Source organism: Aegilops tauschii, chromosome 1, assembly GCF_002575655.3.
Source record: "Aegilops tauschii subsp. strangulata cultivar AL8/78 chromosome 1, Aet v6.0, whole genome shotgun sequence".
Taxonomy (NCBI): Eukaryota; Viridiplantae; Streptophyta; class Magnoliopsida; order Poales; family Poaceae; genus Aegilops; species Aegilops tauschii.
The window spans coordinates 494646517-494718250 of NC_053035.3; the positions used below are offsets into that span (position 1 = coordinate 494646517).

The 71734-nt window shown below is 47.2% G+C and overlaps 5 protein-coding genes across 5 annotated transcripts; 3 read left to right on the plus strand and 2 right to left on the minus strand.

The window, feature by feature from the left end:
- Positions 1 to 18543: 18543 nt before the first annotated feature.
- Positions 18544 to 19600, minus strand: LOC109736420 (uncharacterized). The gene has a single exon (XM_020295640.4). It carries the CDS (start codon positions 19491 to 19493, stop codon positions 18738 to 18740), a length of 756 nt encoding a protein of 251 aa, XP_020151229.1. The 5' UTR covers positions 19494 to 19600; the 3' UTR covers positions 18544 to 18737.
- A 7573-nt stretch (positions 19601 to 27173) lies between these two features.
- Positions 27174 to 28052, plus strand: LOC109736421 (late embryogenesis abundant protein Lea14-A). The gene is made up of 2 exons (XM_020295641.4): positions 27174 to 27581; positions 27674 to 28052. Exons 1-2 carry the CDS (start codon positions 27376 to 27378, stop codon positions 27957 to 27959), a joined length of 492 nt encoding a protein of 163 aa, XP_020151230.1. The 5' UTR covers positions 27174 to 27375; the 3' UTR covers positions 27960 to 28052.
- Positions 28053 to 43204: 15152 nt separating this feature from the next.
- On the plus strand, positions 43205 to 45527 carry LOC109736422 (S-type anion channel SLAH2-like). Its single transcript, XM_020295643.4, has one exon. It carries the CDS (start codon positions 43205 to 43207, stop codon positions 44339 to 44341), a length of 1137 nt encoding a protein of 378 aa, XP_020151232.2. The 3' UTR covers positions 44342 to 45527.
- A 1591-nt stretch (positions 45528 to 47118) lies between these two features.
- Positions 47119 to 52929, minus strand: LOC109736423 (UDP-glycosyltransferase 88B1-like). The gene has a single exon (XM_020295644.4). The coding sequence runs from the start codon at positions 52186 to 52188 to the stop codon at positions 50752 to 50754; it is 1437 nt and encodes a 478-aa protein (XP_020151233.1). The 5' UTR covers positions 52189 to 52929; the 3' UTR covers positions 47119 to 50751.
- A 4789-nt stretch (positions 52930 to 57718) lies between these two features.
- LOC109736431 (S-type anion channel SLAH2-like) lies at positions 57719 to 59233 on the plus strand. The gene has a single exon (XM_073498518.1). The coding sequence runs from the start codon at positions 57794 to 57796 to the stop codon at positions 58985 to 58987; it is 1194 nt and encodes a 397-aa protein (XP_073354619.1). The 5' UTR covers positions 57719 to 57793; the 3' UTR covers positions 58988 to 59233.
- Positions 59234 to 71734: the final 12501 nt, after the last annotated feature.

Below are 71734 nucleotides of genomic sequence, written 5' to 3' on the forward strand. Positions count from 1 at the left end.
TCTTTGATCAGAGCTCCACTGTCACTCGAGCGGGCGGCTGCCGGCTCCGTTGTCGAGTCGCCAGGGGGCTCTGGGAGCACCACCCGCCGCGTAGATCCCCGCGCCGCCCTCCTGGAGGCGACGGAAAGGAACGCGCGGGAGGTGCGGGAGGAGCAGGAAGCGCGGGAGGCGGAGGCACGGAAGGCAGCCGCTGCCCATGCAGCTCGGGACGAGGAGGCGGCGAAGGCGCTCGCCGAGGCTGCAGCCAAGGCCCAGGCAGAGGCCGAGGCCGAAGCGGCGGCCGGGGAGGCCTTGATGGTCACCCCCCTGCGCGCCATGGCGCCCGGGGACGCGGATCCCTCGCCAGGGGGAGCCAGCGGTTCCCAGCCGGGTCTGGGCGGGAGCGGCGACGACGTCATCTTCGTGAGGGAGGCGCCGGGGCCGACTCATCCGACTAGGGCGGCCCAAGGCGGTCAGACCGAGCCTGCGCCCGCACAGTCGGCGGAAGGCGAGCCGGCCGCGGGAGCTGCGGTGGCGGTGCGGGTTCCGCCAAGCCGGCGCGCAGGGAAGGCCGCGTCGGAGCCGCAGAAAGCGGCGTCGGAGCCACGGCCGGCCGTGGGCTCCAGCTCGTCGGCCCGAGACGCGGAGGCGGCCAGCGCTACCTCAGGGTGGACGCCAGGCGGAGGGACAGCCATGGTGAACATCGCTGCGCAAGACGTCCGGACCCGGCTCCAGGGCCAAGCCGCGGCGCTGAGGCAGTTCACCGACGAATTCCTCGCCACGCGGGCTGCCGTCCGGGTTAGTATTCTCATCTTCTTCTTGATTTCTCTCGTGGGGGCGCGTCAGCGCACCCACTGGGTGTAGTCCCCGAGATTCGGGCCGACTGCTGAGCAGTCGGCTCGGATCTTCCTTGATGATTTCTCATCGTTGCTTTCGTTCTCACGTCGATCTTCTGTCCATCTTGCAGGACTATCACAACCTCCGAGCGGCCGCCTTCAACTCCCAGGCTCGGGAGCTGACGCAGAAGACCGCCGATCTCACTGAAAGCCGAGGTATGTAACTTGATCTCTATCTCATGTGGGGGCGCGTCAGCGCACCCACTGGGTGTAGTCCCCGAGATTCGGGCCGACTGCTGAGCAGTCGGCTCGGATCTTCCTTGATGATTTCTCATTGTTCTTCTTCTTCTGTTTCTGCAGCGGCCAACGCCAGTCTGAGGGCACAGCTGGGGGAGTCCCAGACTGCTCTTCGTGCCAAGGACGCGGAGCTCGCCGCCTTGGTGCAGGAGCGCGACCGCCTGGTCAAGAAGCTGGCCGACCAGGAGGAAAGCCACAAGGCGGCGCTGAAGGCCGCGCAGGACCGCAAAGCCGCCCTCCAGGCCGAGTTCGAGACGGAGGCGGCCGCCTGGGACGAAGCCAGGCAGACTCTGGTCTCCGGCTATGGCCAGATTGAGGATCTGGTTGACGGTAAGTCGTCTACCCCTTCGTCCTTTCTTGCCATCTGTCATTTTGACTTGTTTTTCTGACTTGGGGTTCTTCTTTTCTTTTCTGCGCAGAGTACTTCCCCGGCTATTCCACTGCCGCCAACCAGGCCATCGAAGCTCGTCGCCAGGCGAAGAGGCAAGCCGGCTTCGAGATTTCGCCGACTGCCGGCCGCTCGCTGGCGGAGCAGCTCCTGGCGATCCAGGCTCGTATCCAGCCGGCTCACAGGCTGCTCCGCCGGCTTTAGCGTGCCGGGTCGCAGCTCCTGGCCGCCCTCTGGCCCGGCCAAGTGATCCCGCGCACTCCCAGTCGGACCGCCGACTGGCTGGAGGTGGCCGTCGGGCGCTTCGAGGCTTGGAAGGCGTCAGCGGCTCGCTCCGGCGCCGGGCGGGCGCTGGAGTTCGTCAAGGCCTGGTACCCAGGCCTGAATCTGGACCAGCTGGCCACCTGGCGGCAGCAAGCCGACGCGGAGCTGGAGCCGGCGCGGCCGGCCATCATTCGACGGGCTTCGGCAATCGCCGACTACACCGACACCAACGTCTTCGCCCCCGAGGTGGACGACAATGGAGTCGCCCAGCCGGAAGATTGGTTCGGGATGGACCCGGCGTACGGCGAGGACTCGGCGGAGGAGATCGACTCCAGCGACGAGGGCGAAGGGGAGGAGGAGGAGGGTGAAGACGGCGAGCCGGCTGGTGGAGCAGCCGGCCAGCCTGACCGCGCCTCCAGCACTACGCTGCGTGCGAGTGCGTCTCCTGTTGCGGGAGGCGGTCAAGCCGGGACCAGCTAGGCGGCCACTCCTTCAGCCGGCGAGCTGCCTTCACCGACCAACTCGGCCTTCGCGCCTTTGTCTTCTTTCTTTTATTTCCTGTCTTGTTACTTTTGAACAATATTTTTGGTTAAGTCTGCGCAGTTCCACCCACTGGGTGTATTGAAACTCAAGTCTGTTGCCGCCTATCGGGGACTTTTATGTATATAAGTTATGCAATCGGTTTTCCCTTGTACTTTCGCTTTTTGTCCTTTTGCTTTTTTCCTTTGCCACCCTCCCTTGGTTGCCGCCTCCCTAGTCAAACAGTTGCTCTGCAATCTGTAGCCGGGGAGTGCCTGGCCGATTGGGGAGGGGGAAGTACTTTTAGCTCGGTCGGACTTAAGCTAAGTTTTTAGGAAGCCGGCCAGCCGGCTGCTGTGACAGCCGGCGGGCATATATGGAGGCCGTCTTTTTGCTATATAGGTTAGTTGTTCCTTAGCCGTTTTCGTGTGGGCGTCCTTTCTGTCTTCTCTCTTGCTAGTCGGACAGTCAGTTCTTTGAGCTGCGACTTTCAACAAGAGAGGACTGGGGAGCCGGCGCACTACTTTGCTGACTTCGGGAAGAACTTATAATATAGCTTAAGGCGGCCAGTCCCCGGGCCGACTAGTCGGACCCGGTGCCGGACAAGAATTCAAAATGTAATAAGACATTCATGGATATGACACTCGTCGTCCATAGATAAATAAAAGGCAGTCCCCGAGTATTGTTCGGGGGGCCTGTTGGTTTGTAACTTAATACAAAAGGGGTAGCGTGATACATACTGCTTTTCAGCTGTAAAATCGTCTTAGGAGGTTTGCGTTCCATGGTCGCTCCGACTCCTTGCCGGAGTCGTCTCTCTTGCGTGCTCTTGGCTTTTGCGCGTCGATCAAGTAGTAGGAGTCGTTGCCGAGTGCCTTGCTGACGACGAAGGGGCCTTCCCAAGGGGCCGAGAGCTTGTGCTGGCCGGCTGTTCGCTGGATCAGCCGGAGCACAAGGTCGCCCTCTTGGAAGGATCTTGGCTTGACCTTGCGGTTGTAGTAGCGGCGCAGGCCTTGCTGGTAGATGGCGGACCGGCTGAGGGCTAACAGCCGGCCTTCTTCCAGTAGGTCGATGCCGTCTTCTCTTGCTTCTTTGGCTTCCTCCGCCGTGTACATGGTGATCCGAGGCGAGTCGAACTCGATGTCTGTTGGGATGACAGCCTCGGCACCGTACACGAGGAAGAATGGAGTGAAGCCGGTTGACTTGTTGGGTGTAGTGCGCAGACTCCAGAGGACAGCCGGCAGCTCTTCGAGCCAGCAGCCGGCCGATCGCTCTAGTGGTACAACCAGTCGGGGTTTGATGCCGGAGAGGATAAGTCCATTTGCTCGCTCAACCTGGCCGTTTGACTGCGGGTGGGCAACGGACGCTAAGTCCAGTCGGATGCCCTGTGTCGCGCAGAAACGTGCCAGTGCGCCTTTGGCGAAGTTCGTGCCGTTGTCGGTGATGATGCTGTGCGGCACGCCGTACCGAGTGGTGATGTCGGTGATGAATGTCACGGCAGTCGGCCCGTTCAGCTTCTTAATCGGCTTTGCTTCGATCCACTTTGTGAACTTGTCCACAGCAACGAGTAGATGTGTCAAGCCACCGCGGGCCGTCTTGAAAGGGCCCACCATGTCCAGTCCCCAGACGGCGAAAGGCCAGGTGAGGGGAATGGTCTTGAGGGCAGAAGCCGGCAGGTGTTGTTTGGAACTGAAGACTTGACATCCTCTGCAGGTCTTGACTATTTCTTTAGCATCCTCCAAGGCAGTCGGCCAGAAGAACCCATGGCGGAAAGCCTTGGCCACGAGGGATCTTGAGGCGGCGTGGTGGCCGCATTCGCCTTGGTGGATGTCTTTGAGGATTGCCACTCCTTTTTCTGGCTCGACGCAACGCTGGAAGACTCCAGTGACGCTGCGCTTCACAAGCTCCCTGTTGATTATTGTGTATGCTGCGGCTCGTCGTTGCACTAGTCTTGCTGCGATCTCATCAGTCGGCAGCTCTCTGCTGACTAGGAACTTGAGGATGGGCTGGGCCCACGAGGGAGCTGTGACTTCTTCTGCTGTTAATGTAGCCACCATGACTCGGGTGGGTGGGTTGGGTGTTGCGTTGGGGTCGACCACCACTTCTTGCGTCGTTCCAGTCCCCGGGCCGGGCTCTGAGGTCCCTGGGCCGGGTGCGACTATGTCAGTTCCCGGGGCAGTCGTCGAAGTCCCCGTGCCGCCTGCGGGATTTCTTGAGCCGGATCCGGCTGTTTCTGGCGCAGGCGGTACGAAGATGGAATCCGACTCTGGAGACGGCTTGAGGAGGCGCTGGAGGGAGACGCCAGTCGGTATGGCTTGCCGGGTGGAGCCAATCCGTGCTAGGGCATCTGCTTGGTCGTTGTCGGCCCTTGGCACATGAAGGAACTCGCACCCTTCGAAGTATCCGCTCATCTGCTGGACGAGGAAGCGGTAGCTCGCCATGTTCGCGTCCTTGGCGTCCCAATCGCCAGATGATTGCTGGACCACTAAGTCGGAGTCGCCGTAGCACAGGATCCGGCGTATGCCGAGCTCTTTGGCTAGCCGGAGCCCATGTACGAGCGCCTCGTACTCGGCCACGTTGTTGGAGGCGGCGAAGTGGATCTGCAGCGTGTACTTGAGCTTGTCGCCTTTGGGAGAGGTGAGGACGATGCCGGCTCCCAAGCCGGTGCGCATCTTGGACCCGTCAAAGTGCATCCGCCAATGGGTAGAGTCGGGAGCCGGCGGTAAGTACTGGGTCTCGGCCCAGTCGACGAGGAAGTCGGCCAATGCTTGCGACTTGATGGCGGTGCGGGGTTGATAGAAAATCGTGTAAGGCGCCAAGGCAATGGCCCATTTGGCCACCCGGCCGGATGCATCCCGGCTGCCTATGATCTCGGCGAGCGGGGCAGTGCACACGACCGTGATGGGGTGCTCTTGGAAGTAGGGCTTCAATTTCTTGGCAGCGAAGTACACCCCATAGCACATCTTCTGGTAGTGCGGGTAGTTTTGCTTCGAGCTAGATAGTACTTCGCTGAGATAGTAGACCGGCCTCTGGACCAGCTAGGCTCGGCCTTCTTCCGGGCGCTGGACCACAACAACAGTGCTGACGACTCGGCTTGTCACGGCGATGTAGAGGAGCATGGGCTCCTTCTCAGTCGGCGCGGCCAGGACAGGCGGAGTGGTCAACATTTTCTTCAACTCATGGAAGGCTTGGTCGGCTTGATCATTCCACTCAAAGTGAGTGGACTTCTTCATGAGTCGGTACAGGGGGAGAGCCTTCTCTCCTAGTCGGCTGATGAAACGGTTCAGGGAGGCTAAGCAGCCAGTGAACTTCTGCACATCTCGCAGCTTGGTGGGTATCTCCATCCTCTCGATGGCCTTGATCTTGACAGGGTTGCACTCAATGCCGCGTTCGGAGACCAGGAAGCCTAGCAGCTGGCCGGCTGGTACTCCGAACACGCACTTCTCGGGGTTGAGCTTGATCTGGAATCGGCGCAAGTTGGCAAATGTTTCCTTCAGGTCTTCCAGCAAGGTACCACGCTTCTCTGTCTTCACCACAATGTCGTCTACGTAGACGTGGGCATTTCTGCCGAGTTGTTTCAAGAGACATTTCTGCATGCAACGCTGAAAAGTGGCACCGGCGTTTCTCAAGCCGAATGTCATTGTCAGGTAGCAGAAAGATCCAAAGGGTGTGATGAAGGCAGTCTTGAGGCGGTCAGCCGGGTCCAACTTGATCTGATGATATCCTGAGTATGCATCCAAGAAACTTAACAGCTCGCATCCGGCTGTGGAGTCTATCACTTGGTCAATCCGTGGCAAAGCAAACGGATCCTTTGGGCAGGCCTTGTTCAAGCTTGTGTAGTCTATACACATGCGCCACTTGTTATTCTTCTTCAAAACCAGAACTGGATTGGCAAGCCATTCTGGAAAGAACACTTCCATGATGAAGCCGGCTGCGAGGAGCCGGGCTATCTCTTCTCCCACGATTCTTCGCTTCTCTTCTGATAGTCGGCGGAGGGGTTGCTTGACCGGCTTCGCATCAGCTCGGACATGTAATTTGTGCTCGGCGAAATCCTTCGGGACACCCGGCATGTCCTTTGGGGACCATGCAAAGATGTCTCGATTCTCACGGAGGAAGTCGGCGAGCTCGCCTTCCTATTTACTGTCCAAGTTCGCCCCAATCACGGCGAACCTCTCCGGGTGCTCCGGGTCTAGAGGTATCTTCTTCGTCTCTTTGGCAGGCTGGAAGGAGCCCTGCGCATCACAGTCCTTGGGGTTGGGGGACAAGGTCGGCTGCTTGCCGGCCATGGCCATAACCCGTTCCAGCATCTTCTTCTCTTCCGCCACCACGAGGGACTCGGCCAGCCGGCTGCTGGCCATGGCACACTCGATGGACTTCTTGTAGTCGCCGGCTACCATGATGATCCCCTTCGAGCTCGGCATCTTCATCTTCAGATAGGCATAATGGGGCACAGCCATGAACTTGGCCAAAGCAGGTCGGCCAAGTAGCGCATGATAGGGGCTCTCCAGGTCCACCACCTCGAACCATATTGCTTCCCGGCGGAACTGATCTTTGTCTCCGAAGAGGACATCCATTTTGATCTTGCCGATTGGAGAGCAAGATAGGTCGGGTACGATACCATGGAAGACAGTGCGGCTCGGCATGAGCTGCTTTGCTTTGATGTTCAGCTTGTCCATGGTGTCGCGGTACAGTATGTTGATACTGCTTCCGCCGTCTATCAGGACGCGGGAAAATCTGGCAGCTCGCCTCTCCGTCGCAAGGGTGACGTCCAAGACCATAGCATAGGAGCCAGGCGAAGGCATCACCTCTGGGTGGTCAGCCTGGCTCTAGCTGATGGGCTTTTTCGACCAATGCATGAACTCGGCGGTGCTAGAGGCGACTGCGTTTACTTCTTGGTGTTGCCGGCGTCGGCTGCGCTTGTCGTCGACTTGACTCGTGAAGACGACGTAGGCGTCGTGCGCTTCGGGGAACTCGTCTTGGATGGCGCCGACTGCCGGCCGGGCCGCCGGCTGCTGGGGAGCTGGAGGCGGCGGGCCGGGAGACGGAGGCGGCACTATCCCTTCACCCTTGGTGATGCGGGTGAGCCAGTGGCATTTCCGTGTTGTATGGTTGGACGGCTTCGCGCCGCTGTGGAACTTGCAGGGGGCATCGAGTGCTTGTTCGTAGGAGAAGGACGGCTGCCAGGGCGGCCGGCCTCCCTTCTTCTTGGGAGCGGGCCGCTCCTCGGGCTGCTCACCTTCAACTGTGGCCACCTGCCGACTGGAGGAAGTCGGCATGGGGCCCTTGCGCTTGTGGTCGTTCTGGTAGGGGCGCCGGTTGGGGTCGCCAGCCGGCTTCTTGGGGGCCGGAGCGACTACCTTCCCCGAGGCGTCCACTCGGAGCTCGGTCTTCATGGAGGAGTCGGCAGTGGCGTACTTGTCGGCGGTGATCAGCAACTCATCGAGGGTAGCCGGCTCGTCGCAGAGGAGTCGATGCTTGAGGAGGGTGCCCTCTCGGTACCCGGCAGTGAAGTACTCGATGGCCTGGACCTCATGCACTCCCTCGCAGGAGTTGCGGAGCTCGGCCCATCGCGTGAGGTAGTCGCGGGTCGACTCGTTGGGCCCCTGGACGCAGAGGGAGAGCTGGCGAGGCTTGGGAGGCCGCTTGTAGGTGCTGGTGAAGTTGCGGACGAAAGCTTCGGTGAACTCCAGGCAACTGTTGATGCTGTATGGCTTGAGGCTGTTGAGCCACGTGCGCGCCGTCCCTTGCAGCATCAAGGGGACGTACTTCACGGCGACGCGTCGATTGCCGTTGGCGATGCTGACGGCCGTGGAGTAGTCGATGAGCCAATCTTCCGGCTTCACCGAGCCGTTGTACTTGGGCGTGTCTCTGGGGAGCGAGAACCCTTTAGGAAAGGGCTTGTCGCGGATGCGGGGGCCAAAGCATGGCGGGCTGACATCGTCTTCTTCTTCTAACGCCAGGGACCGAGCAAGGCGGTCGATCCTGTGGCGGGCGTCGCTCTCGCCGACTCCTTCTCGGCGGCCGAGTCGGTCGCCAAGAGTCGGATGGGTGATAGGCAGTGGAGTGAGGCGTCTTTCTCTTCGAGGCGGGGGAGGAGGCAGGTTTCCCTGATGTTCAACCGCCCGAGGGCGGCCTTCCGCGTCGCGCTCGATAGTGATGCGGGTCCGGCTGCGGCTGACAGCCGGCTCCTTGTCTTTCTTCTGGCGCGTGCCGCTCGCAGTCGGCGAGCGGGACGTCGCGGCGTGCTCCCAGCGCGGGGGATGGCTATCAGCTCGGGCGCCGGCTTCGTGCCGTTCTGCAGCCGCGTCGATCAGCTGCTGGATCCGTCTTGTCATGTAGGGGAGCTCATCGGCTCCCAGCCCATTGAGCTCCTCTGCTGCCGCTTGAGCGGCTCGCAGATTCTCGAGCGGGGTGGCGTAGACGGGGCGATCTGCGTCCAGCATGCTGGCAACGGCTGCGCCACGCTTCTGGATGAAGCCGGCTCGGCTCGGGCCGCTCGGCGGCGGCGTCCTGAAGGCGGCGCGGTCGACTTCGCGTTGGTGGGCCTCGGTGAGGCGTCTCATCGAGGCTATCTTCTTGCCCTCCGTGATGAGGGCAAGACGGCGTGCCTCCAGGGTCTCGGCGTCGGCATCGGCCGGGAGGGGGATGGAGAGGTCGTGCATCGCTGCTTGCTGAGCGTCGCGGGCGCTCCCGCCCGAGTTGGAGACGTGGCTGATGACCAGCACTTCGGTGACAGCGCTGCTGCCGCTGTCAGCTCGAGGGAGTGGGTCGTCGAAGACCACCACGTCGGAGGGGTAGGCGTCGAGCGACGCGGTGTCGGAGTCGATGAGCATCGGGTCGGTGGAGCCGACAGACTCCATGTCCGCAGCAGGCTCGCTGGAGACGTGAAGTTGGTCGAGGAGGCTGACGAGGCAGCTCTCGGGGTAGTCGGTGCCTGCGTCGGACGCAGGCTCGTCGGAGATGCGAGTCTCGCCGAGCAGATCGGCGAGGCGGCTCGCCGCGCAGGCGTCGTCGACGCCTTGCAGCGCGTCGGGGCAAACGCCATCGGGCGCAGCAGGCTGGCTGCACTCGCGGGGAAGGAAGAAGGTTCCCGTCCAGAACAGGTCTCCGGACGACGGTGCACCTGGCCCCACGGTGGGCGCCAAATGTCGGGTGGTTGGTGCGACATATGCCAAAGGATGGCTTATCATTGTGGGAGCCAATAAAGCGTAGCCGGTGCCTGGAAACGGGATGAGGCGAAGACATGCACGCCGGCGAATCTTACCCAGGTTCGGGGCCCCGAGGGTAAACTACTCCCTCCTCGTCATGGAGAGCACCGGGATGATGAAGATGGCCACCGGTGATGATTTCCCCCTTCGGCAGGGTGGCGTAACAGGGTCCCGATTGGGTTTTGGTGGCTACAGCGGCTTGCGGCGGTGGAACTCTCGATCTAGGTAACTTTTAGGGGGTTTATGTAATTATAAGAATTTTTTGCATCGGTTTCAAGTCAGGGGGGTCCACGAGGAACCCACAAGGTCGGAGGGCGTGCCCGAGGGGGGGTAGGGCGCGCCCTCCACCCTTGTGGAGGCCTCGTGGCTCTTCTTTCCCAACTCTTTTGCTTCGGGGGCTTCTTCTGGTCCATAAAAAATCATCGTAAATTTTCAGGTCAATTGGACTCCGTTTGATATTCCTTTTCTGCAAAACTCAAAAACAAGGAAAAAATAGAAAACTGGCAATGGGCTCTAGGTTAATAGGTTAGTCCCAAAAAAATATAAAATAGCATATAAATGCATATAAAACATCCAAGATTGATAATATAATAGCATGGAACAATCAAAAATTATAGATACGTTGGAGACGTATCAAAAAGTAACTTAGCAAAGATCAATATGTGAAAAGCTCGTAGGCAATGGATCAATGATGGATAATTATGTCGGATGGCATTCATCATGCAACAGTTATAACCTAGGGTGACACAGAACTAACTCCAATTCATCAATATAATATAGGCATGTATTCCGAATATAGTCATACGTGCTTATGAAAAAAAAAACTTGCATGACATCTTTTGTCCTACCGTCCCGTGGCAGCGGGGTCCTAATGGAAACTAAGGGATATTAAGGCCTCCTTTTAATAGAGAACCGGAGCAAAGCATTAGCACTTAGTGAATGCATGAACTCCTCAAACTACGGTCATCACCGGGAAGTGTCCCGACTATTGTCACTCCGGGGTTGCCGGATCATAACACGTAGTAGGTGACTATAACTTGCAAGATAGGATCAAGAACACAAATATATTCATCAAAATATAATAGGTTCAGATATGAAATCATGGCCCTCGGGCCCTAGTGACAAGCATTAAGCATAGCAAAGTCATAACAACATCAATCTTAGAACATAGTGGATACTAGGGATCAAACCCTAACAAAACTAACTCGATTACATGGTAAATCTCATCCAACCCATCACCGTCCAGCAAGCCTACGATGAGATTACTCACGCACGGCGGTGAGCATCATGAAATTCGTGATAGAGGATGGTTGATGATGACGATGGCGACGAGGGCGCGCCCTCCACCCTTTTGGAGGCCTTGTGGCTCTTCTTTCCCAACTCTTTTGCTTCGGGGGCTTCTTCTGGTCCATAAAAAATCATCGTAAATTTTCAGGTCAATTGGACTCCGTTTGATATTCCTTTTCTGCAAAACTCAAAAACAAGGAAAAAATAGAAAACTGGCAATGGGCTCTAGGTTAATAGGTTAGTCCCAAAAAAATATAAAATAGCATATAAATGCATATAAAACATCCAAGATTGATAATATAATAGCATGGAACAATCAAAAATTATAGATACGTTGGAGACGTATCAAAAAGTAACTTAGCAAAGATCAATATGTGAAAAGCTCGTAGGCAATGGATCAATGATGGATAATTATGTCGGATGGCATTCATCATGCAACAGTTATAACCTAGGGTGACACAGAACTAACTCCAATTCATCAATATAATGTAGGCATGTATTCCGAATATAGTCATACGTGCTCATGGAAAAAAACTTGCATGACATCTTTTGTCCTACCGTCCCGTGGCAGCGAGGTCCTAATGGAAACTAAGGGATATTAAGGCCTCCTTTTAATAGAGAACCGGAGCAAAGCATTAGCACTTAGTGAATGCATGAACTCCTCAAACTACGGTCATCACCGGGAAGTGTCCCGACTATTGTCACTCCGGGGTTGCCGGATCATAACACGTAGTAGGTGACTATAACTTGCAAGATAGGATCAAGAACACAAATATATTCATCAAAATATAATAGGTTCAGATATGAAATCATGGCCCTCGGGCCCTAGTGACAAGCATTAAGCATAGCAAAGTCATAACAACATCAATCTTAGAACATAGTGGATACTAGGGATCAAACCCTAACAAAACTAACTCGATTACATGGTAAATCTCATCCAACCCATCACTGTCCAGCAAGCCTACGATGAGATTACTCACGCATGGCGGTGACCATCATGAAATTGGTGATAGAGGATGGTTGATGATGACGATGGCGACGATTTCCCCTCTCCGGAGCCCAAAACGGACTCCAGATCTGCCCTCCGAGGAAGAACACGAGGTGGCGGCGGCTCCGTATCGTAAAACGCGATGAATCCTTCTCTTTGATTTTTTTCTCCGAACATGAATATATGGAGTTGGAATTGAGGTCGGTGGAGCTTCGTGGGACCCACAAGCCAGGGGTGCGCGCCTAGGGGGGAAGGGCGCGCCCCCACCCTTGTGGACAGGTGGTGGGTCCCCCTCGGTTGATTCTTTCGCCAATATTTGTTATATATTCTGAAAATATTCTCTGTGGATTTTCAGTTTATTCTGAAAACTTTTATTTCTGCTAAAAAATAACACCATGGCAATTCTGCTGAAAACAGCGTTAGTCTGGGTTAGTTCGATTCAAATCATTCAAAATAGAGTCCAAAATCTCTACCTAATATTAAGGACGGATCGTTTCTCCACTTTTTTGTCCATTACAATGTTTTTCGTACGTCTCCTTTTTTTTTGCCGGCCGTTTGCGGTGCTAGAAGGGAGTCGAACCCTGGTCGCCGAGATGTAGGCCGCACGCACCAACCAACTCATCTAGCAAACGCAGCTTGGAAGGGAAGCGGACATACACCTTTTGTCATCCTAGGTCCGCCGTGTCCTGGGCTATTTCATTCCCATAGAATGAGGTAATTAACGGTGGGCTAATTGAATGGGATTCCCGAGTGAGATAATTATGATCAGCTAATTAGTGGTGGGCTAATTAAAAAGATTATGGTAACTAATGGTGGGCTAATTGAGTGGGATTCTCAAGAGACAAAACATCATGGTGCATATAATTATGATTGGCTAATTAATGTTGGGCTAATTAAATGGATTATGTATAGTATATGAAAATCTCTGAGAGACATGCATGGCGTATATAATTATGATTAGCTAATTGTAATGACGAGTTAAATAAACGAATTATGGCTATGAATTCCCGTGGGGCACGCATACTCCAAGAACACAACCGTTATAATAAAATCGATCGATTACATGTGACTGGATCACAAAACAAAAAAGTACATGACTGCATCCACTAACCCTCGAACCAAATGTAGTCTTCCGCCGCTGATTTTTATCAACCCTCTTTTTTTTCTCACCTTTGTTTTGATGCTTTCTTTGCTTGCTTCCATGCGTGTTTTGCTACTTTCATCTAGAGTCCCCAATTCATTCGCCACAATTACAATTTACCTACATATGCAATTTAATTCCATGTGAAGTCAATGCCTTATTATTTATGAAACTCTTCAGGTTTGCATGATGAAGTTGCATTCGACCAAATAGATATGTTAAATTATGGAAGTTTTTCGCAATTAGGTTCCATCTGGATTGGTTCGCTTGCTGTTGGTGGTGCTGCAATTGTTATTCTAGGTTGGTTTGATTGTTGTCCTTCTCAAATGAATCAACGCTTTTTCTCATTGGCGATCGTTGTCCCACGATACAGTTTCTCGGCTCGGCAACGTGGCTCATAAGAATCGTTGTTTTCTCCCGTTGCAACGCACGGGCATTAGTGCTAGTAAGGGCAGAAGAGTTTGGAGAAGTAGATACGATGGAGACGTATCAAAGCCCAAGCAAACAGATGGAAGCAGGGAAACCAGAACTGCCATAACTTCTGCAAATGAGCTCCAAATTGAGAAAACTCAAGCTTGTTGGATAGATGACAACAAATACTGTCCAACAACGACAGGGGGTGTATGCCTAAGATATAGAGATGTGAAACCTCTATGAGAGAAGAACTGGCAAAAACTCCAACATCGAAAACATCATAGAAGATGCATATATATATGAACTCCGTTTTCGATGAACTCGACCTTGTCATGAAGATGACCATAACCTCTAAAGTCACAAAGGGAAACACCAAACAACAACCAAGAAAGATGATGCAAGGATGCAATGGTTTGAGCTCTCTACAAACGATACGATCAAGCTACTCACTTGGGAGCCCCCCTTGATAGAACGACAATTGATCCTATAACCCGGTCTCCCAACTACCACCATGAGATCGGTAAAATAGAAAACCTATCAAGGGCAAACATTTTTCTTGCACATAGTTCACTTGAGCTAGATGATGACGATTTTGACTCCCTCAAGTTGGAACACCTTTCTTGACTGTGTGGGCTCGCTGAAGACTAGTAGATTGCTCCCCCATACTCCAATATGGGTGAGCCACTCTTCGAAACATATTCACAAGTCCATTGTGACCAAATGGATGGCAAGCTTCAAGCAAGATCTCTTCGTGATACTCCACTTGAACTTGCACACCGCAAACTTGATGACGGTCACCACTTGATTTCATCCTCCATGGGTTGTATGACATCTTCCTCTTTACACAAGCCCATGGAAACATACCTAACCCCACAAAGAACTCTCACGTAGACCATGGGTTAGTACACAAAGCGTAATGAATAATGCTTGCCATACTATGGGATCACTTGATCTCTTTCGGTACATCTTCTACGCTTTGCGTGTTGATCAACTGAATTCACACTTTAACTTAGTCTTGATCAACCTTGTATCATGTCTTATACATGACCATCTTTGGATAATTCCTTGAATAGCACCTTGGTCATCTCATAAACTTTTTGAAACCAACACATGGACTTCAAGAAATACCTATGGAAAACCCTTCAAATATAACTCAAGGCAACCATTAGTCCATAAAGATTGTCATCAATTACCAAAACCAAACATGGGTGCATCACATGTTCTTTCAAATGTTCAACATATTACTACAATTAATGAAAACAAGGATGGTGTCAGATTCGTCGCACGGGGCAGAGAGGGTTGGATGACGAAAAAACTAAACTGCTAGTACGAGGACAGTAGCGGCACATGGTCGCTTGCTTGTGCATTGAGATGATGTCGGCGGCCGAACTCCGCGGCCATAAAAGTGAGCAAGCGATGACGACTACTATAGACATGTGCATCACGCAGCACCGCATGGCCACGCGTACGGTGCACCGACCATACAGCCCGCCAAACACGCTGACCCTGTCGTCCATGGCCATGTGGCTCGCCATCCACACCTCGCCGTGGCCGAACAAAACCTCCTCGACGACGGCGAGGGTGACCCTATCGACGAACACGTCCATGCTGACACGCAACCGCCCCGCGCCGATGTCTCGCCAGGTGGCGCGCTCCCGAGGCCCACGTGGCTCGGCACGCCATTCAGGAAGATCTCCATCGTGCCGGCACCGAATCGCATGGACGCTTAATTTGGGTTCCAAGTCATGATCCGCAACGGCGGGTAGCCGTCAGGCACATAGTTAAGTTGAAAATTAATTATTAATACCAAATTATTTTACTTATATTGGATCTTAAATCCTACATGCATATTTATTATGATTAAAAAATCATTGCATAAAAATATTTACTAAATATATTGATTTTATGTTCCATGTTACATTTCTAACATGTACCATTGCAAATACACTTGTACTAAAATAAATTTTCTACCTAAATTTTTCACTCTTTTATCTTAAATTCAATTTGAGTTATTTCAAGTTTAGATCTAAGAAAGCAAAAAATATGCAATTATTTTTTACTCAGTAGATCGAATTATTCCAACTACGTGACTATGGACTATGAAGTATTTAGAGTGCTCACTTATTTTTCATAATCGTTAAATAACTTAGTAGAGAGCTCTGGAGTGTACATAACTAATAAATATCTTCACATAGAGTTTTAGTTTGTTTTGTTGTAGTGAAAACAATAATTTATTAGGGGTATCATTAGCAACATGGTCACAACAAAGATTATCGCAGATGTTGTTAGCAAGAGGAGCACAACAAATATTGTAGTTAGGGATGAAGACAAGAATCACATGTCAATATTTTTTGAATAAAATTAGTCGCCTCAACAGAAAGCGGACATTTGAAATGTTAGATGATAATGTTTATCACTTTAGTTTTATGTAATTTTTTTTCATGCATGGTAATGATCTTTATTTATGTGCCGAATTTAGGGATCCCATTATGCAAATTTGAAAAGAAAAATAATTCTCAAAATCAATAATTGTGAACAAAATAAATAAATTGTAGTGGCATTCATATAGAGCATTGTATATGCATTATTTTCATGTCATGTAATGTGTTTTTTTATTTGGTAAATAGCAGTACAAACTAACAAAATCAAGTGACAAAGTGATGTCAACTGCACTAAACGCATGGGGTTTATATTGCTAGATGTCCTATCATGTCCACCAATGCTTATTCATCGTGTCATAGAAAATGTGCTAGTTTACTAAAATTGTAATGCTATCTCATTCAACGGAGAATTAGCTAATTATCAATTGTTATACTATCTCAATTGACGAAGAATTAGCTAATTATCAATTGACTTGGCAAATTTACGAAAAAGGGTTTCCCCCGCTTTATATTCTAAAGCAGCGAACAACTCGAGCCATGCAACACGACACCACACCACAACGCACCCAAGGCAAGATACAAGGGTGTTAAGGTTCAGCAACACCACTCTGGACAACTCCCAACACACACAAGATATACATTAAGCAACGCTAGGAGAGGCCGAAGCACTCAAAGCAACACACTAAGAGACGAAGTTGAGCGCCGATGATCCGAGAACTCCAAGGCGGTGCCTTCAGGAAGGGCATGACGCAAGAACGCCACCACTGCCCGATCCAAAGGATCTAGATTTTCATCCGGAGATATGCGGAGACCACGGAGTGACCGCGACAAGGCCTTCAAGAAGGGAACGACGCCCAAAGACGCCGCCGCCGTCGGTCTGACCAAAATCAGACAAGGTTTTCACCCCGGTAACACGCTCCACCCCGCCACGGAACACCGACCACCAGCCGCCACGCCGCCCACGCAACCATGACGGCCGACCAACACCCGAGCTACGAGCCCCGCCCACGAGCACCGCAACTCCCACCAGTCGGGCCGCCGCCCGGCATCCAGATCCCCTAAAGCACCTCCGTGGGCATGAGCCGAGCGTCGACCAACAATCCAAACCACCAATGGAGCCTCCAATGACCAGCCTGACCAGAGCAGATCCAGCACCAGGAGACACCAGGCCAGAGAAAGGGGGAGGAAAGGGAGCGGACCTCGTCCACGACCGGCGCATCCTCGCGTCGGAGATGGGTGGCCTCACCGCGACAGAGCCGCCCCTCCCTCCCAATGGCCTAACCAATGGCCTCCCCCACGCCACCCCCAGTGGCGCCCCGCCATGGCTCCCGATCGAGATCCGCACATGGCCAGAACCAGCCACCCGCCCATGACGGGGGAGCGCCGGACCGAACGCTGTCCATAGCCGAAGAGGAGCACTAGGAGGACCACCATGAGCCAGCCGCAAACGCGCAGACACCAGATCCAGCCGCCGCCCCACTCGCTCCGCATCGAGAATCCGCCACACCACAGCAGGAGCGACGCTGCGCCGCCACGGACCACGCCCAGAACAGCGACCGTAGCCGCCGCCTCCATCCCGCGCCGCCCGCCAAGACCAGCGCCAGAGCCAGGGGCCCGACCCGATCTAGGCGGAGCACGCCACCACCAGAAGCCGCCCGCGCGCAGCCGTCGTGCTGCGAGCGCGAGCCCAGGCCGCCCGTCCGCCAACCCGCGCGCACGCCCCGCCATAAGCACACGTCACTGCACCGCCGTACCCCACGAAAGCACGACGCCTCCGCTCGTCAAGGACGTCCCGCGCCAGCCTCCAGGCGACGAGCGAGAGGGGAGCAGAGGCCCCGCCGCCGCCAACGCACAACGGGCTTCGCCCAGTGACGCCTGCCGACGGCGGCGGGGGAGGAGGTGGGAGGGGGGTGGGGGAGGTGGCGGCTAGGGTTTCCCCCCGAGGCACTCGCGGGAGCGCCGCGGGAGGGAGGCGAGACGGAGCCTAATGCTATAGTGTTTGATAGATGCTCTTGGATTTCTCACTTGACAAATTTTTAGTACAAATCTAAATAAATGTTCATCTATTGTAATAATGTTGTCATGAAGTGAATTATCAGTTGTTATACTATCTCAATTGACGGAGAATTAGCTAATTATCAATTGTTATGGAGGACTGCTACGCGTCGGCTGGCGGATATTTTTAAAAGATCCGCCGCGCGAGTCGTTGGATTTGACTAGCGCTGAGCATTTTCCACTACTTTGCAACAGAAACTTGTTGCAGAAACATTTTCAACAGAGGTTCTGTTGCAGATTTCTTTTACAACATAGGTTATGTTGCGGGATATTTTTTTGCAACAAAGTTCTTATTGCAGATTTTTTCGCAGCAGAGATCTTGTTGCAGTTTTTTTTAAGGGAGGTGATGTTGCAAAATCTTGTCTAAGCTGCCGCTGTCGTTCGCTATTGTGGTTTGCTGTTGCAAGATAAGGTAAGGGGCACGTGGTTGGTAGGCGAAATCAAGAGCGTGTGCAAGCGTGCTTGTGGACGCGTGGATAAAGGACGATCCAACGGATGCATGGGTGGTGGAACTCTTCGCGTGATCAGCCGGCAGAGTGTTAGCGTTTCCCATTGTTATACTATCTCAATTGACGAAGAATTAGCTAAGTATCAAGTGACTTAACAAACTTGAAATACAAATGTAAATAAATGTTCATCTATATTGTAATAATGGTGTCATGAAGTGAAAAGAAAAATGAAATATTATACTTATCTAGTAGGACCTACCATCCTTGATTGGACTTGCCAATTCTCCGGCAACTAAATCAACCAGGTCATGAAAACATCCAATTGTGTGTACGAAAGGGGTTGATGGAAAATAATACGACTTTGATCATATATTACTCCGCCGAAGTTAGAATAAACGTTCAACATACAAATTAGAAGAAAAAAGATGGTGTCAGATTCGTCTCGCGCGGTATAGAGATTGAACGACAGAAGAGAAACCGCTAGTACGAGCAGCGCAACGGCACATTATCGCATCCCCACGCATCTGGACTACATCAGCGACCGAACTCCGCGACGCATGAAGGAGAGCCGGCGACGACGACCACGGCGGACACATGCAGCACGACATGGCACCGCATGGTAACGCGCACCGTGCGCCGTCCGTAGATCCCGCCAAGCACGCTGACCCTGCCGTCCATGGCCGTGCGGCTCGTGAGCCGCACCTCGCCGCGGCCGAACAGCACCTCCCCCACCACGGCCGGTGCGACCCTGTCGACGAACACGTCCATGCCGCCGCGGACCCGGCTGGCGCCCCGCGCCGACGCCTCCCCGGGCGGCGCGCTCCCGAGGCCCACGCGGCCCGGCACGCCGTCGAGGAAAATCTCCGTCGTGCTGGCGCCGAACCACATGGACGCGTAGTTGGGGTTCCGGATCATGATCCACGCGGCCAGCGTGGCGTTGATCCGCAGCGGCGGGCGGCCGTCGGGCACGGCGGCGAACCCCACGTGGAAGCGATCCACGGTGACGGAGTCCATGGTCAGGTCGGGGTCCCGAACCCTCAGCACGGTGAGCGACAGGACCAGGATCACGACGGCGGCCAACGCGGCGACCGCGGCCAGACCGCAGCACGCGCACCGCAGAAGCCGGGTCCGGTGGGCAGGAGCAGGACTCGCCGCATCGCCGGCATGCCCGTCCTCGGCGTCGGTGTGGACGACGGCCTTGGACTTGGCCTTGACCTTGGCGCCGTCATAGAGGACGGCGGGCTCGGAAGAAACTTTCTTGCTGGGTTTCGTGGGTGTGGCGACCTCCATGGGTAGTGGCGTGTGTGGCGTGGCATGGCACCGGGCCACTGGCGAAGTGGGAATAGCCGCCGGGCTCGAACGGCGGGGCGGTTGGACGCTGGGGGATTTATGGCGGGTAGCCGTCGCAGGCGGCTGGTGCAATTGATCTGGTGGTTGGAGGTCGCACTCGGGACGCCCCATTTTCGTATGGCCAGCTTGAATTCGGTCAATGAGTGCGGTGGACACCGCTAACCGCTCGCGTCGCTGCAGTCGACGTCGGGTTGACATGGACACGACCAGTAGTCCAGTACAGTACGTTCATTCGTGTCGAGCTGCCACCATTTCGGACCGAGCTGCTTTGCGCTCCCTGAGGGGGCCAACCAAACTGAGAGCATCCTCGGCCTTTCTTATCGCATGTACTTCAAATTTTGGACCAAGCTGCTTTTTGCTCCCTTGGATTTTTTTTTATTCGGACTGACGCGCCCAGACTGACGTACAGCTCTCACCTTCAAGCAGCCTCTGTAGTAGGCCGGCCCACAACTGATCTTTCCATTCGATTTTTCTTCTTTCATTCATATGTTCTTTTTTACTGTTCAACTTTTAAAATTTTAAATTTATTTATATTTCCAAATATTCTAAATATAAAATTAAGGATTAATTTACTTCAAATTTTAATAACGCTCGTTGCGCATTACAAAAAAGTTCAAGCGGTGTAAAAAATGTTTGCTCTCGGAAATCTTAGAAATTTATGTATAATTAAAAAATATGTTTATGAAATTTAAAATATGAAAAAAATGTTTATAAAGTGTCTTCATGACATTTAAAATAATAAAAATTGTGAAAATTTGTTCTAGTAGGTTGTAAAAAGTATTCCTGTCACTCAAAAACATTATTCATCACATTCCAAATATTCATGCATTTCAAATATATGTTAATACCATTATTAGAAAAATTATACAATGTAAAAGATGCTCACATAATTCAACAGAAATGTTTCCATCCATTAAAAGAACTGTTTGTGACATTTAAGAAAAATTCTGACACCTAAAAAATGTTTGCACATTTTTAAGAACTACTCATGAAGTTTATGAAAAATATTAAATTGATGTCCAAATATTTTCAACATATATTTGAAAAATAACCAATGTGCACTTAAAAATTTCAATGTGTAACTGAAAAATGTTCAACATGTATTTTAAAATGGACGGGGCGACGCACGCGGTGGCCCGTCATGGGCCAGGTTTTCAGTTGCGGTCGTTTCGCTTGCGCAATTTTTTTTAATTGTTTCTTCTCAGGTGCAAATGAGCCGGCCCATCCCGGACACCCCTCTGCGGGCGCCTGGCGCGGCTTTACCTCGCTTGTAGCGAGATAGACGTAAGCCTCGCCTAGGCGAGGCACGACATGAGCCAAACCTGTCGCGCGGGAGCCCCAGCCTTTTTTATTCTTCACAAATTTGTATTTGTTTTTTGCTTCCTTTTTTTACTTCTGTTAATATTCCCAATTATTCCAAATAATTATATTACTAAAAAAATTTACATAAAAACATTTGTAAAAAAATAACCAAGCATTTGAAAAAAGTTAGATGAGTATATAGAAAATATTTCTCATGTAAACAAAAAAATGTACACAGAAGAATACAAGTGTGTATGAAAAACGTTGATCATGTATTTAAATATTGTTAATCAACCATTTGCAAAAACATTAATCGTGTATTCAAAATATATTAATCAATCATTTGAAAAATGTTAAATGTGTTTAAAAACATGTTGACCATGCATTCGAGAAATATTAATCTTATATTTGAAAAAAAAATTAATCAAGCATTTGAAAAAGTTTAAATACTTATAGAAAACATGCTTACCATGTATTTCAGAAAGCTTAATCTTGTATTCGAAAAATGTTAGCCAAGCATTTGAACATGTTAACTGTGTATAAAAAAATGTTGATCATGTATTAAAAAAATTAATCTTGTATTTTAAAAATGTAATCAGTCATTTATAAAATGTTAAAAATAATTATGAAAAAAATGTTGATCATGTATTCAAAATATGTTAATCTTGTATTAAAAAATATTAAATGTATACTATTAAAATATATTAGGTATATACCAAAAAAATATACAATGTGTATGAAAAACATGAGGCATAAAAATGTAATTTTTTAAAAAAATAAACATGTATTCAAAAAATGTTAAACCTGTATAAAACATTGTTTTCAATGTATATGAAAAATGATTAATGTGTACTGAAAAAGAGTTAACATGTGTCGAAGAAAAAATAAAACCGTTAAAAATCTAAAAAAAGAAACAAAAAGGAAAATTCGAAGAAAATAAAAGAGTCAAAGAAAACCAAAGTATAATGAAAAACGAAAGAAAACCATTTAAGAACAAATGAAAATCAAACTTATAACAATGAAAAAAAAGAACTGATGAAGAAAAACCAAAAAAAGAAACAAAGAAATCAAAGGAAAAAAAGAAACGAAAAAACCTAGTAAAAACGCAAAAGGAATTGGAGAAAGGCAGTGAAAACAAGAAAACTTCTTGGAGGAACTTATGCATTAGGTCATTCATCTAGCAAAGTAAACATTTGCATCTGCCTTGAAATCAAGATTGCAACGTGAACTTAAGTGAAGACTAATGTTGACGCAACAACCAAAAAAATATGACGCAAAATGTGCTATTGCGGTCGTGGTAAAAAACAAAGACGACGAGTTCATTGTTGCTTTGTTGATCACTTTTGAGGGAATCATGGATCCCGAGAGAATCATGGATCCCGAGATACTTCAGGCGCTCGCATGCAGGGAGGCTCTATCCATATCCGATGACCTTTTGCTACGCATTTTGTTCTTTGCTTCAAATTTTTTGCGAGTGATCAAGTCGGTGGAAGATTGCATGGGAGGAGCTTATGCGCAAATTATTCAGGAGATTTATCCCACCAGTGCATCTTTCGAGTCGGTGTCCTTTGTTCGTGAAAAAAGTGTATTGAATATGGAAGCTCATCGATTAACTTGTAGTGTTGTTATTGATGATTGTGTATGCTGGTTGTAACTGACAGGTCAACCTATAAGTGTTTGTATCCCAGCTTCTATTAACTTCTAAATAAAGGGATACAAATTCTTTTAAAAATGTAATTTAATTCTAAAATATCAAAATTTACGAGGATACAAATTATGTACATATCCATCATGGTATAGTCCTCTCAAGAAAAAAATCTATCATGGCATAGAATTTTAGATCCAAATTATTGGCATACATATTCAGAGGCAGAGACAGTATAGGAAAATTACGATGTCTTTTGGGGCAAACTAACACCATGTTTTATTCATTCATCTAGCAAAGTACACATTACGGGCAAAAATGTCCTAGATAAAAAGACAACTACTTGGTCAACGTCGAACTCTACGTGGAAACCACTAATAAGACTGAAGTCTCCTCTGCAAAAACATATTTAAACAAACGTAAGTACAAAGATACTCAGCAAAACTTACATCAGAACTATCTAGTTATGCATCAAGTATCACAGAAGGGGATCGTGGGATTTTATTGCAGAATGCCAACATTGACTCTTGGCTATCTCGTACTACCATGGTGATCAACCATGGCGCCCTTTTCATGGTGACCTTCAAGTTGTAGACATTCAACGAAGACCCGATATGTTGTCTAGGAAGCACACCATAGGTGCTCAACAAAAGTGCATGCCAGAAAGAGGGTGTGTGTGTGTGCGCGCGCCGTAAAGTCAAACGATGTGAGTTTTTTTTGTACTAGTTCAAAACTGACAATAAACCACACCGGTCTAATTGAGTATGAAGGCACATTTAGAGCAACTATAGCTGTTAGAGTACGTAACGGGTCTAATGGGTCTGGGCTGGCGGTATAGCCCATTAGTCTTAGGGTTAATTAGAGATAAGGGCCGCTTGCTTGGGAGTCAATTAAACCACTCTATATAAAGAGAGGAGATGTATCAATCTAATCAAGCAAGAATTAAGAAGGAAATCCCTTCCCTCTTGCCCAGCCGTGGGCAAAGGCCCCCTGCCGGCCCTCTCGCGCTCTCCTTCTAGCAGCGCCATAACAATTTGGTATCAGCTAGCTTCGGTTTGATCATGTCTTCACCGCCGCCCAACCCGTCTCTCCCGCTGTCGGTCACCTCGTGGCCTCCGGCGACCACCACGACCGTCGCCCCGCTACTGCCCGCGCCGGGATCCTCCGTCGCGCCCGCCCCCGCCGTCCTCACCCCGGAGGAGGTGTCCGGGGCGCTGCAGACCTAACCCAGGCGGTCCAGGAGATCCGCCTGTTCTTGGCCGGGTTCTACGGGCCGCACCAGGCTGCGCCGCCGTGGCTGCCGTGGTAGCCGCCCCCGCGCTCGCCGGGCCGCTGCAGCAGCCGCTGCAACTGCCATCCACCGCCCCGCCCTGGTTGCAGTGGCAGCCGCCGCTCCTGGCGACCTCCGCCGCGCTCGCCGAGCCACTGCAGCAGCTGCTGCAGCTGCCATCCATCGCCCCGCCCTGGCTGCAGTGGCAGCCGCCGCTCCTGGTGGCCTCCGCCGCAGCAGCCGCTGCCCGGTGCGACACCGCAGCAGCCGTTGCAGCTGCAGCGGCCCCCGCCGGTCAGCTCCGGCCCCGCATTGACCGCGCCGGCAGGAGTCCCGATCCACCAGATCAAGTTCCCGCCGTCGCCATCACCGCTTTCCCAAGGCGTCCCCATCCAGCAGATAAAGTTCCCGCCGTCGCCGTCACCGCTTCCGGCTTGGATCGCTACCCGCCACATGTCGTTGGCGGTGAGGCTGCAGGCTGCTGCGCGCGGCCTCCTAACGCGTCGGCATGTGCGGGAGATGCATGGTCTGCAGCTGCCGCTCCTCCCAGTTGTCCTTCGCTGCGCAAAGGACATCGATCTCGTCCCCACGGACAGCGCCCTCAAAGTCTGCGACATCGGCGGTTGGGGGGGGCACCCCTCCTCGTCATTCTCCATCGCAAGCCCTCCACTCTTCTCTGTGCGGTGTAGACCAACAGCCATCCGGCGGGGAGAAGGCAGGGTGTCACCGACAGGAGCGCACAGCGTAGCACCACTGCATTCCGCCGGCCGCCGCAAGGGCGCCTCTGCTGGTCGCTCTTGCGATTACTTTCAGGTGGCCATACCCATGCACTCCTTTTGTCCAGATGGTGTCCATGGGATCCAAGTGGCTGTACACGTGCATCCGACGTGCGGATGGTGTCCACTTTATGTTAAGGGGTCCAAAATAAAGCGTCTCGGTCCATTTCAGGTTGAGAGTAATAAAACAAGCCGAGATGTAAAAGGCTTGTTTTTAGGTGTTAGGTTTGTGTTGCGTCATGGTTATAAGTTGGTTAGGCTGCAGCTTGAGGACAAGCTGTATGTCCAGGTGGGGTATGGTGTTAGAGTACGTAATGGGCCTGGGCTGGCGGTATAGCCCATTAGTCTTAGGGTTAATTAGAGATAAGGGTCGCTTGCTTGGGAGTCAAGTAAACCTCTCTATATAAAGAGAGGAGATGTATCTAATCAAGCATGAATTAAGAAGGAAATCCCTTCCCTCTTGCCCGGCCGTGGGCAAAAGGCCCCCGGCCGGCCCTCTCGCGCCCTCCTAGCAGCGCCATAACAATAGCAGATTCGACAGAAGTTGAATTTCCAAACCTACCAAAAGGATGATCGCCAAAAATGTGCAGTATCAAACACTCAATAGCAAAATCGGAATTGCTATATTCAAGCCTTCAAATTATATTTGTCTTGGGGGATCCACTCTTCAGTGGGACATCCTTTTTTCTCAATCTCCTTTTCATTCCCATCAATGTGATGGGGACAACGTGAAGTTCCTTTCGTGCCAACGGTTTTGCTAGATGAAGTGTGCGCCAAAATTGATTCTTAGACGCTAAATATGGAGGCTGATAGGCCAAATATTGAGAGTGTTTCATCAATTATGGCCATGGGGCAACACATGGTGTATCTACTGCAATGCTCTTTTTTCGCACAACTCCCAATCCAGTCGGTGAGCCTCTATATTTGGAGGTTCTGCGGAGTTGGGTTGGAAGGTGCTCTATCCGCCCACCACTCTCATGCGAGGGAAGTTGCACATCCCTTCTCAGTCGCCTGCGACGTTCATCTATTCTCTTGTTTTTCAATTAATGGCAGGCGTCACGTGTGAACTGCCACAACCTTTCCGCCACGTTTCCCACCCATTTTTTCCTCTGTCCGCCAAGTTTTCCCGCCACCTGCCGCTATAAAAAAGGTAGTTGTCATGTTCGATAGCTTATATCCCCGCCGTCCACAGCCGCCAAGATCTCCTTGAAGCGTCGTTCAAAACTATACTAAGCATTAGGTGGAGCACTCCAGTGAAATCTTTAGATGCTCCACCGTATGCTTAATATAATTTTAAACAGATATGAAATCAAGCTTGAACCTTCATTTGCCGTGCTGGAGTCTGTGTTTTTTGTGAGTAATACTAGCAAATTGTGCTTTTGAACTGTAGCTCTAGGTGTGAAATTGGAGGAAAATATTGTAGTTAATAACAAGTGGGAACTACATGTAATTTTTTTTTGGAGACTATATGTTTATGGCGGTTTTGAGTTTGCGCGTCGCCTCTGCGGTCTTCATATTATTATTATGGAGCATGTTTCATATGACGGGTGACGTTTGATATTACAACGACTCTGCTAGAGTTGTTTTTATAAAGTTTGGAGGTATATAGCGACTCCGCTGCCGCTCCTACAAAGCGATAAATAAATTTACATGGGATTGGTGATTTTTATTGGTTTTTCCCCCAAAAAAGAACGCACCTGTTTTCAAAATCTAACCTCACATGTGGTGGTTGTTTATATTCAACTTGTAACCCTATTATTAAAGGGGAGTTGGTAGTTCACCTCACCTTCTCCTCTGGTTTTTCCACCCTAGGTCCTCTCTCCTTTGGTTTCTTGTTGATTCTTTTGGTAATTTCAACACATGCCGCATAAAAATAAAAACCAACAGAAATAGAGTATTTTAGAATAATCTAAACCAAATCAATATTTCATCAAAACCACGTGATGCATTAACTCAATTAAATCAAATCAAAGCTGACCAAAATCTCAACTAAATCAAAACTTTTATTGCCTTTCAATAGCCATACCCAAATCAAATCATATCAAAACCTCAACCAAATCAAAACTTTACTTGTTTTCACCTACCCATACTCAAATCAAATTAAATCTTATCAAAATCTAGAATTTGATACGTGTAAGTTATATATGCCCCGCCGTAGCGCACGGGCAAATACCTAGTATAGAAAATGTGCTTACCGAAATGCTGTGTTTTTTTTTCATGCACACTGCTATTCTGAAAAAAAAGGTACTTGTGTGTTTTTTTGAACACAGCAGCTGTGTACTTTTTTTTTTCAGAAACAAAGAGCACTTGGTCCCTAAAAAACCAAAGAGCACTTTGGACTTGCGTCGGTTCGTCGGCGCGATGCGATCGGTGCAGTGCAACCGAGAGAAAAGGACGAAAGGAGATGCCGACTCAGCACCGTCCATCCGGGGATTCGCGCCGCGTGGGGTCGCGCATGCACCCAGCCGAAGCTTGGTGCCTTTCCCTTTCCCGTTATCAAGTTCCCCTCGCCGCAGCTCAGACTCACGCAACCCAGAAACTTCAGCCACGCGTCGGCGTCGCGAAATATCGCCAAGTTGCACGTAGTACCAGCAAGACTCTTAAAAATCCCACTCGGATTCTACGCGCCCCCTGCACGTGGTGCCCACGCCGCGGCGCCGTCCGCGGTCGGCACCGCGCTCCGCTCCTCCTCCGTCCACCTATAAACAGGCGCGCCGCGATGTTTCCTTTGCGTGCTTCATCCATCACATCCAGATCGAAACTAGAAGCAGAGTAATCGAGCTAGGATTGAACAGAGGAGGGGAGGAAGAAGCTTAGGGGGTGCCGGCCATGGCGAGCCTGATGGACAAGGCCAAGGGGTTCGTCGCCGACAAGATCGCGCACATGCCCAAGCCGGAGGCGTCGCTGGACAAGGTGACCTTCAAGGGCATGACCCGCGAGGCCATCACCGTGCACAGCCACGTCAACGTCACCAACCCCTACTCCCACCGCATCCCCATCTGCGACATCGCCTTCAACCTCAAGTGCGGCGGCAAGTAAGTTCCATCTTCATGATCTTCTTCCTCTCATTAATTTGCACGATGAGATAGATCCATGGATCTGACGGCGCGATCCTGTATAACAACAGGGAGGTGGCGAGCGGCACGATCCCGGACCCGGGCTGGATCGAGGACAGCGGCGAGGTCACCAAGCTGGAGGTGCCGGCCAAGGTGCCCTACGACTTCCTCATCTCTCTCATGAAGGATCTGGGCAGGGACTGGGACATCGACTACGAACTCCTCGTCAAGCTCACCATCGACCTCCCCATCATCGGCAACTTCACCATCCCGCTCGAAACCGCCGGCGAGTTCAAGCTGCCCACCCTCAGCGACTTCTTCGGCGGCGCCGCCAAGACCGAGGAGGCCACCGCCTAGCCATAAGCTCGATCTAGCTCGCAGCTTGCTCTGCATCCGCATGCCTGTACTCTACCGTTGCCGCAATAATGAGAGCAAATATTTTCGGATTTCTTTCCGCTTTGTCTCGATAAATTTCGTCAAATTAAGATGCCCCGGGATCTCGGTGATCTGCAAAGATCTGCTTGTTGCCATCAGACTCATGGTCAGCAGTAAATTAACGCAGACTCCTTCAACTGCAGAACGAGTCCCGAAAATATCTTTTAGATCACGTATCGTTGATGCAGGGAAAACAGAGCATCTATAGTGGCGTACGCAGTTGCTAACAGCATCTTCAACGGTATATGTACTCCGTTATTTTCAACGGCTGTCGCATCAAACTTTTATTAGTGATACGAACGACAAAACAGTAGGGAGAAGCAGAGGACGCGAGAGAGAGAAAACAGAGATGTTCCTTGTTTCCCAAAGAAAATAGAGACGCGGGGCTGCTTTCTCAGAAATCCTATTCCTACGTGCAACGTTTACAAGCATTGTGTACTGTGTGGGGACAGATGAAACAGCTTAAGTGGGTGTTTGGTTTCAGGGATTTTTTTGTGTTAAGACTAAAAAAAGTCCCTAACAAACCAAACAGGGGGGACTTTTTTGAGACTTTTTGCTAAAAATCCTTAGAAGCACCACCTTAAGAGTCTTTTTTAAGAAGTCCTAGAGACTAGAAAAAGTCCTAGGACTAGAAAACCAAACACCACCTAAGATCGCAGGAGTGGTCATCACATTGTTTTTTGCCGGAAAAACTTTCGATCTATTCATTAATTGTCAAGTTAGTACAACAGATTCTATGTATGAATTATACCATGTAGTCTTCTGAGTTACAAGCTGACAGCTTGTAGTCTTTTAAGTAATTCGTGAGAACGCCCTCATGCACTTTGGATCTTGAATCCTAAAGTGTTTGCTCTCACGTATCCCTCTGAGCCAAATACAAGCTGGCGTAAGAAAGGTTTGCTCGGGACGGCAATTTGAACTAACACATTTGGGGTGACAATTTTAGTTTCTAAAGCATACCAATTTTCAGCTTTTTTTTAATCGATGTAGCATGATTATTCCCTTCAGTCGACATGGCGATTCCTGAGCATGACAATTTTCCTTTAAAATATGTCAAATCCTTTACAACAACATGTCAATTTTATCCGTTTTCGCATGGTAATTCTGGAATGTTCACTGGGAATAGGTTTTCGAGCGAATGAATACGTTCATTCATTCCTCCATGCCTAGAGGAACGATCATTCGCTCGGCTTGTCCCTGAGCTAACGTCCGGTGTATATTGGTGTTCTAGCTTTATAGCAATCCGAGTAAATATTCGCTGCATCAAACGAATTAAAGTCTATTACTCTGCATATGTACAGTGGTCACAACAATGACAACAAATTTGTTGTCTCCATCTCTGTCTCGATCTTGCTGGTCTAAGGTTGACTTCTTCCAACAGAAAGATCTACATTTCATTGTCATCAATCACGCATTCACAAGTACTAGTAAATTGAGCAAGAACATAGACGTAAGAGCAACTACCTGCATCCCGCCGGCCCACAAAACGCGTTTGCAGTTCGCGCAAAACCGTTTTTGCAGGCTAGCTCGGGCTGACACAGATGCGGACCCCCCAAACGGATCCGTAAAAAAAACGCGGAATATACCTTTTTACGGGTCGGCTTTGCGAGGTCTGCTCTTTGCGCCGCTGCATCCCGCATCTCATCGGCCCGCAAATATCAAATCCAACATAATACAACAATCGAAAACAAACTGAATTATTCAAATCAAACATAATACAATAATCATCCGCATTACAAATAATTATTCAAAACTTGTCATGAATACAAATACAAATGAATAAAAAAATTAGTCACTGTCCAGCCCTTTGCCAATGGTGCTCAATGAGATCCTCCTGAAGTTGAAAGTGTGTGTCTACATTTTCAATCTCCTTGTATGTCTGAAGAAAATCTCTAATGTGGTTAGGGTCTCTGGCTGGTTTTGTTGGAAATATGCCCTAAAGGCAATAATAAAATGGTTAATATTATATTTCCTTGTTCATGATAATTGTCTATTGTTCATGCTATAATTGTGTTATCCGGAAATCGTAATACATGTATGAATACATAGACCACAACATGTCCCTAGTGAGCCTCTAGTTGACTAGCTCGTTGATCAATAGATGGTTACGGTTTCCTGACCATGGACATTGGATGTCGTTGATAACGGGATCACATCATTAGGACAATGATGTGATGGACAAGACCCAATCCTAAGTATAGCACAAGATCGTATAGTTCGTCTGCTAAAGCTTTTCTAATGTCATGTATCATTTTCTTAGACCATGAGATTGTGCAACTCCCGGATACCATAGGAATGCTTTGGGTGTGCCAAACGTCACAACGTAACTGGGTGGCTATAAAGGCACACTACGGATATCTCCGAAAGTGTCTGTTGAGTTGACACGAATCGAGACTGGGATTTGTCACTCCGTGTGACGGAGAGGTATCTCTGGGCCCACTCGGTAAGACATCATCATAATGAGCTCAATGTGACCAAGGAGTTGATCACGGGATGATGTATTACGGAACGAGTAAAGAGACTTACCGGTAACGAGATTGAACAAGGTATAGAGATACCGACGATCGAATCTCGGGTAAGTATCATACCGGTAGACAAAGGAAATTGTGTACGGGATTGATTGAATCCCCGACATCGTGGTTCATCCGATGAGATCGTCGTGGAACATGTGGGAGCCAACATGAGTATCCAGATCCCGCTGTTGGTTATTGGCCGGAGAGATGTCTCGGTGATGTCCACATGGTTCCCTAACCCGTAGGGTCTACACACTTAAGGTTCGGTGACGCTAGAGTTGTTATGGGAAATAGTATGCAGTTACCGAATGTTGCTCGGAGTCCCGGATGAGATCCCGGACGTCACGAGGAGTTCCGGAATGGTCCGGAGGTGAAGATTTATATATGGGAAGTCATCATACGGTCACCGGAAGTATTCGGGGGTTTGCCGGTATTGTACCGGGACCACCGAAGGGGTTCCGGGGTCCACCTGCCCCGGAGGTCCCTATGGGCTGTATGTGGAAGGGAACCAGCCCCTAAGTGGGCTGGGCGCCATCCCCCCTAGGGCCCATGCGCCTAGGGTTGGGGGGGACCCTAAAGGGGGCGCCCCCTTGGCTTGGGGGCAAGCCCCCTCCCCTTGGCCGCCGCCCCCCTCTAGATCTCATCTAGAGGGGCCGGCCCCCTTCCCCCTTCGCCCTATAAATAGAGGGGTGGAGGGAGGGCAGCAGCACCACATCCAAGGCGCAACCCTCCCCCTCTCCAACACCCCTCCTCCTCCGTTGAGCTTGGCGAAGCCCTGCCGGAGAACTGCAAGCTCCACCACCACGCCGTCGTGCTGCCGGAGCTCTTCCCCAACTTCTCCTCCCCCCTTGCTGGATCAAGAAGGAGGAGACGTCCCCGGGCTGGATCAAGCTCTTTGAATGTCTTTTCGGGCTGCCTCTTGCACCCTTGCAAATTCACATTGTTTTTTAGTTTTGAGTTCTTTGATGCTCTTGACAAATGTGCACCAAGGAGGGTATATACCATCTGCAAGATAGTACCCCTTTGTGTATTCATGCCCATTAATAGTGTAGTTGCAAGCAGGAGCATCACCACTAGCAAGCCTAGCAAACAAATGAGACCGTTGCAACACATTGATATCATTGAGAGTGCCCGGCATACAAAAAAGCAATGCCAAATCCATAAATCCTCGAATGCTATGGCCTCTAGCACAATTGTTGCATCACGAGACTTGCCACAATACATTCCTTGCCATGCCTTGGGGCAATTTTTCCAATTCCAATGCATGCAATCAATGCTACCTACCATGCCACGCCAACCTCTCCTCTCATTAGATGCCATCAACTTCTTTGTGTCATCTTCATTGGGTGCCCGAAGATACTCAGGACCAAAGAAACGGACGATCACTTTTGCAAATCTACGCACAGACTCAATTGTACTATCTTCACCAATGCGATGGTACTCATCGGCATAGTCAGCCGGAATGCCATATGCAATCACCCCCATAGCTGCGCAGATTTTTTGATATGCACTAAATCCCTTTAAGCCCGCGGCATTCCTTCTTTGAGTAAAATACCGGCAATTTGCCTCGCAAGCTTGAACAAGTTTCACAAAGAGGGATCGGCGCATTCGGTACATTCTCCGGAAGAGGTGCGGAGGATATGTAGGATTCTCCGCGAAATAGTCTTGCATCAACATCTCGTTCCCAAGATGGCGATTCCGAGGAATGCACAGATGCCCGATAGTTGATCCTCACCTCCTCTTCCGGTGCTCGTCTTCATGCTCCTTCACAGCAAGCGCCATGACTAATGTCTGCTGCCGAAAGGTCGCAAGCATGGTCTCAACATCCGAGTCGTCCGAATCGGACGAATCGGAGAGCAAGAACTTCTCGCACGGGCTCAACTCCATCTACATGCATACCGGCGCGTCAATCAACTACACAGCTCGCAAAAATCACAAAAAAGGGACTAACCGGTGTCGGGTGATCCCGGGCGGCGACAAGGGGGCACACTCGACGGTGGTCGATCCCCAGCAGTGACGGCGACGAGGGGCGGCTTTTCTCGCCGGATCCGGGCGGGGGGGGGGGGGGGGGGCGGTGCAGCGGCTCGGCACGGGAGGGTGTGGGGTGGCCCCGCGCCGCGATTCCACCCGCAGATATGGCCGAAATCGCCGGCGGCGGGCGGGTGGAAGCAAGGGCGGTCGGCGGCGGAAGGAGGGGGGAAAGGCGCGCGAGACTGAAATGTCCCTCCCGCCAACTGCTTCTCTCTGATGCAGGGCACCGCAGCCGCGAGGGGGAAACCCGTGTTTTCCCGGGTTGGGGTCGGGATTTTGCCGCGCCCGTCAAAATTTTTTACGGACCGGGGCGGGATGCGGGGTCTGGTCGGGAAGGTTTTTCCGCCCCTACCCGCTTTTGGCGGTTATTTTTGCGGGTCGGGGGCGGATGCGGGGTCTGCTAGAGTTGCTCTAACATGTCTCCCCATAGTTGCCTACTGCATAAGCGAGAGAGGATCTACTTGTCCAATAGTACTGAAGGAAGGCTCTCCATGAGAATAATAAATCTTCTCTTCTAATGTCGTCCTTCATCCAATCTTACATATCTTCCCCTTCCTTTCTTTGTTTTGAATTTATTTCCCTGCTATCTCTGGCCTTTTTCATCGGTTTTACTTGATAACCTCCCTAATTGTTAATCTTTTATTGCTTTTAAGGTAAAATTACGTTTCAAGGCAATATGTTTTGATCAAACAAGTGATTACAAAATATATCTTCTCTCCTACTTAAAAATAACTTAATATTCTGTCACCCACCTCGTCCGTTGTCCAACCTTACGTACCTCCCACCCCCTCTCTCCCTTTTGATTTTGTTTCCCTCTTATCTCTGGGGTTTTTTTCACAGATTTTACTTGAAAAACGGCCTTAAATGTCCTGACTTGTATTGACTTAGTAGGTAAGTTCATGCTTTTTTGGGTAAGCCAATAAGTTCTCACCAACTAAAATCTTCAAATTTATTTAGGTGGGTAGATCACGGGCATGATTTGATAAACATTTATTTCAAGATTCACATTAATATGACCAACTAAATCAAGGAAAACGTACTAAAATATTTATATCCCACTACAACGCAGGGATAACAATTTATTCCAAAAAATATACTTATGTCTTTTGCTTTTGTACCGCTTAAGTCTATGAGAGCAAAAATGCTACACTTATGGAAAAAGGTTTACAGATCGATTCTATGGAGGGACCTCCTCCTCCCCACCACCAAAATCTCACCCCTCCCCCCTCGCCCATGATTTTAACTGGCCCACGTCATTCCATTAGTCCCCTCCGGCCCATAGGAATCGTCCCGTAACGTAGCAAAACTTCGATGTTACTCACAAAGGCTCAAACACTCCCATAGGTACACGTTGGTGTGAGTGTTGACATTGTGCTGACAAGCTCGGGCACGCACCTTTTTCTTCTTCTACTAGATAACTATTCTCCAAAAAAACTATTCAAGCATTACGTACAACAAAGACACAACATTTTCTTAAGCAATTGTAATTTACTTGCCATTTTATTATACATAGCTAATTGCGCGTGCATTGCAGTGAGGGCATATATATTCTAGTGGTTCAAACCCCCCCTTATTCCTAAGTGGAGGAATCGTCTAAAACTAGTGATCGAGTGAGTATTTCCGCCGGGAAGCTAGTTCTTTAGGGCTAAAATGCACCACTTTTGATTGCGGAAAGTATAAATTTCCTTTCCCATTAATCTTGTCCTACATATACCTTGCACCTTGCACCCACCATATTTCTAATTTTGATAAGATTTAATTTGATTTGAGTATGGGTAGGGAAAGACAAGAAAAGCTTTGATTTAGTTGAGGTTTTGGTAAAATTTGATTTGATTTGTTTATCCTAGGGTGATTTTATTTGGTTATGGGTAGGGAAGGCAAGGAAAGTTTTGATTTAGTTGAGATTTTTGTAAGATTTTATTTGATTGCGTTAATGCATGACGTGCTTTTGGAAAAATACCGATTTGGTTTATATTATTCTAAGTTACTCTATATACGTTTTTATTTTGTTCACCATCGGTTGCGACTACCAAAACAATCAACAGAAAACTAAAGGTGGGGAGGGGGCATTGGAAGAAAGAACCAGAGGAGGATGTGAGGAGAACCTACCAACTCCCATTTAATAGTAGATATGTAATTGTGTATGAAACCAGATTTTTGTTGTCGACCGAATCACTATTTATTGACTTTCAAAGGAATATCATTTTATTTGGTAAAATCCAAAAAACATGGGCAAAAGTAGATGGAATAAAATAGCAAAATCAAAATGAGGCTCATATTAGGGCCTCTTTGATCAGAGGTCAAAACATGGGAACAGGAAAATATAGGATTGGAGCGCCATGTCTACGTGAATCCTATCGGACACCAGCATGTGTTTGATGCCACAAAGAAAAAAATATAAAAAAAACCGTGGGAATGGATGTTATGTTTTCTATGAAATATAGTACAAATGATTCCTTAAGAAAGACCTATAAGATCCAATCCTACGAATCAAACAACTCACACATGATTCTTTTAAGGATTCTAATCGTAAAAAATACTAGGAAATTCCATTGGATCAAAGGAGCCCTTTATTGTTTCCACAGTGCAACACAATTGTGAAGCTTGTGTCAATAACAAAAAGGTTAGGCCCACTGCACTCATCTACAACAGCCAACAAGTCTAGCCATTTCCAATAAGGCTCTATGAATGCGCAGATGCTACGCCCACAGCGTGGCGGACATATTCGCCTCTCGCGATCCAATGCTGGCCGTTGCCCATTTCCCGATGAGGTGGATGCACCTGTTTGGTGCGGCTTTAGGAACCTTTCATGCGGTTTTGGGAATATTTCAGTTTTTTCTTTTATTTTTACTAGATAATTGCCTGTGCATTGCACCCGAATATAAACATTGAGCACGCTAGCCTATGATTTCTCTGACCATATTAATGTGAGTGTGTAAATAAATGTTTATCAATTTTTTTCATACGATTTACCTACCTAAAATCAGGATTTTATATGGTAAGGACTTTTTGGCTTACAAACATAATTTCATTTGGTAAGTCAATAAAGGTGGGACAGTTAAGATGATTTATAAGAAAAACTGGGGAAAACCAGAGATAGGAGGGAAAAATCCAACCAGGAGAGAGGGAGGGAGAAACGTACTTAAGATTGGATGAAGCACTATGCCCGCGAGGAAAAAGAACATTATTATTGGATTTAAGTATACACTTCCTCTGATCTAAATTAATTGACGCTGCTTTAGTACAACTTTTGTACTAAAGCAGCGTCAATTAATTTGGATCGGAGGTAGTAGTAGAGATGTATTTTCTCTAACGCCTTAATAGTTTTTTCAGTTGTTTCATTTTTGGTTTTTTATTTTCCTGTTATTTTCACTTTTAAATATAGAATGGAATTTATTCAAACACACTTTGACTATTTCTTGAATTCAGATTAAACATTGTAGGTACACTTTAAAAATATTTTTATTTCACACAAACATTTTTAGGTACATGTCGAACATTATTCGAATGCATGGTGAACATTTATTGAAGAAATGATGAATTTTTTTCATACATTTTTATATGCTACGGTCATTTTTCCAAAAGTTTCATGAAGAAAAAATTCAGATTTCATGAACTTTTGAACTATTGTCATGAACAATTTAAATGCGTGAATATATTTTCAATGGTACGAACATCTTGTCAGATGAACTATTTTTTTACACGTGTGAACTTTTCTAATTGGTACGAACATTTTGTCCAAACGTAAAAATATTATATATGAAAAAAAAATTACATGCACGTTAGCCCTTAGAGTACACCAAAATTAAAATGGATGTACAAGCGCTACCGTACAGTGCTTCAGTGACATACAAGCGGCAAGATAGCCTAACTTTCGTCTAAAATAAGATGTTATAGCCTAGCGATTACGAAGAAACAGGAAGAAATGAACACCCAATGAAAGCTGATGAAAAAAGTGCCCACCACCTCAATAAGCAGAAAAGCACAACTTTTTTTAGCCCAACCCGTGCTTTGCTAGCTAGGGCTGCCTTAAGGAATATTCTGCAAACTGATCAAGAAGCTTTCTCTGAAAAATACCTGGGGATTCTTATGGCGACTGGACGCCTTAGTAATCGCCAATTTGAACATTTAAATGAAAGGGCAAGGTCCCGTGTCCAAGGTTGGGGTGAGCGTTTGATGTCTTATGCAGCAAAGCAGGTCTTCTTTAAGTCTGTGGTCCAAGCACTACCAGCCCACTCAATGAGCTGTTTCGAGCTCTCTAAGGGGCTGTCAGTTGTCCTCCAAATTAACGACAACTATGTCAAATTTTGGTGGGCCGGATCACTAGACAAACGAGGAATGCATTGGCAATCCTGGGACAAGCTTGTTATCCCAAAAAATCATGGAGGGCTGGGCTTTCATGACCTCCCATCCTTTAATGATGCAATGCTCGGGAAACAGGCCCGGAGATTGCTTGAAAGCCCTACAAGTCTGTGTGCCCGAGTACTGAAGGGAAGATACTATCCAAACACCGATTCCTTATCGGCCGGCTACCCAAAAAGCATGTGCCAGCAGCTCCAATGTCGATCCATGTGGCATACACGAGCCTTATGGAAGCTTAAAGTATTACCAAAGATCAGGATTTTCTGGTGGAGGGTTCTAAGGGGCCTCCTTCCATTTTCAGAATGCTCTCTCACATCGCCGTATTGCTGATAATGCAACATGAAAACTGTGTGGTTTTGTGGAAGAAAGCCTCTATCATGCTTTGATCACATGTGATCATGCAAAACAGTTTTGGGTGCCTCTGTTAAAATAAAGAGGACCCAAAATCCCACGGTTGCATCCTTTAACATGGGCAGAAGACGTCATTGTCTCTGAGTTTATCAAGAAGGAGGACACAGTTATCTTTGTTACAGTCATGTGGTGATCTGGTCCAGCAGAAACAAGTTTACTCATGGGGAAGAAAAATTCCAGCCGCTGCGCTCGATGGCACTGGTTGATGAGCTGGTCGGGGTGCTTAAGCTTCCTCCTAGTCGGGTTGCACCTAAGGGGAACATCACCCCGCTCAGCTAGCGCCCTCCGATGGCTGACTGGGTTGCAGTGAACTCTAATGGCGGAATTGACACATCCAACCATGTGGTTGGCTCGGGCTATGCGATTAGAGATCACCAAGGTGTGTTCTTTGAAGCCGGACTGCAACATCACAAGGGCATCGAGCACCCATTCCTGAGTGAACTATTGGCATGTTGACGGTGTACATGTCACGATTAGAAGAGCAGATCAATATGTCATGGGCCAGGTGGATTGCTCTACACTTGCTGATATGTGGCAGGATACGAGGCCTAATCATATCAACGACGCACAGATTATGATGGAAATTATAAGGATGACGGAATCACTCCTGGGTTTCAGGCTTCTTTGGACTCCACGCGAGGCAACCTGGGCGGCGCATCTTTGCGTAAAAGAAGCTCTTAACAATTTATCTTTTACTTGCTTCGATGTAATTCCTAGATTCCTGAATATAATTCTTCAGTCAAATTGTAATCTCACGTTAGTTGAATAAAGCAAGGGATTTACTTCAAAAAGAAGAAGAAAACAAACATTGGACGATCGGCGAAAATAGTCTGGCCGAATAATGAAGTGCGCCGATTGGGCCGGGCCATTAGTAGTGCAGTGAAGCGAGTGGGAGAAACAACCACTGTTGCTCTGGACAGAGTCACTGTAGCATACTAAATCACATCAACCTGTCACTATATCAATATTTTTTTTCAAAAAATGAGACAATTTTTTGGTAAAGTAAACAAATTTTAAAATTCCAAACATTTTTTGAAAAGTGAACACTTTTGGAAATATGCAAAAAAAGTAGAAATTTTGAACAATGTTTGAGCCTTTTTTGAAAAACTGATTTTTAAAAATTCCAAAAGAATTAAATTTTGAAAGAAGAAAATAAAAACAAAAAACAGTAACGAAAAAACACAAAAAAGACGGCCCTGGTACATTGAAGGTCTCCAAAACCGGAACAAGAACCCTCTTTGTAGCGCTAATGGGCTGGCCAACTTACTTGCTGGGTCTTCATCCATCTCCGAAATAACGCCAGTTTATCGCCATGTGCGACACATAGGATTTGTGACAGCGATGGTCGCGTCGCCTCAAGGGAGACTCTAGTAGGCCGACCCAATAAGAATTCTTCTATTGTTGGCTCGTTGTGCAGGTAGGTTTCGTTCTTTTGTCCTTTTTACTTTTATTTAAGTTTTCAAAAAAATTCAATATATATTTTGTAAAAAATTTACTTACTCAATTATTTAAATGCTAATCACCATTAAAAAAATTAGTACACATAATTTATTTGTTTAGTTTTAGAAAAAAAATCTTTAGAGCATTCAAAAAATGTCTATAATATTTAACAAAACGCGAAAGGAGTGTATTGATTATCTCCCAATTTGTTGGAATGTAGGGGCAATGCTTTACTTCACGTGCATTTTGCCGTCTGATTTAGAATAAATATGCTTTTGTACCCTTTTTCTTTAAAATGTAAACTGGACATTCTGGCACGAATCTCCAAATTTACCTCATGTTTATATAAGTTTTTTAAATACTTGCATGTTAGGATTGGTTACAAGATCCAATTGATACAATGTTTTGGGAACTCGCGGCTATTATTAGGGGCATGCTCTACGAATGAGCTTATAGCCCATCGTGCGGGCCTCCCAAAGTGAGGCCTAGTACGCCAAAAGCGAGAACCTCCCACATTTGGATTGCTTTCTTAATGATTGATCAAGCTTGATGAACTCCCCGCCCCCACCTCTAAAACAAGATATTATGGTCCGAGATGTATAATATCAATCACTTGCTACCCATCTGGGAGCATCCCTTGTCCCAAAGTTATGGGGCTATTTTGTCAAGTTCCTTAGAGAGAGTTGTCTCGTTCCCCTAGGTGTTCTCTACCTACACACCTATGTCGGGATTGGGTATAGGTTCCCTTTCTTGAAGGTCCTTCGAGCTCCTCTAAATCACCATTATGACTATTGAAATTATGAGCATTAGTATGTATGTTTTAGATCCAACGGGTAAATTAAAGGGTCCTTAGCTGGCGTTCTTGCAAAATGGCCGGGCATGCCCCATTCCTCAAAAATGTTAATCACATTTTCAAAAAATGTTCATGAAATCAACTAAATTGTTTTCCATAACATTAAGACATGTATGTACCATTCAAGAACATGATCATGGCATTTAAAAAATGTTTACATTAAAAACTGTGTTCATGACGTATACGAAAGAATTTCAATAGTATTTCAAAATTGTTCATCGTATATTTAAAAAATGTTCAATGTGCGTCCAATGAATTCAAAAAATGCTCAACATGTATCAACAATTTTTTATATGTATTCAAAAACATGTATTTTAAAATAAAAATAAGAATAAAGAAACAAGGAAAACATAAAAAGGAAAAATAAAACAAAAGAATAAAATAAAAATAATAAACCAGTAGAAACAACACAGGAAATAAATAAATAAAAAAAACAGATGAGACCTTCATAAAACCTAGCGAAAGGTTTCCAAAACCAACCCTTGTTACCTGTTCTTAGAACCTTTCCAAAATTGTTCATACGGCTAGTATATAGCTCATATGGGCAGGCCCACTCAAACGATCGCTGAATGTCAGAGGAAAATATGTCATGCAGTAAGCAAGACATACCTCTCACGATAAGAATGTCACTTATTGTTCGCCTTTTCTACTAGGTCATGTATTTGCTTGACCCAAGGAGAGGGATTATTTGTATGGCCCAGGTGTGAGTTATCCATGTATACTTCCACTCCATGTATCGGAAATCCAATTCGGTTGTTGGGAGCATCTCCTTAGTGCCAAATACATTTTTTTGAAAAACAAAAGTAGATGTGTTCATTGTGACACGCAAATGCTGTCTGCAAATTTTTAGGAGGAAAGCTTTAAGCATTTTGAACTGTGCAAAAAAGCAAGTAGAACGCCAAATGCTACCTTCAAATGTTACACTTAATTCTATTTTTTCACTGACGAAACACTACTATCCTGTTTCGCTTTCGCATAAATTTTTTTAAGCACGCTTGTTACACTAACATGAACATCTATAAAAATCGGAATTTTAAAATTCATTTACTCCGTTACATAATATAATATGCTATTACAACCAATATATTAGTACATTCATTGTAAACTGCCATCCTTCCATGTACTATTATGTTCACCTCAAAAAGAAAATGTATGCGTTATGTATTATATCATTTCTGACCCTCCCCGATTATGCCATAGCATCTTCAGGCACTTATCATCGGTATAATGGCTTCTCCGGCACCCAAGAGCCAAAAATGGCCGTCCCGGACACAAACTCCACACTAGTTGACTCCTGATAAACGAATGTACGGACCGTACATGCATGCATGCATCGACGTGTACGCACGTGCATGCGCCTGAGTAGTGCAAAAGGAAAGTATTATAAAGATACTTGATCACGAAGACACGAACTGATCGAGCTGATAGAAATAATAACTTGCGTACATTGATCCACGTCAGTTGTCTAGTATGAAGATCCTCGATGGTACTAGACGCACTACATGTGTACATGCATCCCCATGATCTTCACATGTACCCCCATGATCGGTGCAGGTTATGACGCGGTAAAACATAGTTCTACGGGAAAAGAACAGCGGTAAAACATTTACTCCTATTATACATGGATGGTCTTTCTCCGAGTCTCGATCATGGTTGTAGTCGGTGTATCACATACTAGTATCATAGTATGTGCTGCTACATCTGTAGTGCATAGTATCATATATTGGTATCATAGTAATACTAGATGACTTCATTTATTACCATGTATAACACATAGTAGCACATCATTTATTATGATACTTAACTCTTTTTTTATTTAATTCTATGCCACCTCATCAATATTGCTTAGTTGGTATGCATGACACTTCATTACGGGCAGCCTTATGTCTCTTCATCATTTGTCCTCTACTTTTACTTAACATTTTTTTTAATTTTTGTGCTGACCTGCCGCTCATGCCACGTGGCTGAACTGGTCGCCAAGTTATCATCAAAACCTATGTATTTTAATAGATAAACGATCAAATCTAAAGACTTTTGGCCCATGACAAGTCAGGTGTTGTCCGTATCGGGACAGTAGTTGAGTGAGTAAACGTAGTACTACTCCACCTACTTTTCCTTGGTCAAGCGATCACCCAAAGCTGGCTCCACGTATGCACGAAAGGGCGCCCTTTGCATGCATGTCATGTAGTGGTCGGGGCACAAATGCACCAGGCCAGAAACACGAGAATCAAGAGCAAGTCGGCCTTTGCATGCATGCATGCACGGCATGTGGCGCGACTAATGACGGAATACACGGGCTACCTGGCTCTCTAGGTCAACTGGTCAAGGCTCACGACAGCAAAGGCAGGCTTAACTTTTTGACTTCATGCAATGCAGCATGTTGCACATCACCAAAGTGTATTTGCTTCAAATTTTAGGTGTGGAGGATGCCGGGCCTTGTCAGATAGCTGTATTATGCGTATGTATGAGTGTCTATGTCTGTACTGTGTTTAAAAAAACAATATAGCTGCCTTTTGGGTACCTGCAACGTGCAGTGATGCGTGGAACCTTCGTACGTACGTGTTCCGGTCCATGTGATTGCCGGCGTGCCACTTGCCTCCGATCGATTTGCAGATCCTCTTTCTGTCCTACTCGCCATGTGTATATATAAGGCAGCCACAACGGGATACACATACATCCACGACGAACCACCCCCTGCTGCCAGCGTTGTGTTTAGCTCTTGAGAGCTTGAGTTGCTTCCATGGCGTCCAGAGAGACCAGCATCCAGATGGCAGGGGTACTGGATGGCGAGGCAGGGAGTGCTCTGTCCCCGGAGCCGCTTCTCCTTTGTGCCCCGTCGCAGGCCGCAGTCGCTAGTGAGCATGGTCATGCCGCTTCTGTGATGGAGGCCGCCGTTGTCGTCGGCGGCACCAGCAAGCTGACCATCAAGGACGCGGCCGCGGCTGCTCACGCTGAGACGCCGTGCTTGCCAGGCTCGCCGTCGCGGCTCTACCTCTCGCAGGCGCAGCTTGACATGCCGCCGTCCATCAGCTCGTGCAACCCCGAAATGGGCACGGCTCCGGTGCTGCCGAGCGAGTCAAAGCTCGAAGATCACATCCCCGGCGAGCCGCGGCTGATGAAGAAGACCCAGCACCACTCATGGCGATCCCTGGTAGGCGGCGGCGAGGCACCAGCGCTGCTGCCGAGCGACAGCACGCGGGAGCTGGACCGCCGGTTTGACAACTTCAAGACCTTCTCGGGCCGCCTCCGCGGTCTGCAGCATGGGCTGCCGCCAGTTGACATCGAGCATGGTGCCGCGCCCAATATCTCGAGCGAGGACACCGACGAGGAAAACATAGTCCCGTCAGCCGATCGCTACTTCGCCGCCCTCGAAGGCCCCGAGCTCGAGACCCTTCGGGTAGGTATTCCACATTCCGACCAAAACTTTCACCTTCTTATAACAAGCATCATCGTCAGTCTCTAACAAGAGTGTGGACATGCAGCCGACGGAGGTGGCAGTGCTGCCTGAGGATGAGCAATGGCCGTTCCTTCTCCGGTTCCCGATTAGCGCGTTCGGGATGTGCCTTGGCATGAGCACCCAAGCGATGCTGTGGAAGACGCTCGAGTCGGAGCCCTCAACGGCATTCCTCCACGCGCACCCCGCCGTCAACCACGTCCTCTGGTGGGCATCTGTCGTCCTCACCGCCATCGTCTCCATCACCTACCTCCTCAAGGTTATCTTCTACTTTGAGGCCGTTCGCCGGGAGTTCCACCACCCAGTGCGCGTCAACTTCTTCTTTGCGCCTTGGATCGCTTGCCTCTTTCTCGTCAAGGGCGTGCCGCAGCCGGTGTGGGAGATCCACCACATCGTGTGGTACCTCCTCATGGCTCCCATCCTCTGCCTCGACATTAAGATCTATGGCCAATGGATGTCGAGCGGCGAGCGCCGACTCTCCAAGGTAGCTAACCCGTCCAACCACCTCGCTATTGTCGGCAACTTTGTCGGCGCGCTTCTCGGCTCTAGGATGGGCCTCCGAGAGCTGCCCATTTTCTTCTTCGCTATCGGGCTAGCGCACTATGTTGTACTCTTCGTCACCCTTTACCAAAGGCTCCCCACCAACATGCAACTACCCAAAGAGCTCCACCCGGTATTTTTCTTCTTCATCGCCGCGCCTAGCGTCGCCTCGATGGCCTGGGCAAGCATCTCCGGCGAGTTCAACGATGGCGCCAAGCTCCTTTATTTCATCTCGCTCTTCCTCTACATGTCGCTGGTGGTGCGCATCAACCTCTTTCGAGGGTTCAGGTTTTCATTGTCGTGGTGGGCCTACACGTTCCCGATCACGAGCGTAGCCGTGGCAACAGTGTTGTATGCGTCGGAGGTGGACAATGTGCTAATGCGGGCACTAGCGGTCGGGTTGTCAGGGATTGCCGCTGTCATGATCACCGGTGTGTTGGCCACTACCGTGTACCATGCTTTCGTGCGCAAAGACCTCTTCCCTAACGACGTCTCCATCGCCATTACACAGCGCAGGCCCAAAATCAGCAAGATCCTCGCGCATCTCCGCTCTTCTAGCTCGGACGTCAAGGAGCTCGACCTCTCCATCACTAGTTCAAATTCCAATTCCAAGAACGACACGTACTCCGGTGACTCATGTTCCAACTCCAGAACAAGCAGCAACAGCAACGAGTCTCCGGTGTCACACGGGCATGTATGAGCAGAGTGTTAGATGTCCCGTGCACAATAGGGTGCACGCATGCTGCATGCATATCTACCACATAGATATTTCTTTTTTTTTTCATTCTTTTTCATCTTTATATATTTGCTGCACATAGTGGTAGATTAGCAGCAATGTCCTTGAGTAATTTGCATTGCCATGATGGTGATATTATTACAGATTTGCAGATAAATCTCACTTACTTTTATAAGTATGTATTTTCATTCACCGGAGGTGCATATCTATATATCATCAGTGTGCAATGTATGGCCGAATGTGTAAGATGCAAGATACCCAAGCCTCTATATCCGGGAGCGTTTTCGCTCCAATATTCACCCACTTGGATGAAAATGACCTATGGGTAAGTTTGAACATGGCACGTGTATTTTTTTGGTAAATGGCGGGGTACAAATGCGTTGTGTATCGAGGGTTTCGTTTCAATTTTTTTGAACGTGTGTGATGGTTGTGTTAGTTGGTTTAGCAATTTTTGTTGCCTGTGCGGCAGTTTGTACGGTGGCGTGGTCGTTCTGCTTCCATGCTTCCTTTCATTTCTATTCGGCCGCTGTTGGTTCAGTCGTCGCGTCGCTTTCTGCTGCTCATTGGTTCTCGTGCGTGCTGCTTTTGTCTGGTTGCTGTCGGTTTGGTACGCGGTGCCGTCGTTCTTTCTGGCGGAGCGGTGCCGCCTACATATCTCTGTCGCCCCCTCTAGATGGCGCTGGCGCTGTCGCTGTTGACGTTGCTTCGGGAGCCCGCCATCTCTTCTGATCGGTGCCGCATCTCTCGCGCCTTCCGGAGATCTTTCCGTTTACTTCTGTGCTTCCTTCCCTCTGTTGCGAGGTGTCGTCGGACTCTGTTGTTGGTGGTTCTTGTGGGTAGCGGAGGGAGGAGATTCGATTGGGAAAGCGGGCCTTTTGATCCCACTCTCAATCGACGACGAACAGCAGAGAAGCGAACCGGCGAAGCGAGCAACACATCGGGGGGAGGTGGTCACCTGCAAGTCAACCGCGCGACGGGTGAGCAGAGCGGCTCGCACCCGCGCCAGGGGAAAAGGAGGGGGCCGGAGCCGTTGGCTGTGCGCGGCAGCGGAAGACGGGGGGACGAGGCGCTCTGCTACATCCGCGGCCAGAGGTGAGTTCCTTGTGCTTTTTGGCCTCCATGATTGTTTTGCCTACGCGTCCTGGCCATCAACGGCGACCAATGGTGACGGGGTGGATGTAGATCACGAGGGAGCGGGAGCAAATCGGTGATGGAAATCATGAGCACGGAAACGCAAATCACACGGCCAAGCAAAACAGTGAGGGCCATAGCTTTTTTTTTTTTGAAAAGTAAGGGCCATAGCTGCCCGTGCAACATTTTTATGCTCAATTTTTTGCTGACTCGCGCATTTCTTCACTATTTTTAATGGTGGGGGTAGCACGAGGATGGCTAGCTGCTACCATCCACGGGATGAGAGCAATGGGTTTGAGAGATGCAGCATACTCAAGGCCGAGAAGGGATTTTCAGGAAAGGCGTATATGTTCATTTTAATCCATGTTTTGCATCAGGGTCTTCAGAATGTAGGCAAGATTTTAGAGAAGTTGTTTTTGTAGGCAACACAAAGAGATATAAGTAGGCAAAAATCCCACAGAATAATTCAGCATCTGTGTGTTTCAGTAGGTGCAATATGATTTATGTTCAGTAGAAATTTTTTTGTTGATTGTTGTTGGATGGTACTTTGATATGTGTGGTGCGTTCTATTTTTGCAGGTGTTCCTTTTTGCGAGCCGGATCGGGTTGTGCAGCATACTGTTGTTGCTACTGGTTGCTTGCCCGTTTTGAATTCTGGTATTTTCTCGCTCCTTGCCCTGTGTATGCATGGTGTGTACGTGGGTCGAAGTAGGTAATCATTATATTGGTCAATAGCGGGCAAATTAAATTACACGTACTAAATTACAACGTGGTCATGGTTTAGTCGGAGGGAGTGTACTGCTTTGATTTGTGCGGGTGTTGCCAGCCGTGCGCGTGTGGTTGCTTGCATGGCCATGCAGTGGCTGTGTAATTCTTGGGGGTACTTCAGGTTGTACACGCGTGCTTGCCAGCATGGCCATGCACGTGCTTGTGCAATTGTTAGATGCACTCCAGGTTGTACGCGCGAGCTTGCGTGCATGGGTCATGCACGTGGCCGTGTAATCGTTAGGTGCACTCCAGGTTGTACACTGTGCGTGCTTCCTGTTAGAAGATGACCGGCTCTATTATTTGCGATTCACTAGCTAAAATTGTTGGCGACTATATTTAGACTAGACTTTAGCTAGCCCTTCATCTATTGAGTGTAGGAGCGGTGAATCAAAGCAAGTTAATTAGTCTACTCTAGATGTGCGAAAGACTCATAATGACTTTGTGAAGCAGAAATATGCACTTGAAAGTGAAAGGAGAATCAATCCCTATTCATATACTTCAGAGTCGTTCCTTGATTTTGTTTTCCCTGTTTGCAAATGCTCTTTAGGAGGACGAACTAATTAAGCAAGGAATTGCATTGGTAATGTTTTCCCCTACCCCAAACTTGATTAGTTCAGCAACAGTTCTTTTTGTTTACTTGATATATATGGTGCAATTTCCAAAAGGTTTTTTAACCCGCAATTATTTTCATTTATAGATGATGATTTCTTTAGAAGGGTTCCTAACTGAATGTTGTACCCTCAACCGTGGCAAGCAAAATTTTCATGCAATCAGCATCACAAACATTCAGTGGTAGTTAATAGTCTATATCCTTGGTCACTCTCCAAACTTTACTATTTCTCTCAAGATTAAACCTAATATGACCATAGCTAACAGAGAAGCTCTAAGTAGCGAGAATCTGAGTTTTAATATAGCTGTTGCTAATATATGAGAAGAATGTGAGTACAGAAGATCATAAACTGATCCAGTAAAGTAATACTATTAGTTTTAGGATATATATATATCTTCTCACGTTCTTCAAGTAGTCAGTTGTTAACTATATTTGTAATATAGTTAGATTTGTTTCATTACATCGAAAGTCATGCCATAAAATGTATTCAAACTTCTCTCCTGATTCAAGTCGCTGCCATGCTGTTATATATTTCTTTTCTTCATTATGATTATATTATAGATGGCTTTCTTAGCATTGATAAATTCACTGATGTAACACTTCTATTTTGATTCAGCAAAATCTGGTATTGATTATTATGGTGGCTTTCAGTAAGTAACTCTTTACAATTTCAGTCCTTTTTATCATTGGTTGAGTGCAGGCTAATGCAAACCCATTAGCTACAATTCTTAGTAATGCCAACACCTACGCGGCATCACACATGCATGCACCATGTATTGTGATAATAAATTGAGTCTTACTGTAAACAATAAAAACACTTCTTATGAACGGAACGTATCAATGGGGCGCGGCGTGCCGCGCGGGCAATGCTAGTATATGCCTGGCGGTCTTATTTCCGTTGTAAGATTCAACAACGTAATATTTTATTGCACAGAGACTTAAGACGTCCAATAGATAGGTATTACAAAATAAACAGACAAGTATAATTCTAATCTTATTAGTCATGTAGTCAAATGAATATATAAAAGTTTCAATACATTAAGTTCCATTAATAAGAACTGGCAACTTAAGACTCAAAACATTAAGTTTCACTTTCTGTAACTTAAGAAAACCTTTTTAGGTAGATAACCATACGTCTAGCAGTTCTATTCCCGCTGTAAGATTCAAGATCATAATATTCATAGCACAACGAATTGATATTTCAAACAGATAGGTACTACAAACTAATGAAGCAAGTAGAATAATACATACCAAAAACAAAAACATCAGTGATCAGATTCAACTAATATTACAGATACAAGAACAAACAGCTAGGGACAAGAAATATTCAAGAACGACAAACCTTTTTACCAAAATCGGATATAACTCTAGGGGCGTGTTTGGTTGCCGTAGGAGCCGGGCCTGGCTAGCTCAGCCTGGTTGAAGTAAAACAGGCAAAAAGTCGACGTCTGCACATTGTTACACACACACACACACACACACACACACACACACACACACACACACACACACACACACACAAACACACACACATATTGCATAAAGTCTCGGGCGAGCGTTCTTGCCGGTGTCGTGGCGAATTTATTGCTAGCATCGCCGCCGCAGAGAAAGTTTGTGCGGAGGAGCGCTGAGGCAGAGGAACAGGGATGAGAAATGTAGTGTGTATCAAACCATGGCGACTGCGGTGGACGGTGGTCGTGGCTCCGCGTCCGACACGACGAGCACGGATTCGTGCGCGAGTGACCTCGTCGGCAGCGCGGCGAACTAGTTGCTAGCCTCGTCGCCGCAGAGAAAGTCCGCACGGAGACATAGACAAGAGGAGGAGAAATGCAGTGCGTGCGCCACGGCAGCGTCAGTGCAGTAGGTCGAGAGAGAGGAGGCCGAGATGAACGATGCCGGAAACGACTCCAGTGTAGTAGGACGCGGGCAAGGAGGTCAAGAGGAACGGCGCCGCCGTCGAGAGGGACGAATAGGAGGGCTATGAAGCGGAGGACCGAGTAGAAGAAATACAGTGTGCGTCATGGCGGATTGAGGAGAGAAGGCCCAGATGAACAATCTTCCAAACAGAAAACTTGCAACACGAATGTCGTAAGGAACTGCAAGATTAGGCTACTGGCCAACGGAATTTTCAAATGGTCGATCGTGCGCGACGAATTTGACAAAATTCGTCCGAAATAGCTCCAAACGTGAACACAAAATTGAGCATTTACTATCGACGAAACTACGAACCAATCGCCTGAATGGAACCGTAACATCGACGTGCATCTTTTTTGTGTAGAACTTATCTCAAACCAAAGCACCGTTGTGTAGATTAGAGGGGAGAAGGAAGAAAGGAGATTAGGGAGGAGGTTAGTGAAGGTAGAAGAAGAAGCACCTACATAGCTCGCATCCCTCCAACCTCCTCTCGTGCAAGGGCCCCAACCCATGTGCGCTCGTTGTGGCTCAGCTCGACCTGGCTCTAGAGAAACTGCCGATCTGAGTGTTACGAGCGAGTCAGGCTCAGAGACGTTTTAAACTTCGTGCGATGCAGGCCCAACAATGTAAGCAAGCAACCAAACGGGACACAAACTTTCCGGCGGGCTCGGTTGAGGGAAATGCATGCAACCAAACATGTCCTAGTAGTATTGTTGATATCATTGACGCGAAGAACAACAAAATCTTGCTCCATGATGATTGTTCTTGTAGGATGAGAGTGGACTAGAAGAACAGAGTGCTCGTCCCTGCTACTTGCCTACGTTAGCTATTTTTGTTTTGCGGAATTGTCTACGTTAGTTTCAGTAATTGTATGTTAGGCTACCCCACATGAATAGTTACACTACGCCACAAGGACATGTATAATGCTTCAATTTACAATGACATTACACAAATATACCGACTCTTATACAAGATCAAAATGCTAATCGATAGCCCACAATTTGCGTGTCCCCGTCCATGTGTGCTACAAATCCAACTCCATACTGATGCCCAGTTTGATATATGCATAAATGCAAGGCATTCGTCTGAAAAAGAACATGCATTAACGAAGAAGGCAAATGAAACTAGAAAGCTCTCACAACGCAGCAATAGTAAGCAACATAAAATTCAAAAGATTTTTTGTTGTCTCCATGGTCTGACATGAAACAGGATCACGATTATCAAGCAACCTAGCTAGAGTTGAAGTGTTGCGGTCCAAAAGAAAAATAAAGTTGAACAATGTGGAATAAAATTCAAATCCAATACCTTGTCGTGCGGTTGAACACTTGGGAAGGTATCACTCTACATAGTCGATCCATTATTGCCAGGAAGAGAAAACATCCTAAATATGTGTGGAGGTAATTGCGGTACTTGGCACTTACACAGCCGATTTATTAAGACTAGTGATTGGGCCGCCCCCCTGTGGCGCCGCTTGAGAGAAAGCTGTGCGCACATTTTTATTTAAAAAAATACATAAAGTCCTTGCCTCCGTCTAAAATAACATCTCAAAAAATATCCTCACCTTCATCTAAAAAAGAGGTAAAAAAGAAAAAAGAAAAAATTACCACTCCAGCCTACCAGCGAGTGCCACTTTGCATAACCCTCCATTTAAAAAATACCAGAGGTCATCATCTCCATCTAAAAAATATGTATTTAAAAAATAATCCACACTTTCATCTAAAAAAGTTGCAAAAGATTTCTCACCGCGGCCAACCAGCTTGCGCCACGTGGCGTAGCTGGTTGGCCACCCTTCACGCGTAGCTTAATGGTTTTAAATGGTGCTACGCACATGCTAGCAAGTTAAGTGATTGACCATGCAATGCAACTACGAGTAAAATATAAACAAGAGGGAAACTTGGACTAGAAACATATACGTAGAAGGCAAAGAACAGTCGCAATTTGCAAGTAGTGCGTCACTCGCTGAGCTGCTTTCCGAGATTGTCCACATCCAACAAAAACCGGGCAAACGACGCCCGCGACGAGCCCCCTTCCTCCAGCGCCGCCTTGGCCTCTTCCCTGCGAGCAGCCACCCGGGCCCTGAGCTGCCTCCCATCCTCGCCCTCGATCACCAGCCTCACCTTGGCATCCACCTCCTCTGCCTTGACAAAACTTGCCATGTATCCCTCCAGCTCGAGAGCGACGCCCATGTCCTCTGTCATGCACACCTTGTTCATCTTCTGCTCCGCTTCCAGCGGCAGGCACAACATCGGCACTCCAGCCGCAACGGCCTCCAGCACCGAGTTCCATCCGCAGTGCGTCACGAACGCGCCTGTCGCCTGGTGGCGGAGCACGGCCACCTGCGGCGCCCACGACTTGACGACAAGGCCCCTGCCCTTTGTCCGCTGTAGGAATCCTTGAGGCAGCAGCGCGTCAAGGTCCGGCTCGGGGCGCACCTCCAAGTACTTCTTCGGGCTGTTGCTTCCGGCGGGCTTGCGCACGGACCACAGGAACCGCTGCCCTGACCTCTCCAACCCAACGGCCATCTCCTTGAGCTGCTCCGCCGAGAGCGTGCCCATGCTCCCGAAACAGAGGAACACCACGCTGCGGTCGGGCTGCGCATCGAGCCACTCAAGGCACTCGTTCCTCTCTGCTTTGTAATGATCCTTGGTGCCCTTGCTGACCAGCGGCCCGACGCAGTAGATCGGAGGCAGCTTTCTGCCGGGGAGGTCCATGAGAGACTGCACCGCCCGGCTCTCCAACAACTCAAACGTGTTCACCAGAACGCCCATGGTCTCCGTGTTGCGCTTCCAGATGTCTGTCATGGCCTTGCACATCTCATCCTCGGGGTGCTCCAGCAGCTCCTTGATGAGATGAGACGCTGGCATCGGCGGGACGCCGAGGAAATCGAGGGGCATGTCCCCGAGTTCCTTCAAGCCCGTCTGCCTGCCGGCGATCAGTGCCGGGACCTGGGTTAGGACAGACAGGCACGAGGCGCCCCCGACGAAGAACGTGTAGACCGGGACGCCGAGCTTCACGCAGACGTCGGTGGCGTGGACGCAGAACATGTCGAGGATGACAGAGTGCAACTTTTTCCGGGGGATGCCGCGGAGGAACGCTTCCAACCGCTCGTTATAGTCGTGCAAGAGCTGGAGCATGAGTAGGGAAGGGTGCTTGCCGGAGGCTGCAAAGTCTGGAGCAGGGAGGGGCGGGAGGACATGGAAGGAGATGGACGGGTTGGAGGCGGCGATGCGCTCGATGGCGGTGGCGGCGGAGTCTGTCGACTTGAAAGGCGGCTCGACGAGCACCACGGTGACGTCGTAGCCATGCTCGAGGAAGACGTTGGCGAGCTCCGACATGGGGCCAACGTGGCCGACGCCGGCGCCGGGGTACATCACCACGGTCTGCTTCATCTCGAGCCTATGGAAGGTGGGTGGACTGCAATGTTTTGCGAATATGTAGCAGGTGGCACTGGCACTGGCCAGGTGTAAATAGTTGTCGTTGCCGTTCTGCCTTGCGAGAGAAGTAGTTTGGGCATGGATCTCAGGACTCAAATATATGCTGATGTTATATAGTCAGTTTCTAAATCTACCTCGGATAAAGTAATTTGTGGTGGTTCAAGTCTTCAAGACGATGTTTCCTGGTAGCTGCCTGGACAATCGGGGTACCTTGCGGAGGAAGCATATATATGCACGTGACAGACAGACAGACAGACAGACAGACCGACCGACAGAGGTTTGAATCAGTACGCTGTTAGGTAGAGTAGCTTTTAGCCGGTCTCTAGTTAGTCTCGTTTGTAAAAAAACAAGTATTAGAGTATATTCGGTTTATATATACTAGCACAAATGCACGTGCGTTGCAACGGGAGAAAATAAATATGATACATACCTAACTTAGTAAACATGTTATCTTCGGCAGTGTCCAGTAATAGCGTTATACCATCCAAATCCTTCCCACACGTCTGGAAGAACAGTCCAGCCACTGTCCAGAAAGAAGAGAGAGGAAAAAAAGCCAACCAGACCCCGCTTTGTCCTCGTATAACCGTACAGTTGCAAATCACCATTTCAGTAAATATGGGCTTTTTCTCTTCGTTCCCTTCCTTTGGGCTGGGTTAATTCATTTTCGCTTCCTTTCCTTCGGTACCTTTTGTTGATCCTCCAAACAGCTTACATATATGATGAACTGGTAATCTAAAAAAAAATGATGAACTGGTTGGATTGTATCTAAAATAGGAGGTGAGACAGGACAGGAGGTTGTGAGTTCTTATCCTGAAGCTTATTGTCCTTGCTCCATTCAGTTCCACTATTTTAGGATCTTCGGTAGCAAAAAAGTTTATGGTACCATTGAGAATCGTCTATTCATAAGAAAATGTGCAAGTCAAAATTCAGCCGCTCTTTAAATTTATCTGATCGATAGTGTGCAAAAGAATAATACAGATTAAAATCTTCCTAAAAGACGGTGAGGTGCAAAGTGGGTAGAAGAATTGTTTTCTAACAAATTGTATAGTCGTGTGTGTAGTGTACATCTCTGTACAGAAGAAGGTTCATAGTTACAAGTCCACAATTCATTTTCGCCTTCCTTTTATGTGAGACCATTTCAGGTCCAAACTTAGTTCCATGAGTATGAAAAATGGTTTTGACATGTACCTAGTCGCGTTCAAGAAAAGGCATAGTGCGTCGTTTCAGAGTTTTGTTGAATATATGGCCTGCTCGGTACGCTTCCAAGAAAAATTCTGCAAAGCACAATTGGAACATGTTGGATATATTATGCCACGGAGGGCAGCAGATTTTTGATTTCTCCGAGCACGGTCCATCCTTAGTCCAGCATTACAATACCTAGTTTACTCTAGTTGTTCCTAGAGCTACCATGACTAATAATCATAACTTGTTTCATCTATAAACCTTTCTCAGTATAGGTACAACACAACTCTATGTTCTGTCCAGGTTTCTGCTCCTTTCCTATGAACTACAGTATAATATTTAATTTATTTCCAAGATGACAGCAACATGAATATCAGCAGATGGCATAAGTTGGAATTGTTGCCATCAGAGTGCAAGTGTACCAGCTCGGTACAGTCAAATAATCAACCAGCGCCATTAACGATCACACATAAATCCAAAGGATTTTTTTTTGTGCTAGCACGCATAGCATCCAGCAGCTTCCAGTCGGTGTACAGCAACAACAATTGATTAAAAAAGCAATAGCAAGCAACAAATCCCCACTGAGCGCCCAGTGACTGCCCCTCCTACACTTGGCCATTCATCTCGTCCTCAACACCCAGCGCCGCTCCGCCTCGATCTTCCTCCTCCTCTACCTCACCATCAAGCGCTCCTCCTCCTTCTCTTCTCCATCCACCTCACCACCCAGCCACTTCCCGGCTGCCAAAGGTGGCGTGGGAAATTCTGGCAGCGCCGGTGTGTGTGTTTGCTGCTGCGGCTGGGGCGGCGGCGGCCTGATCGTCGGCTCACGGGGGCCGGAGCGGAGTACCGGTGCCGTGGTGGTGGAGCCCCTCCCGGTGGGTGGCTGGGAGCGACGGCGGGCTGCAGGGCTGGCGTGCAGTGGCGGCTCGGTTGCTCGCCAGATCTGGCGGCCGGCCAGCACGCTCGGGGGCTGGTTGGACCTATGGCGGAGGCGAGGGAGGAGGTCTGGTGGTGCTGCTCGTCTGCCGGTGGCGGAAGGATTCTGGGGCGGCTTGGGTGAAATCACCAAGTTTTCTCTTCCGTGAGCTCTTCTCTGTACCATCGTTGGTCATCTCTGTATGAATCAATATGGCAAAATTAGCTCGACCTATCTATTAGGCTGGGCACACCATGGCTGCACCAATTTTTTCTGTATCTCCAGGTCGGCTCTTCTCCTTCTTTAGGATTATTATAGCTCAAAAGACGGCGGCAACGGCGACCGGAGTAGTCAGCGGTGACGTCGCATTTTCGACGTTGACGAACGAACCAGGCATGGAGGGATCCGCCGGCCGCGACCGCTGCTGCCACAGGGCGACGCGCGCTATAGGTATAGCTAGCTTTTGGTGCTACGTGCGATGCCGCCTGTGCGCTGATGCGTCGAGTCTTCGTGTTTCCTTCCGTGCCGGCGCGGCTGACTGACCTGGTCGACAGCTGTTTTTTTGTTGTTGTTGTTGGAGTGGAGCTTGGTCGACGGCTGTTGAAGATGGTACACTCTAGCGTATCCGGCTTGCAGCGCAACCGATACGCAGCGACATAGTCTATATTAGTTGAGATCTTGCAGACATCTTAAACTACTCTATGAATCTATGACGATGAGGCTGAAAGTCTGAATTTACTGCCCCGTTTTCTAATAAAAATGGGGTGGGAGGAAACCCCTTTCGATAAAAAAAAGTCTGAATTTACAGTTGCATCGTACTATCTTTTTTCTACTCCCATCGATTCGTAATAAATGTCGCAATTTTCAAAAAAAGGTTAGTTCAATCTTAGTTCAAAACTTCGACACTTATTTTGGATCCGAGTGAGTATCATTTTTTCTTTAAACTGCATCATACTATCATTTCTTTCCCCTTGAAACCGTATCATACTATCACGTAGATGATGGTGATGTAAATCAATAAAAGCTTTCATTTCCAAAAGAAAAACTCCTCTGTTTATCATATTAAGGAGCCCTTGCTGTGAATCTCTTAATTATATTATTGAAATTACAGGCAAACAAGCCATCACATCACAGAGTTTTTTAACCAATCCCCACGATGCAGTTCGGTTTCTTAAGCGTTCACACGAGACAGTAAGCTCGCCCGCCAAAAGTTAAAATAAGACACTAAGCAGTCTGGTTCCAGTGCCGTTGAACAAAGTTATCCGATTCCTACGAGTCATGATGTAAGTTACGTGTCATGACATCGTTGCTTTTGTCAGCAATACGTGATTGATTTGTCCTCTTTGTTCCCTTCGCATTCGCTTAATCCCGGTTGCACATTATGTTAGCATTATGGATTATACATAACATAGCAACTCTCTGCAATACTAAGTAAAGTCTACTTTAATAAATAGAGATAGATATTATAAATATATCTTAATCAAAACAAAATATAGGCAAACCTTAGTATAGCAGTCAATCCTAGCACGTACAGTATTTCACGAAGGCTATTAATAGCGTAATTTTGGAATAATATTTATTGAGAATATGAGTTCTAATTTAAGTATGAATTAAACATGGTGGAATTAAAGCTAATATTGGGCGGACTACCTTTGTGCCAAAATATATGATGTTTTGGTTATCTTAATTTCATTTTTTATCGACAATATATAGTCAAGAATGACCAATGTCAACGTAAAATGCCTTTGATCATCAATATGCATGGATTACATAGATGCATCACCATGCATATATCTAGCAGTACATTTTTGTTTATAAGATGAGTTGGACAGCGAGAGTGGAGGTATGTTTGAATTAGTGTTCACTAGCGAAGTTCACGGCTGCTCAAAGTGGCAATGACACTGCATAGATGTCTTAATACATGTGTGGGTCATTTAGATGCATCAACATGCATGTATTCAGCACTAACAAAAAATAGGTTTCGTTGTAAAAAATATGATCAAGTTATGAGAGGTGTCCGTGAAACGGGACTTTTTTAGAAATCCACATGTACATTACATCAGTTATTACAAAACAAATGAAGGGAAACTGTAACATATACATTTGACAATATAATAAATATAAATATAAATATAAAATTTAGCTTGTCATGAATCTAGCAAACATCTTACAACACCCCCACTGAATCTAGCAAGGAACATTTAAAGGAAAGATGATCGATGATCACAGTACATACATCCATCTTATTTACCATTCCATTCTCTTCTAAAAAACAGGTTGTCTTGAGTTAAAATACTATTATGAGCGGTTAACCAGATGAACACTTCAACCTTCAAAGAGGGTCAAACAAGCCACACATTTTCATGAAACTAAACTCACATGGCTCAACTTCTAAGCAAGGTACATAGGCTAAACACCAAATACTCCTCTTGCCAAAAAAAAGTAACACGGTGTGAATCTAACTTGCACTCAAGTTTGATGATAATAGTAGTATAAGGATACCAGCCGCCTCGGCAAATCAATCTTTTGACTGCCGGCCCGCCAGCGCGCTACTTAAGATCATATCCGCGTGCTCGGGCGGTCCCTCTGTTGCTGGTCGTTTGTCCCGCTCGCGCCATGTGTGTATGTATATATATAAGGTGGCCACGCTTCGGTGCAATTCACGACCAACTACCTGTCCGTGTTGCCAACATTGCCTGCGTCTCCAGCAGTCCACGGTCGATCGAGTGAGAGAGGAGTTCGGCATCAGCCGGATAAAAGAATGGCGGGGCTGGCCGGGGCGGGCGCCGGTGACCACCATGACGTTTCGACGGAGGCTGCGGCTGCTGGTGGCGGCAGGATGAAGGAGGCGGCCGTGCCGGCGGTTCACGGTGAGTCGACGTGCGGGGACACGCCGCCGTTGTCTGTCTCCATCAACGTGCCGGACTCGCGGTCAGGGCTCCACCCCGGCAGAATGCCCCGTACCAGGGACGCCGGCGCCGCCGCACCACCAAGTGAGACACCACTAAGTGAGGTTCAGCAGCCGCAGCTCCACTCGCAGCCGTCCTGGGTGCTCAGAAGTGGCGGGGAGGTGCCGGCGATGCCGCGGAGCGACAGCACGCGGGAGCGTGACCGCCGGTTCGATCAGTTCAAAACCTTCTCCGGTCGCCTTGAGCGGCAGCTCTCCACCCTCCGAGGAGTGCCGCAGGACCCGCCGGCGCCTCACGTTGATGACGGCTCCTCGTCCACTAACTCTGATGACGACGACGTGCCCACGGCCGACCGCTACTTCGCCGCACTCGAAGGCCCCGAGCTCGACACCCTTCGCGTAAGCACCACCTAACATCCATTGCAAAATATGTACTTTTCCCTGTCAAAACCATGTGTAATCGTCGTGGATGTGCACAGTCGACGGAGGTCCCGGTGCTTCCCAAGGACGAGACGTGGCCATTCCTTCTCCGGTTCCCGATCAGCGCGTTCGGGATGTGCCTCGGGGTGAATAGCCAGGCCATGTTGTGGAAGACGCTCGAGTCGGAGCCCTCCATGGCGTTCCTGCACGTGCACCCCACCGCCAACTACGTCTTCTGGTGGGTCTCCGTCGCTCTCACCATCATCGTCTCCGTCACCTATCTCCTCAAGGTCATCTTCTACTTCGAGGCTGTCCGCCGTGAGTTCCACCATCCTGTGCGCGTCAACTTCTTCTTCGCGCCATGGATCGCTTGTCTCTTTCTCGTCAAGGGTGAGCCGCATCCGGTGTGGGAGATCCACCACGTCGTCTATAACCTCCTCATGCTACCCATCCTCTGCCTCGGCCTAAAGATCTATGGCCAGTGGATGTCTAGTGGAGAGCGGCGCCTCTCCAAAGTGGCCAACCCGTCGAACCACCTTGCAGTTGTTGGCAACTTTGTCGGTGCGCTGCTCGGTGCCAAGATGGGCCTCAGGGAGCTGCCCATCTTCTTCTTCGCCGTCGGGCTCGCGCACTACGGCGTGCTCTTCGTCACCCTCTACCAGAGGCTCCCCACCAACGTGCAGCTCCCCAAGGAGCTTCACCCAGTCTTCTTCCTCTTTGTCGCCGCGCCGAGCGTCGCGTCCATGGCATGGGCCAGGATCTCTGGCGAGTTCAATGACGGCGCCAAGCTCCTTTACTTCATCTCGCTCTTCCTCTACATGTCGCTAGTAGTGCGCATCAACCTCTTCACGGGGTTTAGATTCTCGCTGGCCTGGTGGGCGTACACATTCCCAATGACAAGTGTGGCCCTAGCGACCGCGTTGTATGCGTCAGAGGTGGACAACCTGTTGACGCGGGCACTGGCGGTGGGGCTGTCGGTGATCGCTGTCGTGACCGTGACCGCCGTTCTGGCCACGACCTTGTACCACGCCTTCGTGTGTGGAGACCTCTTCCCCAACGATGTGTCCATTGCCATCACGAGGAGGAAGCCCAAGTTCAGCAAGATGCTCACGCAAATTCGGTCGTCCAGCTCAGACGTCAAGGATCTCGTCCTCTCCATTCCCAATTTCAGTTCCGGTTCCAAGCACTCCAGCACCAACTCCAGGGCGAGCAACAGCGCCGGGGAGTGTCCGGTGATGGCGCACATGCATGAAAGAGCAGAGCGGGCGTTTGATCGTCGGTGCACAACAGATTGCATGCACACACGTCTAGCTTATATTGAGCAATAGAATTTACATGTATAAAGTTATTTCTATTTTTTCTTTCTTTGTTCTTTTTCATCTTTGAGAACAGATTGGGAGCGTTATCCTTGAGCAATTTGTATTGCCATGGTAGTAAATAATTGCGGGAATAAACCATTGAGTTTGTAACTTTGTTGATTATAATAAATAATTGCGGGAATAAACCATTGAGTTTGTAACTTTGTTGATTATAATTGAGTTCATCGTAAGTAAATTCATGGGCTATATTGCATGTTGTCGTGGCATCCATTAGTTATGTTGCAACTTGTTTGTTGGTGCATAGAGGCGGCACTTGTACAAAGACCACTCACTGGGCGCCTCGGCTGGTCGAGTATGGCCGGACCGAGGCTTGCATGCATGGACCGCGAACAGTTGAAAAATTCAAGTTTCTCCTTGATAAATTTCCAGCCATACAAATACAAGCATGCACGTCACCCGACGTTGCCAGCATGTGGTCATGATCGAGGTGCAAATCCATCTACGCCTCTCTGTGACTGAGTAATTAACCAATATGGCCATTGCTAGGCGTCAACCGACTGATTTCTTTTGGAATCAGCCGGGTTGATAGCCGTCTGATCCGTCATGATCTGGATGGAAACATAGCCATCTGATTCAGTCAAACGCACAGACGCTGCTTCGTTCTGTCCCACGTCGCCGCAACGCACGTAGGTGTGAGACCATCGCCACCCGACTCGCTCCGCAGTAGAAGTAGCCGATGCTTGCTCCCGATGGAGATGACCGCACCACTCGAATCGCCCCGCAGCAGCAGCACCCGAGTAATGCTTTCTCGCTGCTCCGGAAGGGCACCGGGTGCATCACAGCAACATCAAGCCGCATTGTCGGAGCTGCTATTGGAGCCTAACGACACTCCTTGCAGCACCGACGGAGGGCCGTCGGCCAGTTGCAGCACCGGCGCCCTTCGTAGCAGGCAACAAAAACCCACGTGTTGCATTGCCATGTCGCGCACCTCGCCCGGAGAGTGCCGGCAGCGGCCACCATTCCAGCATCATGTGGAGCCACGGTGACGCAGCGCGACGCAGCGTGTGGTGATGACGACAGATGTTGCGATGCAGCGGACGACCGCCCAGCTGCTGGATGATGCGACGGAACGCGAGGCGGCGATGGAGAAGGTCTGTAAAGCAAAAATGGGGTCTTGCTGCAGGTGGCTGCAATTGGAGAAGGCCTCTCGCCGGATTTGGTGGAGAAAGGAATTGCCAAAGAGATAGAGGAGTCAACGTAACGCTACACCAACGTAAACCCAGCTACGTGTTTAACGTACTAATACGCCACGTGAACAACTTTAATTGGCGATAGGAAAACGAAGGGCCCCACCTGCGTGAAAATAGGGGGGGGGGGGGGGGTTCTTAGGAAGGCTACGTAAAAACTTACGTAACTTCCCGTAGATGTAGCATTATCGCGCGAGAAATGTGTGGCTCGCTTCACTCGTGCAATGGTAACGGAAAAAGGAGAGCCACCACTGTGACACATGGTACGCGCGGGACATTCACGTCGAAATTAGTCGGGCAAAAGTAAGCATTTTCCCAATCGGCAACTGGCTGGAATGTTGGTAGATGTGCATGCACGAAATTTCCCTCCCCGGCCTACGACCCCCCTCACCGGCGGCTTGTAGGTGCAGCAGGAACCACCACGCTCATGCATGCATGCACAAATATTCCCTCTATTTCTAAATATAAGTCTTTGAAGAAATTCCACTATGGACAACATACGGAGCAAAATGAGTGAATCTATACTCTAAAATGCATCTAGATACAGTATGTGGTCCATAGTGAAATCTCTACAAAGACTTATATTTAGGAACGGAGGGAGTACATATACACGTTGTGGCACAGCTAACATGTAGCTCAACAACTACTCCCTCCGTTCCACAATACTTGTCTTCCCTTTGTCAAAATATCTAGACATGTTTTAGTATATAGGTACATGCATTTTTGAACAAATGGAAGTCAAGTATTTTGGAACGGAGGGAGTACGTAGCAAGATCACCTTACCCAACCAAGGTCTCCTTAATTACCTCGGGCCGCAGGAATGAACTCCAGTAGCCCATTGTAGCACTCCCGGTCAGGTCTTTTTCGGTTGCTTCAGATTTGAAGGGGTTTGGAGGGGATTGAGAGGGATTAAATCCCCCAAATCCACCTCAATCCCCTACAGTCCCCTTCTGGGAGGGATTAACCGAACAAGCTCTCAGGGGGTTAGGGAACTCTTGAAGATATCGATAGATCGGTTGCGAATAGAGTTTGGGCCTTGGGGCCTCTTTAATTCATAGGAAAAGTACATTCAGCGAAGGGGAACCATAGAACGTGCGAAGGGCATAGAAGGGAGTGTCTAGGTATGCATGTAGCGAGCTCCATCGCAGGCTCCGCTATAGGGCTCCCTTAAAGGGTCGGGCCACTACACTCTTTACACCGTGCTTTGTTTTGTGTTTTTTTCTCTGGTTTCCAATGTTGGATTTCGCTAGTTTCTGTAGTGTTCATGCAATTTTATAAATAATATTAATGCGTTAAAAAATTCTCGCCATTGAAACAATTTTTCACACGTTTCAAATATAGTACATGACATTTTATAAAAAAGGTTCACACAAATAAAAATGCTAATGATATTAAATTTTTAATGACATCTAGGAAAATTCACCTTGTATTTAAAAAATGGTCATTGTGTATTAAATATCTTTGTCGCCTATTTAGAAAAATCATTGTGTGTTTTTAAAATATTCAGCTGTATTTAAATAATATTCAACTTGCATTTAACAAATGTTCTACGTATATTCAAAAAATATCCAGTGTGTTCTTTTATGTATATCTAAAAATGCTTAACCTGTATTCAAAAGAACCTCAACTTGTATTTGCAAAAATGCCTACGCTTATGTTAATAATAAAAGAGAATAAAATATAAACATTTAGAAGGAAAAATGAATAGGAAAATAAAAAAAGTTACAAGATCGTAGAAAAATGAAAAAGGAACAAAAACTGGATGAAACCTTTCAAAAACTGCATAAAAATTTCTAAAAGCCGTAGCGCTAGGTCCTACTGGGCCACTGGCCGTAATGGATCCACAAAGGTGAAATCATAGCATGAAAAGAAATAAACGCCTCCACAACCCAAGCGTGATGCTAGCCTGGAGGGACCTCCTATATGCCGCTCACCGCGGCAAAAGGTCGCCGTTTCGCACAGGGGCAGCTAACCTGGGCCGGCCCATTTACAGTGGCACATGGTATGCTTGCATGTGATTCGATCCCACGACCTCATAGCAAGGCGTGCATTGTGCTAGCCGCCGCGACACACGAACACTAGTGCAAGATTTGCTGCACCACACTTAGAATCAAACGACAGCGGACAAACAAAAACAACACTTACCTAAAATTACGAACAACTAAAGTTCATGATAGGACTCGAACAGACGACCTGCTGCAAATGAACAACATGGCTAGCCACCATAATTCCTAAAGATTTGGTGTCCAAAATGGCAGCATGGTTTATATGAACTTTTTTTAAAATTTCGAACATGGTTTTCTTTTTTGAGATTTCTGAACAAATTTCAAAACTCTAACATTTTCTGAAAATACAACATTTTGTAGGGAATCTAAAACATTTTTCAAAAAAGGAACAAAGTTTAAAACATGAACATTTTTCAAAATTGCTATATTTTTTTTGAAAAATAGGAACAAAAATTGCAAACACTAATTTTTTTCAATTTCTGAGCAATATTTTGAAACGTGAAAATAATTTTAGTTAGCGATTGTTTTGAAAACATGAACATTTGTTCAAATTGTGAACATGTTTCGAAAGCAGGAACATTTGTTGAAATTCAAGAACATTTTTTGAATTTGGGAACAAAATTAAAAATGCAAACATTTTTCGAAATTCCACCATTAAAATATAAATCGAGGAAACATGAACATTTTCCGTGTTTGTGAACAATTCTAAAATTGGAAACATTTCGTGAAATTCTGAAGCATTTTTTCATAAATTTTTCAACAAAATCCGAAAGCATCAATTTTTTCATAATTTGTGAACAAACTTTGCAAGTGAGAACTTCTTGAACAAATTATGAACACATGAATGTTGGTTGATTATGTCAACCAATTTAAAAGTGGGAATTTTTTTGAAATTCAAGAAAATTTTATGAATTTGTAAAGAAAACTGCAAATATTTTTCAAATTTATATTGTACCCTTCAAATGGTAAACACAATTGTGTTTTTAAGTTCCGAACATTTATTTCATAGAAGGGAACAAAAATTTGTAATTCTTGAACATTTTTTGAATAGAATGGAACAAAATTTGAAATCCTGAACATGTTTTGGAGTGTTGAACAGCTCTTAAAATTTGAAATTCTAAATATTGAGAAATAAAGAAGAAAGAAAAAAGGAAAACAGAAGAAGAAACAGATAACAAAAAACAACTAAAAAAATTAAAAACGAAAAATAAAAAATAAAGAAAGTAATGAAAAAGAGAAGAACGCCAGAAAAGAAACCGCAGGAAAAAAGAAAAACGAAAGAACCAGATCTGGACCGGTTGGGTACCTTCTAGAAGGTTCCCAAAACGGGGATCAGTGAAACGCGCAACGGGCTGGCCCATTAATCGCACGCATCGCGCTGTCTGTGCGTTTGCACGACAATTTGACACAGCAAGCATCGTATAGGGTTTTCCGCCTGGAGACACCTAAACTAAATCTGCATTCTATGCTCCGGCTGACACGTAGGCCTGCCCACTCCCGCACTCATGCATGTACTCTCTCCGTACCAAAATATAAGATATTTTTTCAGTTCAAATTGAACTACAAAAAATGTCCTATATTATGGTACATAGGTAGTACCTATGTACTCAACATCCACATATGGCTTCAATTGAGATTTTGGAGAAGCCTGCCTGGGGTCACCACATTGGCTTGTCCCCCTGAAAATCTATCCAAGGTTGTTGATGCGACCTTGATGAGGTATTATTCGGTGGGGGCATTTGCTGCAGTATGCAGAAACTATCATAGGGCTTTCATGGAAGCTTCTGCTATAGTGGTGGCAAAAATCTCTAACCCAACAACGCTTGAAGCTTTGGCAGTGAGGGAAGCGTTGGCTCTTGTCGGTGAACTATACATCCATAGGATACATGTGATCGACCTGCAAGGTGGTGGTAAGTGACATCAAACAGAGGCCCGCTGCAAGTTATGGTGCTCTTATTCGAGAAATTACTGATCATTCTAGGATTTTTACTAGTTGCTATTTTATTCATGAGTTTAAGACCTCGAATGTCGAGGCTCACAATCTAGTGAAACATGCTCTTACTTCATGTCAGGTTAACCTAGCCCGATCATGTTACATTCGTCATGTCTACATGCGCTCGCTCCCCGGGCCGATCCATGACATTCCTAACTCTAAGAACGATTTTTATTTCCAGACTTTAGGTATTTTTCCCTATTTATCCCTTATTAGCTGTTTTATTTTCATTTTCAATTTATGTTTCATTTTATCTCTTCTTTGTTCTGGTTAGGTAGTTTTTAGTTTCCTTTTTTCTCTTTTTTTACGTTTATTTTAGATTTAGTTTTTTTGGTTCTTCTTCTATTGTATTTATACTTTTATATAGGTTTCCTACACAATAAAAAGTTTTCTCAATGTACGGTGAATATTTATATAATATACACTGAACATTTTTAATAGACAATATCATTTTCTTAATACATGGTAACAAATTAAATATATGGTGTACATTTTTCAAATATACATTGGATTCTTCTAATATATCATGAACATTATTTTAGTGCTGAATTTATTTTTATATATGACAAGCATTTTAAAGTACACACCAAATTTTTAAAAAATAATATAAACATGTTAAAATATATTTTTTATATGTAAAATACTTTTTAATATTTGAATCAATATTAAAATATCAAACAACCGTTTTTATAGAAAAAAATGGCTAAAAACCAAGGAAAAACAAAAGAAAGACCAGCCAGGAATTGAACTGCCGCTCAAGCGAGCTCGCCAAGGGGCCCGGTCCATCGTGCTTTGCGCAAGCGTGGCCTCGCTTGTGGGTGGCACAACTATATATCGCTTAGCACAATCGTGAAGGGCTTGAGAGCTATATTTCTTTTATAGCAAGAAGGAAGGAGGCCTCGCCTGAAGGATTCCACTGTACTCGAGTAAATACCATAAAACTACTACTTTATAGCTAGGGTTCTAAAAAAGTACCGATTTTATTTTTTCTCAGATAACTACCAAATGAGTGGTCGGCTGTTTCAAAAAACCCAAATCGTCGAGTCTTTATCAGTTGATCACGATTATGACAGATTGGGCCCACAGCTAAACAAACCGTTAGTTTGATCGTTAACTTACATGTGGGGCCCACATGTAAGTTTCCTCTTCCTCTTCTCTTTCTTCTTTCTCTCTATCTCTTCTCTTCCTCCTTTGTGCCTCCTGTGCCAAACCTCTCCTCTCCCGAGCCGGCAACCCCCTTCCCCTCCCGAGCCGGCGACTCCCTTCCCCTCCCAAGCCGGCGAACCTCCCCCCTCAAGCCGGAGCTCCTGGTGGTGACGGTTGCGACGAGGCCGGCCTCGTCCACGACACTCCAGCAGCGGCGCAGGCCATCTGCGTCGAGCTTGAGGAGCTCGCGCCAGGGAATGGCGGCGGCCGCGTGTGAGGCACGGCGTGGCGGCGGCCGCAGCGGGGCAGGCGGGGCATGGTGTGGCGGGGGCTGCGGGGCAAGCGAGGCATGGCGTGGCATGGTGTTGCGGGGGCCGCGGGGCAAGCGAGGCATGGCGTGGCGGCGGCCGCAGGGCAGGCAAGGCACCGCGTGGCGGCGGCGGCAGGCGAGGCACTGCATGGCGGCAGCTGCGGGCGCGGCTCGCCGGCTGCCGGCATGGACCCGGCTGCTACGGGCGCGGCTCGCCGGCCAGAGGAGGCAGCGCTGCCCTGCCGAGCGGGATCGAGCTCAAGGCTGCCACGGGGACCCGATTGCTTTTTTAGAAAACTCATAGGCACTTGATTGCTTTTTCAGAAAACTTGTAGGGACCCGATTGCTTTTTACAAAACTAACATATGGGACCCAGATGTAAGTTAACGGTCAAACAAACGGTTATCTAACATGTGGGCCCAACCTGTCATAATCGTGATCAACTGATAAAGACTCGACGATTTAGGTTTTTTGAAACAGCCGACCACCCATTTGGTAGTTATTTAAGAAAAAATAAAATCCGATAGTTTTTTGGAACCCTAGCCTATAAAGTAGTAGTTTTATACTATTTACTCCCTGTACCCTGATGAAACATATTGAATATTCAAATAGTTGATGCTTCAATTTTTCTAAATATTCACCATATATTTAGGATTGTACAAAATGGTTTAAAAAATGGCCGGCCACTCCCCCACTCACGCATGTACGTATGTCTCACGAGCGATTACTAGATGACACATATACGTATTTCTCAAAGATAAAAATAACACCCACAATATTTTATACGACGGCTGTGGACGCTCGCTCCCCGGTATACCTGGCCAAATGTCGGGCCGCAGCAAAAAACCTGGGCCCGGGCCCAGCCCGGGCCGGGTGTCGGGCCTAAATACCAGGCCCATGCCCGACCCATCATAGCAAAAGCCCGCCGGGCCGTCGGGCCGAGCCCTTCCCTAAATCGCACATATGTTGGGCCCAAGCCCGGCCCGGCCTAAGCGTCGGGCTGAAATCTTAGGCCTAGGCCCGGCCCGTGGGCAAGGTCAGGCTGGGTCGGGTCAGGCTTTTCCGGGCCGGGTATCCCATGGCCAGGTCTACTCCCCGGGCCGGGCCATGGCAATCCTAACTCTAACAGCGATTTTTATTTCCAGTTTTACTTGGTTTTTCGAGTTTGTCAGGCTTTTAACTGTTTTATTTTTCATTTTATTTTGGTTAGGTAGTTTTTACTTTACTTTTATTTTTCTATCTTTTTCCGATTTCTTTTGTTTTTATATGATTTTCATTCTTTGCATTTTTCTTTTTTGGGTTTCCCGTATAATAAACATTTTCTCACCATATAGTGATAATTTTATTAATATACAATAAAAATAATATTAATATTTTAATACATGCTAAACTTTTTGAAATATATGCTGAACATTTTAAAACTATACACTAATATATATGATGCATTATTTTCATACATGATGATTTTTTAATATACAATGAATATTTTATAAGTACACACTGACATTATTTAATATAAACTAAACATATTAAAATATATTTCTATTATTTAATAGCGTTTTCTGCGTTGGTGTCTGGTGTAATAATGGTATCTAGTCTTGCAATGGTCTCACCTCCCATGTTTGTTGTCGGAGGCGGCACATGCGTCCTTGCTAGTCCAACTTGTAAGACTGTCCATAATGATAGTATCATAGCTAGTATCATGCATGCCAACTGGGCAATTTTGATGAGGTGGTATAGAGTTAAATAAGAAAAGAGGGGGTTGACTATCATATCATGACACCGTATCAGAAAATATATTGTACTAAAGCACTGGTGTATTACGGAGGTAGTATCATAGACTAATATCATATGCATGACATTAACTTATGATACTACGCACTACGGGCAGCCTAATCCATTCGTCGCCAGTCTTTATGATCGATCAGTTAGTGCTGCTTTGGAGCTTGTCTAACTAATGTCAAAATAAGTGATCCATTCACAAAAGGAGGTCAAAGGGATGTGAAGGTTGTTTTATGAAAAACGTTGGTGTTGATGTCAAGCTGTTTATAAAATAGTTATGCTCCCGGGTGTATTATATGCATATCATCATCAAAGATAAAATTCTAGTCTCATCACCGCACAGTCGAACGAACTTTGCCAACTAGGCCAACTAAGTCTCTGGTCGATCGGGTCCGAGTCATTCACGGCATGATGTCTCTCGCCACCATCACGATATAAGTGCATATGCTAAGAAAAAGGACCAAAAGGTAGGAGGAGGGAGAAAAGTGCATTTGCAGGCACATGTACGGACCGATGGGTCATACACGAACGAGGCAGGTCCAATTAAGACTTTATTCACAGACGCTCCCTTTCAAAGTAGTCACGTCGGAGTATGATTTTCTCCATGGAGAGTAGAGATCGTAGGCAGTCACACATATATGCTGGCTTGCATAAACTTTTCTACATAGAAAACCGGCGGCCATCGTCTATACAAAACAACGGACAGAAAAGTTCTGTGCACGCGGATCACGGAGGTATCTAGCTAGTAACCGTCCTTGTCGTTGATAACTCGTTGCTTTATCAATTGGTTAGTGCTCTAAAATTCTTTTTGGAGAGTAACTGATCACAAGAGTAGCTCTAAAAAACCCATAAAATGACATGATGGAAAAGAATTGTTGTTTTATGAAAGGTGAATTTGTTTATGGTTCTGCTTCGCTTACATCATTTCAGCCTTTATATGTGTTAGTGAGGACAGTGGCTTGCACGAGTGCACACAAATTAAAGACTCAAGGGGCATCATATTTTTAGTTGGATCTTCGCCAAGCAGCCGACGGCGCCTTTATCGATCGAAGGCAGCTGACAATGCAAGCAGCATCAAACGATCTTTTGACTCGGACTAAAGCACTGTGCATATTATTTTGTGAAAAATATTATACACACCAGCATGCAGCTGCATTCAACTTCAGACAACCAGAAAAAAAATACAATACACCAACTAAAAAAACACAATACACACCAGCATGCACCAGCACGACCGAGTAGTGTACACGTTAATCCCACTGCCCACTGGTCTCTCGCATGCATGCACCGTTTTGTACGTACCTGCTCTTTAGGGTCTTCCTCATGTACAAGTGCGTAGCATGACCATAAGTCTCTGGTCAATCACAGCCTGATGTCTCTCTCACTCTACACTACATTTGTGAAGACAAAGGACCAAAGCTTATAGAAAGAAGGAAGGAGAAAAATGCATGCAGATACACAAACATTCACACGTACGGAGAAAAATGCACGATATGAAGCAGCATCGAATTAGCTTGCTTGCATACGCCAAGACAAAAACTATAATTAATATACGATATATACATTTCCTCGTCTCGAGGTAACATAGAAGTAGTCGCTCCTATTTCAACGCTTGATTCAACTCCGGCGTGCTGCTGGCTTTTCTACACACATTTTGTTAGGACCCGGAGATAGTTAGAGCATCTTTAATAGATGATGTATATTTCAGTGCTCCAAACCGGTGATATAAAAATTTGGAGCACCAAAAAATGCTTTTTACATCTCCGAAAAAAGCTCAACTCAAACAGATGGTCCAAAACGAAGCTATAAATAAAATAGCAACTCCAACAGATGATCCAAAGTAGTTCCACATCAACCATTTGTGTGCATCAATCCGTTCTCTCACTAGTGCAGAACCGGGCTTTAGTGCCAGTTCGTAAGGGCATTTAGTGCCGGTTCTGCAACAGGCACTAAAGAGTGGAGACTAAAGGCCCCCTTTTACTACCGGTTCGGCACGAACCGGCGCTAAAGTGCCACCACGTGGCACGAGCCAGGCCCACGGTGCTGGTAGACCATTAGTACCGGTTGGTAGCACCAACCGGTACTAAATGTTGGGGGGGGGGTTGGTTTTAATTTTTATTTTTCCATTAATTTTGTGTTTTCCATTTAATTCTTTTTTGTTTGCTGGTATTTTACGATACTACATATCGTACACGTTATGCATATATAAATAGATTTTCTCGTAGAACCGATCATATATATATATATATATATATATATATATATATATATATATATATATATATATATATATATATATATAATCGAATGTCTCACAACCATCATTAATTATTCACACATACACATGTATATATATACAATTTCTCCTACATGTTGCCTTGGTGCCTTCGGAGCACGATGAAAAGTGGTTCATGGGGCGGTAGCGGGTAATAGTATTCTCCTTTGGGATCTATGACCTGCTCGAGCAAAAATCCTGCTATTTCCTCTTGAAGTGCTCGTATGCGCTCTGTTGGTAGGAGCTGGTCCCGCACCTCTTTGAACTGTTAAGAAGGAGATCAATATGCATGTGTATTAGTTGTGTGACTAGATATTGACAATCATGTAAGATTTGTGAATAGTGTTCTGGCAAACGTACCCAGTCCTGTCTATCAGATCTGCTCCTTTCGGACGCCATCATGCGAATGTTCTCGCAAACGTAGTATGCACACACTTCAGTCCCCGGCGCCTGCTTCAGGGCCTTTACAAGAATAGAATTTAATCAGATAATTATTAATCAAGCATGTTAATTAATTAATGGTATTGAAACAAGAATTAAAGAGATGGTAGCTAGCTAGCTAGTACTACTTAATTACTTACCTTGGGTCGATACCAACATAGCTTTTGTGGCCATTTTCCTGGAGTCACCTTGATGTACTTTGCCCAAGCCCTGCCCGCCGGCAAAGAAAATTAATAAAGGGGTTATTAAAAATAGTTCATATCAGAAAATGAAGAACTAAATAGGCCGAGATATAGTTAATAATGATTGAAATAACCTGTCGACTATCCCCTTCACGATGCTGTAGTCACTAACTTTTTTAAGTAGTGAGTCCAGTACTTCAACTTTTTCTTCGTCAACTTTAATGTCTAACAAGATCCAGTGGAAACTGCATGCGCATATGTTTGCATGTATAAATTAAGCGGGCATGTGCATAACACTAATCAACTATAATCCTAAACCCTATACACTTATTAACATCTAGCTAGTAAGCAAAAATAGAATTTATAGCACAAGACAGTGTGACTCACTCAAAGTTGTAAGGAAGTAGTATATCTTCATTGCTATTGAGGCGCTTCAAGAACTCTAGCATGTTTTTCTCTACATCTTGTCTACACCATTCCAATTTCCATGTGTATTCATTAACAGTATTTGGGTCAATGAACCCAATGCCATAGCGTCCAGCTTTTTTCATTTCATACATCTTCATCCTGCATAATACCACAGAAAAGAATATACAGTGAGGATATATAATTACAGGTAATTAATGATCGATCAATGAGCACTAGAGCTAGCTTGAGACTTAAATTACAGAAAGAAATCACTTACAGACAATAGCAACTGACGATAGATTTGTCGAGTGCATCTTGATTGAATAACTGAAATAGTTCTGAATACTCAACTGACAGAGCTTTCTTATTGAAGTAATGATCTTCCTCGACTTGCACCATGAGGGACTCTCGATTGGAAATCTTGGTAATTTTCATGTACCAATCATGCAATTCATACATTCTCGTTGGGAGGTTCTTGACCTCCTCGGGCTCGACCAAAGGTTGGCCCCGGACATATTTCCGTTTTATTTCCTCCTCTCTAAGCGGGGACATGGGCTCGATATCAAGGAGTTGTCCAACAGTGATGTTGAGCATTTCAGCCTGCATTATATGCTCCTCGGTTATTACCACATCGCCCAGCTCGGGAACGTAAACGGTTTGCCCACAATAATATTGGGCGCGCGTACTCTCATGTGTTGTTGGCACAACAAGCGGGGGGGGGGGGGGTCGATTGCGCCGCCTGTTTTCCCAGCTGGGGAACGGTTTTCCCGCATTTTTTGACAGCTGCTTGTTGGCTCGAGCTCGAGCTCGCTTCTTTCTGTAGTCGTGCTCGATGTGCCTTCCTGATTTGGCGCTCATAGTCTGAGTCAACAGGCTTGGGAGCTGGTGGTCTAGCCATACGAATGAAGTGGTCAATCTTTTCCTCAGGCACTTTCTCCCTCGGCGGCGTTGCCGGTTTCGGTCGAA

Coding starts and splice junctions, on each gene's coding strand:
- LOC109736420 (XM_020295640.4), bottom strand. CDS start 19,493: ATGGAGGTCGCCACACCCACGAAACCCAGCAAGAAAGTTTCTTCCGAG.
- LOC109736421 (XM_020295641.4), top strand. CDS start 27,376: ATGGCGAGCCTGATGGACAAGGCCAAGGGGTTCGTCGCCGACAAGATC. Junction 27,582..27,673: donor AACCTCAAGTGCGGCGGCAA/GTAAGTTCCATC, acceptor GTATAACAACAG/GGAGGTGGCGAGCGGCACGA.
- LOC109736422 (XM_020295643.4), top strand. CDS start 43,205: ATGTGCCTTGGCATGAGCACCCAAGCGATGCTGTGGAAGACGCTCGAG.
- LOC109736423 (XM_020295644.4), bottom strand. CDS start 52,188: ATGAAGCAGACCGTGGTGATGTACCCCGGCGCCGGCGTCGGCCACGTT.
- LOC109736431 (XM_073498518.1), top strand. CDS start 57,794: ATGTGCCTCGGGGTGAATAGCCAGGCCATGTTGTGGAAGACGCTCGAG.